Source organism: Phocoena phocoena, chromosome 16 (assembly GCF_963924675.1).
Source record: "Phocoena phocoena chromosome 16, mPhoPho1.1, whole genome shotgun sequence".
Lineage (NCBI taxonomy): Eukaryota > Metazoa > Chordata > Mammalia > Artiodactyla > Phocoenidae > Phocoena > Phocoena phocoena.
In genome coordinates, this window is record NC_089234.1 from 16396915 (window position 1) to 16460243 (window position 63329).

The window sequence follows — 63329 nt, forward strand, 5'->3', positions numbered from 1 at the left end:
CAGTGTGCAGGAAGAACCAAGGAGATGGATGGGGTCTGAAGAGGGCCTTCTATCACCAAATGAGAGTTTCTCCTGCTTATCAAAAAGGAATATTGGAATCAGGGCATGCTTGATCTCTTGTCTAGAATGAAGCAACATCCTGGTCATGGGGCTCTCTGCTTCCAATCTTTGACCACTAACATTTATACTGCTGGCCAGCATTCTCCTGTTTAGACAAGAGCTGGTCTTGTGTCTCTCCTGTTCCAAAACCCTTGAGGACTCCCAGCCTGGCCTTCAGAGATGCTCTAAGTTTCCCTCAACCTGTCTTTTCAAAGCTGTGTCCCTCTGTACCCCACTCCTTCACTCTAATCATTTGAGTACTTGTAGACACACTTTGCTTTCCCTTCTCCTTGGCCTCTGCTTTTGTTGTAAGCATGGAACAATCTAGAAACAATGTCAAAACGATACCTAGAGGCCAAAGTTTCATTTATAAAGGTCTGTCCTAAGAAAGGACTTAGGTAAATTAGCAAAGGTTCTTATGAAGTAAATAAACAACTTAAAATTTCTGGCACTTACATCAAAAAAACCTTATATTGAAAATATAAGATAGGTAAAAAGCATGTTTTTTAGAAACCACCCTGGACTCAGTCATTCCAAAGGTAGCTGTTATGTACCTTGAATAACAATGATGGAAAATACTGTAGTTTCAGCTACTATTAAAAAATGCCACTCCTCCTACTCCAATAATGAAAATTTGAAGTGTCTGTATTTTAGCTCTCTTGCAAAACACAAAAGAATTTTTTTCTATTGTTAGTCATAAAAATAACAAGGATGTACATTTTCTCACTTATTTATTCCTTGTATTAATGCCAGTTGCTAAGGAGGGGAAAAAAAATAGCTCACATTGTTTCCTTGTGAAAGAGGGCTTTGTTCGGGTGACCCGCTATTTTATCAGTGAAATAGTTACCCCTGTATTCTGGCGTGCTGCTTTTGTATTCCGGCAGAGTGATGACAAGAAAGAGACCCAGTCTTTAATCTTCTCCCTGTTGATAGGAATAAACTTTCCGGCATGCGGCAACAACGGCGCCTGCGCTCATTTTGAACCGGAGGAGGATTCTTTTATTAAGATCGGACAGGCGATGGGGTAGGTACCAGGGAAATAAGGATCTTTTTCTTTTTTTTTTTCGCTGTACGCGGGCCTCTCACTGCTGTGGCCTCTCCCGTTGCGGAGCACAGGCTCCGGACGCGCAGGCTTAGCGGCCATGGCTCACGGGCCCAGCGGCTCCGCGGCATGTGGGATCCTCCCGGACCGGGGCACGAACCCGCGTCCCCGGCATCGGCAGGCGGACTCCCAACCACCGCGCCACCGGGGAAGCCCCAGGATCTTTTTCTTGAGTGGCTTAAATGCACCCCCCCTCCTTGGATCCTTACCACCTCCATGCTAACACACCAGAATTAACCCTCGTGCCACCTCTGTGAGCAAAGCTCAGAGAAATGGGAAGAAAAGTGGAAAGTAACAGTGTAATCACAGGGTTTGGAGCTTTTGACTTTGAAACGGATTTCTTTTGTGTTCTTAAGTGGCCCCTTAACCTGTCAGCGCCATTTGGTGTAGCTATTTAGGTGTGCCTCCCTTTAGGGAGTGCATGTATTTAAGGAGGTATTTGAGCAAATGTATATAGATCACACCTTCTTTCTATTGACTCCCGAGACAATTGTAAAGGAAGGCTTTCGCCTGGGGATTGATCTGCAGCAGATCAAATGTCTTCATATGGACACTTGGGCTTGAGCATTGGTCGCCTCCGTACAGCTGCCTTCTCCAACTTTAGCCTCTCTGTCAAGCAGGTAATCATCCACAAAGAATCCATTTGCCATCTTCGCTAACACCAGGAGCCCCTCTTAAAAACTGAAGACTCCTTCAGGGACGAGCATAGCCACTCCCCAATATATGTACCTTGGGTAGATGTTAGTGTATTGGTTTCTTGTACATAAAATGTATCTGTGGTGATGGTGACAGTCATGGGTTGAATTGTGTCCCCCGCCTAAATTCACATGTTGAAATCCCAATCCTCAGTACCTCAGAATGTGACCTTATTTGGAAGTCAGGTCAGGTTGTTGCAGACGTGATTAGTTAAGATGAGGTCAGACTGGAGAAGGGCGTCCCAATCCAATATGACTAGAGTCTTTATAAAAAGGAGAAATTTGGACGTAGAGACGTGCACATAGGGAGATTGCCATGTAAAGACTGGAGGTTTGCTGCCACAAACCAAGGAACTACCAGAAGTTAGGAGAGAGGCCTGGAACAGATCTTCTCTAGAACCTTCAGAGGAACCATGGCCTACGACACCTTGATTTCAGACTCCTAGTCTCCAGGACAGTGAGACAACAAATTTCTGTTGTTCTAAGCCACCCAGTTTGTGGTACATGGCTATGGCAGCCCTAGGAAATGAATACTGTGATTTGTCAAGGTATTTTAACACATAATAAAGACTGCCAAGATGGTGTTTAAGGTTGTGGCCATGGGTTTCTAGTCAAGGCATGTTTACTGTGTACTGGTTTAAAATGTTTTTGTTTGTTTTTTATTTTGCATACAGGAGACACCCTGTGTTATCGTACTACTTACCTGTCATAGCCAATGAGGAAGTATTCCCTGTTAGTGGCCCTGATCGACATCACTTCGTCATGATGGCAGTTAAACATCTTCTGTACAGATTGCATTTTTTCATGGTTACTGATGCCGACTGCTATACTGGAACTTCTGTTAGATATAGATATAAAGTATTAAACAGATGCAAATACAAAATTAGGAAGAAATTGACTAATGGTTTTTATTAAGTTTCAAATTGAATAAAACTTGAGATCTGTTTGATCAATACTTTGAAAATTGTCCAATAGTTTTAGAAAATAAGTTTAGATCTGGTTTATCACTGATTGAAAATACTTTGTTCAGCCTAAAACTTAATTCAGAATTCCTATTTCAGTTGGACTCTTAGTTCCACAAATTAACGTTTTCTAATCTTTTTTCTATTTTGCAGGCAACACGTTAGTATTTGTTATTATAAACATTTTCTTGATTGGATACGCACTGATCAATTTCAATAGAACCTCGGTGATGATGGTCTTTGTAATAGGAAAGACTAAAGCCCTTTTCCCCACTCTTTGACAGGATGAAAAGCCGCTTTTTCCAAGAGGTCTGAAAAATGAAAACATTTTGCATCTCAGTTAAATCTCAAAGGAAGAGAAAGGATTTTAAAAATGCTCATGAGGCTGGTGGGAGGCCTGTTAAATCTTTGTGAATACTTACTGCAGAGAAGAAAAGCTGAGGAGGTGGTGATTTAATAAAGTAATCTTGTTTGCAGACTTCATTTTCATAATATAATGTAAATTGTTTGCCTAATAAAAGAAAGTGAACAGGAGTCAGTCTGTTCCCTATAAATTTCTGAGAAGAACTGCTTCAATTGGAGAACACTGTTTACTGCTGGAAAGGTCTTCACATTATTCAGTTATGGAAAAACACATCTATAATAGGCCAGGAGAACAAAAAACCCAGGACCAAGTGTGTGATTCTTATTCATCCACTGTCGGGACCTTTGTTCAGATGACATTTAGAAGCTCTTTAATTCAGCTCACACCTGTCTGGCTCTCCGGATGCCGGTGGCTCTCTAGATGTGAGCAAAGATTTGTCTCCCTTCCTGTTGAACCACCAGCCGCAGCAGCAAGGTAATTCTGCCTTGACCTTGGACTTACCAAACAAAAGCAAAACCACCTGCTATTGAAAATAAGGTGGGAAAGTGGTTAAATAGGAGCTTTCCGAAATGTTAATTGCTTCTCTGTAAGGATGGACATGTATAGGCAGTTTTGATTTTTTCTATATTTTTGAAAAGGTCTGCAAGAAATATGTACTACTTTCCTTATCTAGAAAAAATTAATGTTGCTAAAATAAAATTTATTTTAAAAAGAAGACCTTGGTTTTGCTTTTACATCCAGGCTATAGTTCTAGTTCATCCATGGTTTGGTAAAAGACAGCCTTTACTAAAGAATTAGCACTGCTTTATTAAGTGAAAACAGAATGAAGATTAGGTACTACAGCTGATGGAGACATTATGCTCGTATCCAGTAATTCTCAGCCAGCCGTCCTCACCTTCCCTGCCTCTCCTCCTTCTGCAGCAGCTCTGCCTGCTGCCCCCGTTCTTCCCACCAAGGAAGAAAAAAGGAAAGAGAAAAACAGAAGGAGACAAAAGCAAAAAGTTTTAGCTCCTTTATTTAATGGTTGTGTGGCTTTGGACAAATTCACAGATTTATTTACTGAACAAATACTTACAGAACACCTTGAATCACTAAATTTCAGTTTCCTCATTTGTAAAATGGAGGTGAAAAATAAAGGAAAGCCAAGAGCATCGTAGCCACTGCAGTCCCTGACCGACAGTGCACCCTGAGAGGAATTCAGGATGAAAAGCAGGATGCGGCACTCTGTGATCTAGAAAAACAGTCCCCATAGATAGTCAGAGGTATTTCAGGAAGAATTTTAATGAATCCAAATCCTTGCAACTTCCCGTACATAGATGAGCACTAAAATCATTAACTTGAGGTATCTGTTCTTTGTGACTAACAGCAATCTTTTACTGAGATGTATTCTTTTTTTTTTTTTTTTCTTTTTGCGGTACACGGGCCTCTCACTGTTATGGCCTCTCCCATTGCGGAGCACAGGCTCCGGACACGCAGGCCCAGCGGCCGTGGCTCACGGGCCCAGCCGCTCCGCGGCATGTGGGATCTTCCCGGACCGGGGCACGAACCCGTGTCCCGTGCATCGGCAGGCGGACTCTCAACCACTGCGGCACCAGGGAAGCCCTACTGAGATGTATTCTTGACTGAATGTATTTTCTAGCCAAAAGTCATGCATAAGCTGGTTTCCCCCTACCTCTTCAGAGTGGTTCCCTAGAGCTACCGAGAGGCTGTCTCCCCAGTAGGAGACAGAGTGGAGTAAGAGAACAGAGTGAGTAAGAGAGGAAGAGTGGTATAAGATGAGGCTGCAGACGAATCCTGCAGCACCTGGTAGACACTAGACCATGGGACAGTTTGCATTTATTTTAAAAGCAATGGACAACACCATCCATGGATTAGCCTTGACCAAAAAACACTGAAACAACCTCATCAACCCTCTAGATCCAATTTGTAGGAAATACAGAAAACAGAGAAACATGCTAAACACCATACCAGGGATGTGATCAGCAAAATTCAGTCTCTAGGGGAACTTCTAGGACAAAATCTCAGTATTTTCACCCTTGGATAGATCATTTTTGGCCCTGAACATCTCCACCTCGATTTCCCATAAACTTCCTTCTCTCATCCTTTTCTCTCAGGTGCCCTAGATCACTTGGTGGCACCAACATCTATCTAGCCTCCCCTCCTAGAACACTTAGAGTCCTCTTAAACTTTCACCCTTCCATCACCCTTCTGTCCAGTCAGTCATCAGTCATGTCCATTTTACTTCCTGGATCCACCCCTATCTCTCTGTTCTATCACCACTGCCGTCAAGACCTTCATACATTTCAATACATTAAAGTCACGTGAATTCAAGGCCTGCATACGTTTTTCACTATACTGCTTTAGTAACTGTCTAGATTGACTCTCTAATTCCATTCTTGGCATCTTCAAAACCATCCTCGACATAGCCCTGAGAGTAAATGCCAAATCTGGCCAATTTTGTACTTTGGGCAAAGATGAAATAACAGGAACTGGATTTACTCTCCTGTCTGAAACACACAAAAAATACAGAATATATAAATTAGTTGTTTTCAGGACACTGATCATAGGCAATAAAAGTCATGGATCCCTAAGAGATAGGAAACAAACTTGGTGAGCCCTACAATTTCCTTGGCGGAGTTTCCAGTCCACAGCACAGGAAAGGGGAACTGAGGTGGGCCCAGGTGGACCCCTGAGCGGAGGAAACAGAGCTGAGAGTTCAGGGAGATCAAGGCAGCTAGAGCTCATAGGACAGAGGGAAGAGCCGCACAGAGGGAGAATCCCAGAGACAGTCACAGGGTCCCCCTCAAGTATTCAAGAATACTGATCAGTATATGTGTGTGGGGGAAACTACCCAAGGCCAGAGAATGAACCATCAGAAAAAGTTAGAGGGAAGAGTGCCCAGTGCTCACTGGGCCAGAAAAAGTGCCAGTTCTGTCCAGCCAAACTGGCAAAAATGATCATTGATGGGGGACTGGGTAGAGTACTCAGGAAGGTCTTGCCTCAGTAGTGGGCAATAATTAGCTCTGGGCTGAGGACTGCTCCAGACCTAACAAATCATAAGAGCAAGTCTTAAAAGGATCAAATTGTTTCCAAGGAAGTTAACTGCATCCCAGAAAAAAGTTCAAGATTCATAGAAATACAAAAATATCCAGCACCCAACAAGGTAAAATTTGCAAGGTCTGGCAACCAATCAAAAGTTAGCTGGCATGCAAAGAGACAGGAAAGCATGAGCCATAATGTGGATAATCATCAGTCCTTCAAAACTGGCCTAGAACTGACACAGATGTTAGAATTAACAGAGAAGTTCATTAAAACAGTTATTATCAACTGTATTTTATACATTCAGGAAGTTAGAGATATAGAAGATATAAGAAAGATCCAAAGTGAACTTCTAGAGATGAAAACCACAATGTCTCAGAAAAACAACAACAACACTGGATGGGATTAATGGGACTAAAACAAATGGAGAGTGAAAAAAGAACCCCAAACACAAAAGAGCACTGGTGCATCGTGGGACAATTTCAAGTTTCAGGTCACTGGATTCCCTGAAGTGGGGGAGGGAGACAGAAAAAAATATTTGACAAAATAATGCTGAAAATTTTACAAATTTAAAGAAAACTATCTCAGAAATCTCAGCAGGTCAGGCACCCCAAACACAAAATATAGGAAGAAAACTCTAACAAGGAACATCATAGCCAAATTGCTCAAAATCAGTGATAAAGAAAAACCTTAAAAACTGTCAGAGGGAAAAAAGAGATAATGCATACAGAAGAAAAAATAAGAGTGACATTAGATTTCTCATCAGAAACAACGCAAGCAAAACAACAACATCAAAACCCAGTGGAACAACGTATTTAAAGTACTGAAAGGAAAATAGTGTCATTTTAGAATTCTATAGGCAGCAAACATATCTTTCAAAAACGAAGGCAGTTTCAAGACATTTTCAGACATGCAAAAGCTGAAAGAATTCAGCATCAGGAGGCCTGCATTAGAAGAAAAGTTAAAGGAAATCCTTCAGGTGGAAGAAATGATGCCAGATGGAAATCTGAATTTATACAAATGAATGAAGAATGCTGAAGTGGTAACTGCAAGGATAAATATGTGAAATTTTTGTCTGACTATTTAAGACATAAAAATTCAATTGACGGGGCTTCCCAGGTGGCGCAGTGGTTGAGAATCTGCCTGCTAATGCAGGGGACACGGGTTCGAGCCCTGGTCTGGGAAGATCCCACATGCCGCGGAGCAACTGGGCCCGTGAGCCACAACTACTGAGCCTGCACGTCTGGAACCTGTACTCCGCAACAAGAGAGGCTGCGATAGTGAAGAGGCCGGCGCACCGTGATGAAGAGTGGCCCCCGCTTGCCACAACTAGAGAAAGCCCTCGCACAGAAACGAAGACCCAACACAGCAAAAATAAATAAATAAATAAATAAATAATTCAATTGACTATCTAAACCAAAAACTCTTGATATAGGTAACAACATAGATGAATCTCAAAAGAATTATGTTGAGTGAAAGAAACCAGACAAGAGTTCATACAGTATGATTCCATTTGTATGAACTCTAGTAAATGCAAACGAACTTAGAGAGACAGAAAGCAGAACAACGGGGAGTGGGATTGGGTGCTGGAGGGAAGGATTATAAACAGGCACAAGAAGACTTTTGGGAGTGATGCCTGTGATTACTATCCCGCTGTGGTGATTGTTTCCCAGGCACGTACACACAACCTTATCAAGTTGTTCATTTTAAATATGTGCAGTTGATTGTATGTCAATTATACCACAATAAAGCTATTTTTCTAAAAATATGAGCAATCCAAAAAGCAAATCTGATGACACCACTTCCGTGCTGAAATGCTTCAAGCGTTGCCGGTTATATGAGGTCAATATCCGGCACCATATAGCACCACTTTCCTGTTCTCCCCCCGTCCTTCCTATTTTACAGCTACATTCTCCTTGAACACAACCTGCCTCGAACCCACTTCACTGCTTTCGGTCATGCCATCCCTTTCTGCTGAGATGTGCTCTCTTTCCCAATCTCTTTTAAAACCCTATACAGCCTTTAGGGGCCAGCTCAATGACGCGTGTGCTTTTTTTCCCTTCAGACTCTACAGAATTTTGCACTTACCTATCATAGCCTGATCGTATGTGCCTATGTTAACTTCCCAATACAGCTACTGGAATGTGTTTATCTTAATATCCCAATGAAATTACAAACTCATTGAGAGAATGACTATTCTTAATTAACCTGTACATCCTCTGCAATACGAAGCACGGTGACTTACTAATAATAGGTGCTTTGAATAAATATTCGAAAGTACTCATTTTGGAATTGAATCAGATAGTTTGATTTTTAAGTTAGTTCATCCTAAACTTCTGACTGATCAACTACAGCGAGGCATCTGAATAATACCCCTTGACCTATCCTCATAATAAGCCCTGATAACAATTTTGGCAGTGTCTCCAAGTGAGAATTTCATATAAAATTAAGGAAATATTCTCCAGTCTTTTCTGGGCTATAGTTTGCTGTTAGTACCATCTCCCAGCAACAAATGGAACATTTGGTCCACGAAAATCAGAAAATGCCGAGTTTCTAGATAAGTGAGCGCTTACAAAATAATCAGCTGAATCTAATAGCCTCCGCTACGTTCTCCACACCAAGAATAATTGTCACAGAAGTGCCACCCATTATCCTTACTAAAACCATCTTCTGTATCCTGGTTAGTTTGACGGGAATGGATCATTATTTTCAATAGAGTTTTTTCCTTCCGAGAATATGTCCCTTGGGTACCTGAACTCTTCCGCGGTTTGGGTTCCATTATGGCTGCCTGTTCTCACCTGTCAAAAAGAAGTGTTAAGCGTTAGTCCCCAAACAAAGGTATAGGCTTAGCCACTCAATCACCAAGCGTCAGGATGGTGCTCCCAACGTTGGTCAGATGGCTTATCGTCTCCCCTCTCCCCATTCTGCCCTTGAGGTTGATAGTAGCCATGGTGATGAGGACCCACCCAAGCAGCCTGTGTTCACCAAGTGCCCGTTCTGTGGAGGCGTTGGTAGGATGACCAAAGGAGCATCTTCCCTGGACTTCCTCTGCTCCTGCTTCATAAGTGGCTCTGACAAGACAGCCCCTGGGGATAGCAACACCACCAAGGAACAGAGACGAGAACAGGGCAGAGGGCAGCATGCTATGGACGAACAGCAGCTGAGAAAGCATTTCTGGCCAAAAAGAAGCCTAAGATAAGCCCTCCTCCATGCCAGGAACTCATTTTCTCTAGAGGGAAACCTCAGAGCAAGGACCAGGGCATACCCCTATCCGTAAACTGCCTCCACTGCCTGTGTGCCCCGTTCCCAGGGCTGCCCAGCACTGGGGGCTGAGGCTGACATGGTCAAACTGACTCTAGAGGTCAAGTCCTTTCCTGCACAGATCTACTGGCAATCCCATGATTGACACGGGGCCCTGCAAGGAGAGGAAGCCCACAGGGTAAGAGACCACGGGGCAGGTGAGATCTCTGAAACGGGAATGTATTGGTGACCAAGTTTTACCTTGAATCAGACTCTCAGAATAGGAGGAAACACTGAACAGGGCTGTGCTAGGGCAGTCCCAGGGCAGTCCCAGGAAATGGGAAGAGGCAAAGGGCTCTTTACCATGCAGTTGGCATGATGTCATTCCTCCTCTCCTGAGGTCTCCCGTTCTCCAGCATAAACCCACTCACTCCTCCCAGGGCATAAATGACTCAAAGGAAATTCCTGAAATATATATGTATATTGCATATAGTATACAATATACATATACTATACTATAGTGTGTGTGTGTGTGCATATGTATATATATATATATACATGCGCATATAGTATACTATATACATGTATACATATACTATTTGTGTACATATATATAGTAAACAGAGATGAAAGTCTTAAGGTTAAGACTGCAAGATCTCAAAGCATACTTTTGGTGATTTGTGAAAGGCACATGGGAACCCTCTGAAGACAAGTGGGGTTTTCCTGGACCTACAACTCACACATTCCCTAACTAAAAAATGGTTTTCTCTGTTGAGGTATCTCTGTATAATAACGATAGTGATTATTTGAACAAATAACAAACAGATAACAAGTGAAGTAACAAACAGGTCCCTGGGGGACCTTAAGGCATATGTAGGATCTCTGGTGCCCTCAGCCCTCCCCTGGCGTAAGGGCCATGCTTAGCTCTGTGCCATGGGCTGTAATACTTGGTGAAGGCACCAGGCCACTGAGACCAAAGCCTTCTGTTCCCTGGAAGAGCATTTCTGTACAAGGAAAAGGAATAGAACCCACCTAAAAATTTGCCAACCATGGACATTAAAAAAAATTTACCCCTGAGTTTTTGCTTTAGATCCCTGCGGTTCTTTCCAGTTGTAGGGATTTCACTGCCTGAAGCAGAATTGGGGGCCAGTGGTTCTCAGCCCATCGCCTTTCCCCTCATCCCTGCATGTGGGACTTGACCACCTTTCCCACAGGGCATTTAGCCTAGTGAGCGATGGAGTTCAAAGGTGAGATTGCAGGACTGTGCAGGAGAGACTAGCTGAGGGGAACTTTTTCTTTTTTAATATTTGAATTTTATTTTATTTATTCTTTATACAGCAGGTCCTTATTAGTCATCCATTTTATACACATCAGAGGATACATGTCAATCCCAATCGCCCAATTCATCCCACCACCACCCCCACCGCTTTGAGGGGAACATATTTTAAAGCAGTGTTTTTACTGCAAGCTCTCTTTGTTTAAAAGCCCCAAATCATTCTTTTTCTTGATAGAATAATTCTTTGTTAAGCCTTTACGGTTTGTAAAATGTGTTTGCTCACATGACTGCTTTGGTGTCGCAGAAATGTCCTGGGAGACAGCTCATTTTACGCAAAACGAGCGAGGTGACTTGTGCAGAGCCCCACGCCGCTCCACGCTCCCACCCACATTCATGCTCCCTGCACACCGTGGGCGGCAAGGAGAGCTCTGGAGGACGTTTCTGGCCTTCCAATGTCTGTGAAGGGCCCCAAAGTCTCTTGTAGGGACCACTCTTCCTGCTTTTTTTAAATGGTGGTATTTTTTTACCCACTGTAAAATGAGACGGCAGTTTTAGAGTATTAACTCTGGAATCCAGATTCATCTCCATCAGTTATGACAGGTGATCTGGGGTACATTATCGCACCTCTCTACACCTGTGTTCCTTCATCTATAAAATGGAAGTGGTAATATCACCACCCTCATAGGATTGCTGTCAGCATCACCTGAAATAATATGGCGAAGAGCATTTTATAGGTGCCTGACAAGTGTGACTTGCTGGGTCATGTTCAGTTCGGAGAGTCTATGATTCTATGATTGTTTCATAATGACTAGCACGTATTGAGTACTTCATACATTCCAAGCACTTCTAAACAAAATCTGTGTAATAGATTTCAGATATATATGTGTATATAAAGGATTTCATATATATGTATACATATTCTGGATTTCACATAATATATATTGCCTATGATCTATATCAATTTTTATGAAATTCAGTATATGTATACATATATATGAAATCTACTATATTCATACATATGAAATCTATTATATAAATTTTGCTTATATAATGTAAGCAAAGTTTTAATATTATATATTACATATATGAAATCTAGTGAGACTCAACAGAGCAATGAGATATAACAATACTATAACGTTTACATTATTCTTACAGCGATACAGTACCCATTTTACAGATAAGAAACTGTTACCAGAAAGATTAAGTAATTTGCCTTTGATCACATAACTAAAAAGAAGCAGAAGTTAGAAGTTAGAAGCAGTGTCCTAACTTGAGAGCTGGTGTCTGAACTACTTTGCTCTTCCTTTCACCTGAGAAAAAAGAATTAAATCTGTTCAGAGTTTGGCTTTCATTTCTTGTCATTGCCCCCAAATAAAACAGCCTTTCAGACTTAACTCTTTGATCTTGTTCAGGAGACAGCATCCAGTCTTATTGCCTAATCTGTTCATTGTAATGAAATCTGATGAATGTGATACCAAGAGGTCCTATTTCCCTCTGTGCAGCCCTAGGAGGTTATGAAGAGAGAGCCCGTAACAGTGGTTTTGTTCGTTAAGCTTCCAGATCAGCACAGTCTTGAGAACCCCAACCAGTCACGTCAAGCAGTACTTACTGGAAGCCAGGTGGTCACTGGTTCGGTTCTCAGCGAAGTGTCCTGTCCCTGTGTCTCCTGAACTCACCCCGGCTCGCTCTGAGCTCTGAGGATTAAGTACAAGCTTTTTCTGAAATGTGAGTCAATGGGAAATTCCCAAACTTCTATCTTCGGGAAGATTTTACTCTTAATCCAAGCTCAAGGAAGCTGGTGACCCAAGGGAAGTCCTGGGCTTTCATTCTTCTTGTGTTTGGCACAGAGCTGCCCCAGGCATTCCAGGTGTCTAATAACAAAATAAAAGCAAACAAATAAAAAATTCCTGCCGGACTCTGGACCATGAACACAATGACTCTTATTGAAAACAGTGCCAGCCCAGTCTTGACCTCCTGCAAGGACTGCCATTGAAACAATTCCTTTGCTTCCCACCCGTCCATATCCTCCCAGTGTCCTCCTGGGGAAGTTAGGAAGGGTTTCTTTGTGCCAGATGAGGAAATAAAACCCGACTTCTCTAACACATTTGCACATGCCAAGGGTCTCTGGAAGACCTGCTTATTTCTCCACGATGGAGTGGTCAACAGGGTAGCACTGGGCAGGCCCTCCTGAGCATCCTGCACAGCCACCACCAACTCTTAGAAACAAGCAGGCGGCCTTGAATGGTCATTCTCAGTGATATCTAACCACCGAAGGGCCTTAGGTATATTTTCCTTTATATTAACTTGTTCTTTGGAGAAAGAGGAAGTGGCAAATGAATTAAACTTCTTACAGCCCCTTTAGAAGTGAAAGGTGACTGGACTTGAATCAGCTCTGCCAGGTATTCACCGAGTGGTTTTAGCTAGTTACTTCAATTTTCTGAGTCTGCTTCCTCATCTGAAAAATGGGGTGGAACACTGACCTCACAGGATCTGTTTAAAGATTAAGTAAGATTTCACCATAAAAAGCCTATGGTAAGCATTCAACAAAGGTTATTTCTCTGCTTCTCCCTTTGGCACCTTATGGAAAGTACAAGTATTATTGGTTCCTTTATTCAGCAGACTTAGATGGACTTCAGGTATGCAGAAACGATTATTTTATTGTTCACTTCCTGCACAGGATGGGTTTTGCTTGATTTAGGAGAAATAATTCCTTGGAATGTATTTCTTTGGATGATTCTTTAAGGCCAGCTTTTGACTACTCTGGAAATCGTTTTTAGTATCTTTACATTTGGTCTTTAAGCAGATATTACAAGTTATTGCTCTAAGGAGTTCTTGAAAAGCTTGTGCTGATCTCCACCTACTCAGAACTATAAAGCTACAGACAGCCCAATGTAATAATCCAGGGGCCCAACCAAAAAAGGGAAGAGAGAAAATTTCTTTAAGGCTGTATTCCTTTGGAAAGGCTATCGATGAACCAGTTAGACAGACAGAGGGACTTCCCATCCATCCATCCATCCATCCATGCATCCAACCAGCCATCTACCCACCCAGTCCACCTTGTTCTAGGCTTTTTTGGTCATATTTTCCTACTAGTGTTACAAAGCTCCTTGAAGAAGAAGCTTAATATATCTTACAAGTGCTTATGAGAGTTATTTGTACTGTAGATGCCACGTAGAAAATAAAAAATTGGCAAGCAGACACCAAATACGAAGCTTGTAAAAAGTAAACATACCTATGAAATGCAAGTATAGTTTCCTTTACCATCTCCAGTGACCTGTAAACAATGTATGAGTGAAATGCCTATTGCAAAAGAGCAATCATCTGTTCATTTGAAATATCAAGTAAGTTATTTCATGATTTTACCAATTGTCCTTCTGTATCATGAAACAGCTCTTTAGCTCTGCTGCCTCTTAACCAAAACACAGCTGAATGGTTTATATTACATGACCTAACATTTGTTGGGAATTTTTCACTTACATATACTATCTTAGTTAATCCCAACAATTTTGCAGGATAAGTATTGTGATTCCTTAATTTCAAAAATAGGAAATTGAAATTTAGAGAGAAAAAAGAACTTGCTCAAAGTCATTCAGCTCATATGTGACCACCAGAAATCAAAACTCGAGTCTTGAGTTACACGCGCCCTTTCGTACCCTCTAGTGTGTTGAATCCTGGGCTGGGATTGGTTGGTCTGGGCTCTTGGCCTGCTCTGCCACCACCTGTGTGACACTGCATAGGTTGCCAGCTTTCAGGGCCTCATGACCCCAATTGCTGTCCCTTTGTCAAGGAGCTCTAAGTACCCATTCAGTTCTGATTATAATGACGCCCTTGAGGCAATGGCAACGACATTGTTGGCTAAAAGGAAATGAGATTTCCTGGGCTGGCTTGGACCAATCATGATTCTTTTCCTTAGCATCTGAACAAAATTGAGGTACAGTTACCAGTAAGATGGAGAGCATCTGTTGCCGACATCATCACCTGGCCCCTGCCTCCCTCTCCAAGATCACCTCTGAGAGCTCTCGCCTGTACTGTCTGCCCTCTAGGCATCTTGACCTGTGTATGTACTGTTCCCTCTCTCTGATTCATTCTTCTCCCATCTCTTCACCTGGTTAACTTCTACTCATCCTTCAGATCTCACTCAACTATCACTTCCCAGTGATTCCCTCTCTCCCCCAGACAAGGTCAGATTCTCCCATGATACATTATCGTGGTGCTGTGTTAACTTCAGAACACATTTCCCATTTATAATTTTATATTCGATTGTCTGATTATTTGATTAAAGCCTGACTCTCCCTCCACAAGACTGCAAAATCCATGAGGATTATTAGTACTGTGTCTGCTTCTGCTGATCATTGCATCCCAAGTAGCTAGCTTAAATGCCTCTCCCATTCTTTCTTTTTTTTTTTTTTTGGTGGTACTCGGGCCTTTCACTGTTGTGGCCTCTTCCATTGCGGAGCACAGGCTCCGGACGCGCAGGCTCAGCGGCCGTGGCTCACGGGCCCAGCCGCTCCGCGGCATGTGGGATCCTCCCGGACCGGGGCACGAACCCGTGTCCCCTGCATCGGCAGGCGGACTCTCGACCACTGCGCCACCAGGGAAGCCCCCCATTCTTTCTTTATTGTGTGCCTACTATATGCAAGGTGTTATATTATGGGTCAAAAGATAAATGAAAACATGAATGTCTTTTGAGAGCTCATAACGTGGCCAGCGAGATCAGACACAACGAACTCTAATATTCCAGTGACACCTCTACTTCACTTCCATACACCACTCCCATGGTCACACTTTGGACCTTGTAATTACCCATCCCTGGCCTTTTTTTTTTTTTTGCAGTACGCGGGCCTCTCACTGTTGTGGCCTCTCCCGTTGCAGAGCACAGGCTCCGGACGCGCAGGCTCAGCGACCATGGCTCACGGGCCCAGCCGCTCCACGGCATGTGGGATCTTCCCGGACTGGGGCACGAACCCGTGTCCCCTGCATCGGCAGGCGGACTCTCAACCACTGCGCCACCAGGGAAGCCCCCTGTCTGGCCTTTGATCACTTTGATGCTGGTATCCTACCTTCTGACTGCAACTTCCCATCCTTCTACCTTTTCTATTTCCTCATTTCAACCAAACCTGTTCTTCAGCCTTTTCAAGCCCTCGGGATTCTTGATGCTTCCTCATACTTTCACATGTCTGTTGTGATCAGTGACCTTTGCTAGCTGAAACTGCCATTCCTCAACCCCCTGTCGAAGGCAATGAGCCAGCCTGGTCTTTGGATCGGGGCGAGCATGTGACCCTAGAGCTGGCCCTCCACTGGTTGGCTGTTGGTCCACAGAGTAGCCTGACACAGAGTTTTGCTCAAAAGAGACAATGGCAGTTAGCGAAGCCTTGTTGAAATTCTCTTTCCTTTACTTCCAAGTTAACTTTTTCGGCTGGTTCTCTTCTGCACTGATTGATCTTCTTTGCCTCTTTTGCTCGCTCCTCTACCTGCATGCAATCCTTACATTTCAGAATCCCCAGAGTTCCTTCCCTAGATATTTACTCACTCTACAAGTATATCTTGATGCTGAAAGTGTTGACAGTCCATTGAGGGTAGTGACCATAAATCTGGCAAGATTCCTATCTGCTTGATGTGTGATTTTCTCTAGTAGCATCCAGCCTTTCAGGAGCAGACATGGGGAAGCCAGGTGGTGAGGTTCATTCCAGGTTAGCATTTGTGCTGGGGAGATGCCACAGAAGGACAAAAGAGCAAGGGACTTTAGGATAATTGCAAAAGCGTGCCCAAATAGGTGAACCATGGGATCAGAGGGGCATAAGGAGGGAAGAGATGATAGGAGGGGCTCCTGGAGAGGAAGTACCGGTGAGATTGAAGATAGACGAAATAAGCTGGCTGGAAGGGTAGGAAGTGGTGCTTGGAGAGAGCATTACTGATTGATGCTCTTAAAAGTAGAACAGTTGCAGGGAGCGGGTGGCTGAGCTACAGTGTGTAAGAAGGTCATTGGCAATGAGGAAGTCAAGGAACTTAGGGGCTAAGATGTTTGGTCATCCACATGGATGTCTAGTTTATGCAACAAAATCCTTTCGAAATTCTCTGAAGTTTTTTTGAAATGAAAAACAGAATAAAGTTAATCATCTCTGCCCACCTCCCCTAACACATACATACAACAGTGTCTATTTTAATAGTTGAACTCATTTGTAAAAGCAAAAGTAGACATAGATGTCAAAGGAGGACCCTTGGATCCATAGACGATTGAAGTCAGAATCCTCTTTATTTCAAAAGAACACTTGGGCCCCAGTTTCTGGGGATGAGGGAATGTGTATAGGTGATAGAAGATGGCCCAAAGGTTGTAGGCTGGGAAGACAGCCAAAAGACCACCACTGGGTCCAAAGGAGGGATGACGGGGGCTGCTTCTTTTTCTTTCCCTTCCTTTCCCCTTATTGCCCTGAATCCTTATTTTGCCCACCTGGTTGGCACTGGGGCAATGGGAACAGAGTTGGTAGAGAAGGAATGGCAGTGAAGTTTACAATAGTGGAGAGGGAGGGACAAGCATAGTAGAAAAGAGACGCCCCACTTCCCAGTGATCCCTGGGACCCACGTGACTCTTGGACCGTGGACACACTCGGGACTCCAGAGTCGGCCTCAGCCACTGGTCCAGAAGCAGAGGGAATCTCAGGACTTGTGAGTGGGATGCTGGGTCAAAGGCTCCTTCTCTTCCTCTGGGCAGCACAGTGCGTGGATGGGAAGGCATTTTGCTTCCGTGCGGGGAAGCCAACCTAATAATAAAGATGATGCAAGGAAAGAACAGAGCTGAAAGAATCACAGAGATACAGTGCCTCTGTCTTGATGGCTTGGTAAACTTTGGATTAAACTGTGCTTGAATTCCATCCTTCCTCTGGACTTTCCTGTTAGGAGAAACGGAAATTCTCTTGACTGTTGAAATCAGTTTGCATTAAATTGTTTGTTTTGTGCAAATGGAAATCATTTTGATTGAGGGATGTATGATTTGAACATGAGGAATTGGCCCAGGGATAGAGACGGGAGAGAGAGTTTATAGGAGAAAAAGGATAAAAAAGGAAGGGTAAAAAAAGAAGATGACTCGGCATAGCATAGTATTTTCAAGCATAGAGTCAGACTTACAGAGTTCCCAGAGCTCATTATTGTGCTCTGTGCTCTTGGAGAAATCACTTAACTTCTCTATGCCTCAGTTTCCTTGTCTTTAAATGAGAATGATAATAGTACCAACTTGCTAGAGTTGTTACAAGGATGAAACGAGCATATATCTGTAAAGTGCTTGGCCCACAGTAAGCACTTTATAAGGGTTTATCAAATAAATCAAGGACGTTGTGTCTGTAATTTAACTTATAAATGAGTTTGTGTAGGAGCCACACCTCTAATGGGAGGGGCTAGGCTCCTCTCTGAGTTTAAAGACTCTTCAAAGTACTTCATAGTGGCATTGGGGGTGTGAAGTCATCCTTTCCATGTTTCCCTTGAGTAAATAGAGGCTACACGAGGCTCAGAAATCATCTAAGAGTCACCTGGTAATAAACATCATGACAGAGTTGAAACCCACCAGGCCTAGAATCACGATACCAAGTTTATGCTTCTGGTCTGCTTCAGCTCACTGGAAGACCTTGGGTTTGTCCCCTTTTTCCCCCTGGGAAGGGGGGACCAGATGACTTCCTGGTGCCTAACAGGCCTAGCAGTCTGCGGGTCTCATAATAGTACCAGCTTAATTGATCGTGCAGTTTGCCAGTTACAAGGCACTTCTACAGTGTCTCCTGCTTGCACAAAAATCCTGCGAGGGAAGCAGGGCAGATATTATTATATTCCCTGTTTTACAACCAAGAAGGGAAGCCAGCTGATAAAAATGTTTGGTATCTGGTAAGTTACCACTGAGGGTAACTGGAGCTGGATCCCACCTGGAAACTCTGGAAGCTATTCTACAACACTCACCTTAGTTATTCCACCCAGGGGTGCCGGAGCTGGGGTATTTATAGACCAACTCCTGTCTATCATCAGGGGGACATGAATTTCTGGCACTGCTGACCTGTCATATATGTAGCAAAGTGGGCTCAGGAGGCCAGAGGGATCCAGAGGGACACGTGGGTGTTGACACTTGGGAGTAGACCGATGTGGCTGCCCCCGCATCTGCTACAGTCCCCCTTGGATAAGATGCTCTTGTCACTTTTACCTGAAAATATGTCTGTGAAATATAGTCTTGTAGTTGAGCACATTGCTATTTTCACCTCAGTCAGCGTTTTGAGGACAAGGAGATGTGGCAGGTTAATAATGGTCCCCAAAGATGTCCACATCCTAACCCTGGAACCTGTGAATATGTTACCTCACATGGCAAAATGGTCATTGCAGATGTGAGTAAGTTAAGGATCTTGAGATGGGAAGATTATCTTGGCTTATTTGTGTGGGCCTGCTAGAATCACAAGGGTCCCTATAAGAAGGAGGCAGGAGGTCAGAGGAGAGAGAAGATGCTACACTGCTGGCTTTGAAGAAATGAGGAAGGGGCCAGGGACCAAGGAATGTAAAGCCTCTAGAAGTTGAAAAAAGCAAGGAAAGATTGATAGATTTTCCCCTGAAGCCTCCAGATGGAACAGAGCCCTGCGGATACCTTGATTTTATATTTCTGAACTTCGTAACTCCGAGAGAATAAATTAGTGTTGTTTTAAGCCACGAAATTTGTGGGCATTTGTTGGAACAGCAATTGGAAATTAATGCAGAGCAAATGGATGGGTTAACATCAGGGTCTACCATAGATGTTCAGTAGGTAGCTCAAACAACTTGTGCAAAACAGAAACCTTGATTTTCACCATCCTCACCCTTCCCACCAAACCTCTTCCCAGTCTCAGGAAACTGCACCATTTCATCTACCTGTTAGGCTATAAACCGGAATCACCCTTAATTTCCAGCCTTTTCGCATATCCCTACTCCAAATCTGTCAGCCAATCCTGCTGCCTCTGCCTTCAAGACAAAGCCCACACTTGACCACTTCCCATGACATCCACTACCATGTCAACCTGCGTCTCTCACCTAGGCCACTACTGCAACTCCTGGGCTCCCTGCTTCTACTTTCTCTCTTTAGTCCATTCTCCAGAGTATCTTTGACAATAAATAGTTCATGAAATCCTACCACTTCCCCGCTCAAATCTCTCCAATGGCTTCCCGTTCGTTGTATCAGAATGAAATCCACTGTGTTCGCCATGGTTGAGAGCCCTGCACGATCTGGCCCTGCCCGCCTTTCACCCTTATTTCCCAGCATTCTGCTCTGCAGCACTGGCTTTCTTGATGTTTCTCAAATAGGCCCAGGTGGTAGCTGCCTCAGAGCCTTTGCACCCACTGCTTGCTCTGCCTAGAAACTCCTTTCTTTTCATGTCTACGTGGCCCATTCCATCACTCTGCTCAAGTTTCTGCTCAGATGTGGCTCTGAGGAGGCCTTTCCCAGTCATTCTACCTAACTTAACCTTCCTCTCACCCACCTCCCCATTCCTGAGCTTCTTATCCTGCTGTATTTCTTCATAATACTTCTCACTACATGAAATCATATTAACTATCTGTCTTCTCCACTAAAATATAAATTCTATGGGCTTCCCTGGTGGCGCAGTGGTTGGGCGTCCGCCTGCCGATGCAGGGGACACGGGTTCGTGCCCCGGTCTGGGAAGATCCCACGTGCCGCGGAGCTGCTGGGCCCGTGAGCCATGGCCACTGGGCCTGCGCATCCGGAGCCTGTGCTCCGCAACGGGAGAGGCCACAACAGTGAGAGGCCCGCGTATCGCAAAAAAAAAAATAATAATTAAAAAAAAATAGAATAAAATATAAATTCTATGAGAGAAAAGACTGTTTTTTTACCTGTTCTTTCCCCAATGCTACGAACAGTGCTTAGCACAGATCTCAATAAATATCTGTTGACTGAGAAAAAATACGTATAAAAGGTTATTTCCTTTTTGGTGTCTATCATGATCAGTCAAAGATAAGTGGTGCTTCTTATGTAGGCGCGGTTTACCCAGAACACAAATTAGTGCATTTTCACATATCCACCCACCCACACCTTCTAGATCTTTATGCCTGAAAGAGAAATTCGTCTTCAGCTCCCACAAGTCCTAAGTTGGAAGAGAAATTGTGAACCAACTGTGACTTCACTGAAAGTACAAATCCTCCAACAGAGCTCTCTTCAATCACAAGTGGATCCTCTTGCCCTCTGAAATGAGAGGGACCACTGTTCACATCGGCTATGGGACTGTTAGGCGCTGGTTAATTTATCACAGAAAATTCTTACTTGGTATTCTTATCTAACTCCTGCTTCTAGCACACACCCAAATCTCCCGGTTTTTAAATTAGCCATACTCATTTGCTCTTGGTACTTATATTATTTTTAAAAGTTTAGCAGACGGAACATATCTATCTTTATAATTGCTTCCTCTCTTGTTTTTCTTATTATTTTTCCTTCTCTCCTTCTTACACTCAGTCTCACTGAAGAATGTATCTATCCCGTAGGACCCTCCTCAGGCTCCAAAGTTTCTAAACTGTTCAACTTACCCCTTCCCAGGGTGCATTCTACCACTAGTTTAAAGTTTGGCTGCAAACTGGAATCACATGGAGAGGTTTAACAACACCGATTCCTGGTCCCACCCTCAGAGATCCTGACTTAGTTGGTCTGGGATACTGCCTGGGCACTGGGCTGGAAAAATCTCCAGGTGATTCTAGGGTGTAGTCACAATTGAGAACCATCACATCTAGTCAATCTCCTTAGGGTCTTTATTTTTTTAGAATTTAAAAAAAAAACTTATTTTATTTATTTTTGGCTTCATTGGGTCTTCGTTGCTGCTCATGGCTTTCTCTAGTTGCAGAGAGCGGGGGCCACTCTTCGTTTCGGTGCGCGGGCTTCTCTTGTTGCGGTGGCGTCTCCTGTTGCAGAGGCTTCTCTTGTCGCGGAGCACGGGCTCTAGGCATGCGGGCTTCAGCAGTTGTGGCTCACGGGCTCTAGAGCGCAGGCTCAGTAGTTGTGGCACACGGGCTTCGTTGCTCCGTGGCATGTGAGATCTTCCTGGACCAGGGCTCGAACCCAGGTCCCCTGCATTGGCAAGCGGATTCTTAACCACTGCGCCAGCAGGGAAGTCCCCTTCAGGGTCTTTAGAATCGCCCCTTCTGAATAAACTCCATAGACTCCCTGGAATTTTCCATTTATCTCTTTAAATTCACAAAGACCTGGCTTTTGCTTGATGACTCATAACAACACCCACCAAAGGAAATGTCTCCTTATTTGATCTTATAGTTCTTTGGAGTTTGCAAAGCCCTTTCCACACAGTTTTCTTTAAATCCTCCCAACATCCCTGTGAGGTGGGCATTCAGGGCCAAGATGAGGTGATGGAAGCTGGAACAATGGTCTGCAGAGTTAGGGCTGGGGCAGACAGATTGAGCAAAACAAGCAAATAGACAAACACACACACACAATAAACAGTAACCGCATAAAATCAGGATACCCAGTTCAATTGGAATTCCAGATAAGCAACGAATAATTTTTCAGTATAAGTATATTCCATGGAATATTTGGGACACACTTACACTAAAAAAATTTGTTGCTCTGCCTGGAATTCCAATGTAACTGGGCACCTTGTATTTTATTGGACATCTCTGCACTCAGCGCCCGTTCCTCTTCGGAAGCTCAGGCTGGTGGTTACGCCATTCCTCGGCCTTCCTCTAATTCTCTTGCCTTCCTTTCCTGCTCCCGTTCTTCCTCTCCTCTGCATGGGTAGCCTTAATCCTCAGAAAGCCTCTTCTGTAGATTAGAATCCACTTGCACTTCCTTTTTTCCCCTCCTTCCTAATCTCCTTCTTGTGTCCTAAATTATTAATAAGGTCAGGCTGGTTTAAAAAACAGTCAAACATTTACTGAGTATTTTGTGTGCCAGGCATTGTGTTAAGCGCTTTGTACTCATTATTTCATTTATTTCTCACAAGACACTTAGAGGCAGATACAATTTCCTAGGTACCTACATATGGCTATTTCTATTTCAAGATGGAGAAACTGAGGTTTAGAGAGCTTGAGAGATTCCTCAAGGTTATCTAACTTGGAAGTGCCAAAGCTGGGATGGGAACAGGGCTCTTCCTCCAGAGCCTTTGTTCTCAACTAGCATACTAGGAAAATGAGACGGTACAAAGAGCCTTGTGGCTTTGCTATTCAAATTTTCCAGCTTGTTCAACTTAGCTTTCTGAAGCTCCTGGGATTTGGAACAACCATTGGATAAACCTCTTCCATGCCATGTGGGAGGCCTAGGAGATGAAAAGTGTTGACAGCGTAGCAATCCATAAGATGCATACATATTTTTGGAAATCTTATTTTTAACCCTGAAAAAAAGAAGTGTCATCCACAAGTCTCTTGAAGGAAGACTTCAGCATCCATTGCCAGCAAAGTAAACACTTAACCCAGGGACAATGTTCTTTAAACACGTTTGCTGAGGCTAAGGGGCAAATAGTTTATGCTGATTCTGGGTAACAGACCACAAATACAGTGTGTCAGAGAGGCTGTTTTTCAAGTGTTCCATAGCTTTTTTGGTATAAGCTGCCCCTATGCTTTAGCAGTCTGTAAATATTTGTGCAATTAATGTATGCTGGCAGACGTCTCAAGAGAAAAGCAAGCTTCATAATGCCAAGAAAAATTGTAATTAGCAACACAAAAGAAAAAGAATTTGTCTCTTTCATCTCAGTGCTTAAAAACTGTCAGCACTTAATACAGCTGGAAGCTTCAGAAAAGATAATTTGCAAGAGCTGATTTTCCTAAGCTTTTAAGAGTTGGTCCTGCATATATCCTACTATAAAAAAACATACACTTGAGAATTAACTTTTCCCTTCCTTACTTAACATTAAACCAGTTAATATTAATTATGAAAGGTGTGGTAGAGAAAAGTTCCTTTAAAACTGTCAGTAATGTTATTAAAGAAAGTATTTTACATTGTGGTACCTAAGAGGCACTGGAGGAGAGGGAAAACACGAGTGGCCCATCTTGCCTAGAAATGATTGCCTAAGTGATCTGAGAGGAAGAGGAAAGAGGTGTGCCTGCAGATACCAGCTGGAGAAGCCCGTGCATCTGGACCCATTCATTGCAAGCTCCCTCACACTTCCCAAGCTTCCTCCAAAAGTCATCCTGGGCTTGAAGTTCCTGTTCAGCCTCTGGAAGTTCCTGGGCAAGTGTTCTCTAGTTCTAGCACATTTGGAATTGGGATAGGGTGGCTACCTCTATGTTGTAGACTGAACGTTTGTGCCCCTCCCCCAAATTCACATGTTGAAATTCTACCCCCCCACCCCTGCCATGTGACAATATTAGGCAGTGGGGCTTTTGGGAGGTGATTAGGTCATGAGGGTGAAGCCCTCATGAATAGGATTAGTGCCCTTATAACAGAAACCCCAGAGAGTTCTCTTGTCCCTTCTGCCACGTGAGGATACAGTAAGAAGATGGCCATCTATGAACTAGGAAGCAAGCTCTCACTAGACACCAAATCTGCTGTGCCTTGATCCTGGACTTTATAGCCTCCAGACTGTGAGAGATAAATGTTGTTTAAGCTTCTCATTCTATAGTAATTTGTTAGCAGTCCAAACTGACTAAGTCACCAGATCTGAGAATAGCCAATGCATGGCTGGCCCTTTGATGGTCTTTTGTAGCTGGGTTTTATATATATATATATATATATTTTTTTTTTTTTGGCTGCGTAGGGTCTTAGTTGTGGCGCTCAGGATCTTCGTTGCTGCGTGTGGGATCTTTTTAGCTGTGGCATGCGGGATCTTTAGTTGCAGCATGCAGGCTCTTAGTTGTGGCATGCAGGATCTAGTTCCCTGACCAGGGATGGAATGTGGGCCTTGGAAGCATGGAGTCCTAACCACTGGACAACCAGGGAAGTCCCTTTCCTAGCTATTTAACTGAGGTTTTGCTGCCACTCGCGCTGATCTGCAAGGGAGGCTTTTACTATCAATATAAAATACACTGTCCTAGGACCACCTACACCAGAATCTCCAGGCAGGTTTGGCAAACATGCAAATTCCTGGTCTCCAACCTGGAAATACTGAATTACAACGGGGGCAGAGTGGGGTGCAGGAATCTGCTTCATGCACAGATCCTCCTGGGTTCTCAGGCACCCTAAAATGTAAGAATCACTAGAGTAAAGGAACCACCTTCTACCTGCTGGCCTTCCTTTCCTGTCTCTGCTGCCTCCTCTCAGCCTTGCTGGGAGGCTAAATGGAAGAGAATTAGATATGTCCTCTGGGAACCCCTCTCTGAATCCCTAGGCAGAGGGAGACCTCCTCATCTGTACTCCAGAGTAATGAATGCACAACTCAATAAATAGACAAATGTAAGCTGCAATTTTACTGGAGTGATTTGTTTACCTCCTCTGGGGAAAGTATCATTTCACGGTCATCTTTTTAGCCCCACCTCTAATACAACATCTGGCATTTAGTAGGGCTTTTTAAATGTTTGCTGTATAAATCAATCTTTGGTGTAATTCCTGCACTTCTGGGAGACCTCACTTTGAGGCAGAAAGAGTGGAGGGTCCAGTGGAGCAGCTTCCATTCTTGCCTTTCCCATGTTTCGTGTTAAAATCATTGTCTTCACACCATCATCTTCGTCACCATCCTTTGATACCTGCCTTTTATTGAGTGTTTTGTGCCAGGCGTTGTGCTAAGCACTTTACATACGTATCTTTTTTATTTTATTTTATTTTTTTTAAATTTATGTATGTATGTATGTATGTATGTATTTATTATTGGTTTGCGTTGGGTCTTCGTTGCTGTGCGCAGGCATTCTGTAGTTGCGCCGAGCGGGGGCTACTCTTCATTGCGGTGCACGTGCTTCTCACTGCGGTGGCTTCTCTTGTTGCGGGGCATGGGCTCTAGGCGTGCAGCCTTCAGTAGTTGTGGCTGGCGGGCTCTAGAGCGCAGGCTCAGTAGTTGTGGTGCACGGGCTCAGTTGCTCCGCGGCATGTGGGATCCTCCTGGACCAGGGCTCGAACCCGTGTCTCCTGCATCGGCAGGCGGACTCTCAACCACTGCGCCACCAGGGAAGCCCACGTATCTTATTTAATCTTCACAACATTACTGTCCTCATGGGTTGATGGGGAAACAGAAAGATTGTCTAAGGTTATATGGGTATTAAACAGTCAAATGTCAGAGCTCGGATTAGAACTTGATCAGACTGTTAATTAAACAAGGAGGCCATCAGACTCAAGGTAGCTCTAGTGTTGCTGCACTGACATAAGCAAACCAAAATCTAAGCCTATAAACATCTCAAGTTTACGAAAGCGAAAGCTAAGTACAACCAATCACAGGCCACTAGGGTTTAGGCTGTAGCCAACCAATAATTTCCTTTCTGCTTCCACTTTTTCCCTGTAAAAGATTTTCCCCAGCTCCCTTTGAGGGAGCACTTCTAACCACTTCCCCTTTGGAGCAAATAAATTCCTAAAATTTTAATATGCCTCAGTTTATCTTTTAATGGGACTCAGAGCCAGGTTTCTAAATACTGATGGTTAAAAGCACCTCTGCTAACCCTGGATCCTAAGAAAAAAGTTTGATGCTGTGAGGATTGAGATATGCCTTAAACAACTTAAGCTGGAACTAGCAATTTTTCATTTCATTTCATTCCATTTTTTTGGTGTGCTACACAGCTTGCGGGATCTCAGTTCCCCAACCAGGGATTGAAGCCAGGCCGTCACGGCAGTGAAAGCGCGGAGTCCTAACCACTAGGCACCAGGGAACTCCCTGGAACTAGCAATTTAGACCAAACCTATCAGACTGTTTCTACCTTCCTCTTTTTCCCAAATCCTTCCTGAACCTCATGCCATCTACCTGGGTCAGACCATCAAAGCTCAAGAAATGCCTGGCCTTGTATTTCTGCAGTTATATCAACCCCAAGTGCCTTCCAAATTTAAATCCTTTGATATCGTTTGGCTTTAAATGCTTAAAACAAACTTATCAGAAAACTGTAGTGCCATAAATATTTATATAAACCAAAGCTCATGCCAAAGCCAACTCATCATCTTCGGCTTTTGGGTTTTCAGATGTTGATCATGTACTTTTAGAAGGCTATTCAAGCATGAACCTGCAAGCTAATGGGGTTTCCACGTCCACACCAGTACTGCGGTGGTGGCTGGGGTCTTCCACATGTGTTCTTGGTGTATTTGTGTTAATGATTTACGAATCCGAAAGAATTATTTGCCATCTGATCCAAAACAAAGTCCTGAAATCTATCGGAAGGGTGATGTGATCTATGGCCCGAGGGCACACTGGCAGGGACAGGCAATAATCCTCTCTATTGGGAGGACTGGTGGGAAGAGACGGGATCTGTGGTTTCAACGCACAACAGCTCCTGCCCACAGCAGAAACATGCGCAGAATGGATCCCTTAATCCCATTCTGTCCAGGAAGACATCTTAAAGCCTGCAATTCATATTCTCAAGCACTTCGAGAACATAAAAACAATCCTATTATATCACTCAGCAGAAGGCTCATTTAAAATGGAGAAGGGCATAGAAAGTATACCATGGAAATTAAGGGCATGGTAGAGTTTTACAAGAAGATTTTTGCTGAAGGTTAAGACGTGCTTGAAACATGTCTTCTGTGAAAACTCCAAAATAGATGTTTTTCCATGAATTCTTTTTAGGTCTATACTATATTATCAGCTTCAGTTTCAGTGGAGAGGGGAAGCAAAAATGTGTAAACAAGTGGTCCTTGCCCTCAAAACTGAGCTTCTCAAACTGTCCTGTGCATGTGGATCCCCTGGGGATCTGGTTAAAATGCAGATTCTTGTTGAGTGGGGCGGGGCCTGGGATTCTGCATTTCTGACAAGCTCCCAGGGGATGTGGATGTTGCCAGCACACACTTGGTATTGATATTTACAAGGCAAAAACATTTACAAGGCAAGACAGTGTAAAAGAACCTTTTGATCTTGCCATTATCTTTGAAGAACTCTGAAGGATCACATTCCTTTGGAAATTCATGGTACCCGGGGCTACTGCTATTTGTGTCCCTGCCTAAGGACACAGATGCATTGCGGCTGCTTTAAATTGGTGACCACCGCAGCTTCTCACCTGGCCATATGTCTGCTGGAAAAGGCCTGATAGATGGAAAGCCAGACGAAAGGTGTGCTCCTAGGAAGTCAAAAGGCAATCCTTGGTGGCCAGAGTATCTGGACAAAAGATTTCAGGAGACGCACTGCAAGGCTGGACAAAAGAAAGGATTTGTCAACCGGTGTCTATGTCCTTTCAGTGGACATTATCTTCTTTCTCACAGAGAAACCTTGATTTTCTTGAGGTTTTAAACCATGTTGAATACACTGCATCCCAGCACTTTGAGACCTATTTTGGGCAATTTATGAACATAATAGGCTTATGATGGTTTATGGAAATTTGCTCAGAGGAAAAAGCTCTAGGCAGAGTCTAAAGCTGGCACTTAAAATAGGCTAGTGGCACCATGAGAAAAAGCAAACAAAGATAAACCCAGACTTGAGCCCACCATGCCAAGTGTGGCATCTTTCTCACCCACAACAGCACTCTGCCTGGTACTTTTGCAAAAAGGGGGAAGCTTGGATTCTAAATAACAATAACCAGGAATGTGTGTTCACCAGGATTGAGTTCTCCTTTAGTGTAATTTGTCATCAGAATTTCAGATTATAAAAAGATTGGAAAGTTTAAGAATGGAGACGGGTATGAACACATACCCAACTTGGAACAGGATTTCTGATCTTGATAAACGAAGGCTCTTTCCTAACAGCGATTTATATTTCTGGACTAAGGGGTATGAGGTAATATTATTTTATAAGCGTAATGACTGCTCAGAGAATTAAAAAAAAAAAGAATGCTGACACTTGGAATCACTTCTGTCTCTTTAATGCAGCTTACAAGGCAAATATCAATAAGTAGAGTGCTATGGTTTTTACTTCAACTTACAATGCACTTGGGCATATTTATTTCTAAGATAGGAACCTTTAACAAGGGAGTCTATTTCCCAAAGAACAGCCTGTGAATTCTGGGAAAAGTGGGGTAGGTGCTTGTTGATTTTCTTGATTTACGATCACCACTTAAATTTTGAACATTTGGTATATTTTAGACGGCAGGAAACAGGGACAAGTCTAATAAACTGGCCCTAAATTAGTTTTCTTATTGAAAGAAGATACTTTTACACCATCTGATTTTGTTGCCAAATTAAAAAGGGCCAGCCCATCACAAACAGCTTTACAAGTTCATTAACCCTTTATGTGAAGAGTTTCGGCTTCCTAAGTGATTATTTACTTGTTGTTTTATTAATGTTCTAGCTTCAAAAGAAAACATGAATTACATTTTGTGTTGAGGTCAAGTCAGTAGGGTCAATTCTTATCCTGTTTTCTCATTTTCCCACTGAAATAAAAAAAAACTTCAAAAGGTAAGCAAACTGAGCAGATTAGGAATTAACCACATTTTAATCAATAAATATAAACATTTGTTTGTTAACAAGTTATCGGGCAGAGTAAAATAGTAATTATCAAGGATTCAAAAGGGGACACCACCTTGAAAACACAGTGCAAATATCTTCGCCATAAACCTTCCCCCATTTAGAGAATTAGAGGTAACAAAAAATTTACCCAGAATAAGGCTTGGGATAACCGAAAAAGTTCCAGGCAGATTTTAAAGCTAAAATAGATGATTTTGCACATAACAGGTAATACAAAGATTATCTGACAACTCAATGAATAAATGATTGAATGGATGATTCACTGAACACAGGGAATAGGATTCCTTCTATTCACATTGTGAGCCAGGCCCATATCTATTTCTGTAACTCCCTTGCCTCACTCTCCCTTGCTATGCTCTGTATTGCAGGAAATCACACTTCCCAGGGCCCCTGCCAGATTGCTTCCAGGTAGGGCTGGAAGGGTAAGGTGTTAGAGGAAGACTAGAGGGCAGAAGGAGAGGTGAAGCCCGGGTATGTTGCCATGTCTGACTCATCTGGTGTTGCCCCATCTCGGGCAATGGCTTTGTTCCTGCCACGGCTCCGTTTCCCACAACTCCTAGGTGGTTCCAGCTCTTACCAGCCAGCCCCCAACCATGTTTCCAGCTCCTGTGTATGACCCCAGCTTCTGGACTCAGGGAACCACACCTCATCATAGCCCTAGGTGGTAACAGCTTCCTTTCATTTATCTTCTCTTTCATCATCTATGTATGTCAATTTCCTCTATTAAATTCCATCTACTGAAATACTTAGAATGGTTTCTGTTTTCCTGACTGGATCGTGACTACTACATATTAGAATCATTACATTTTTTCCCCCTCTAACATATCTGGGAATTTCTGCATGAGAATCCGCTGTAAGCCAATGAAAATCATCACTCAAACCGCATTCAATACCCACTTTCTGCAATACAGGCAAACGAATATCCCTTTGGCTGTTGTTTGTCAAGCACTCTCTTTGCCAGGTACAAATATGACTCTGATGGTCTACCAAAGTCACCACCAATCATGGTGGACACAGCCAAAACTCATCTGCAGAGGTCATTTTTGTTGTATGTACTAAGTGTGACAACAAGGAAAAAGAAAGACAAACAGAAAATTAATCTTAAGAGAAAGTCGCCAAATGGATAACAATGTTAAAAAAAAAATGTCTCTGAAAATTCAGAGACGATAAGACAGCACCAGAAAGTTTCCTGTTGAATCAATTTTCCTGAAGTTAAAATCTTTTAGAATTTCTGGATCTTTCAAAGCATCAAAAAAAAAAAAAAAATCTGATTCATCAACAAATGATCCGTAGCTTCTCAGCTAGAATGCGCCCCTGGAATGGTTATCTTCAGAAGTAGAGTTCCTTGGTGAGCATGGAGACCACACATGGGATCTGCTTCTTCTCATGGAAGCATGGGTCATTAGATTGAGATTCAAAGTGCCTGGCCACCCTGTCATTCACCCTGGTGAGAATCTGCAAGATCTCCAAGCTCTTCCCGTGCTCGTTCAGGATGGAGCAGAGGGCCTGCACAAACCAGGAGCCACTCCCTGGGTTCCTCCATGAGTAATAGCCTTCAACGGGAGAGAAAGAAGATGAAATCAGCTGACCTGGCCACTGCTCCGCTCACCACCCAGTAGGAGCTGTCAGTGTTTGGGGCCTTCGCACATGCTTTTCTGAAGTGACAGTACTCCCTGTCTATCCGTGCAGGGTATGTGTCCTACAGGTAACCACCCTAAAACACAAATCTCATCCTGTCCCTCTCCTACCTAAAACAGTTCCCTCGCACCCCTATATTAGGGTGAAGTTCAGGCTGTTTAGCACAGCCCACAGGGCCCACGACAATGTGGCCCCCTGTCTACCTGTCCGGGTTTGAACTTTGCTAATGCCCGGTCACACCCTGTGCTATGGTCTCTCGCTCCTCTCTGTGCCGTGGGAGTGAAAAGGCAGTGGTCTACAAGCCAGGGTGAGAGCTCTCAACAGAAGCCACAATGCCCGGCACCTTGATCTCAACCTCCAGAGCTGTAAGAAATGAATTTCTGCCCCCCAGTCTGTGGTCTTACGTTAGCACAGTCAGAGCAGACTGACAGCCCCTGTGGTCCAGCCTTTTGAGTTTTACCAACGCACTGAGCCACCTGCCCCTGGGCACTCTGTCTGGTGAGCCCTCTCTCCCTTCCTCCTGCTGTTTGGTTTCTCAAGACCCAGTTACAGCAGCTCTTTTTTCCAGAAGGCTCTCTCACCTGCCTCCCTAGAGTTCACCCTTCTTCCTTTAGTTCTGCTAGACCTGGCTCAGAGCACCTCCAACCTGAGTAACAGGTTGGTTCACACAGACACATGTTGCCGTGACTCCGTCTCCCTCTCACGGGCAGGAGACCAGATTTCTTTCTTCCACGCACAATCCTTAAAACTTGTGACGTTATCATTCTCACAAAACCCCATCTGTAGATCCCGCCAGAACTGGTTTTCCAAACACAATGGCCTATTTACTGTAACCAGTACCTCTGTATCAAGCACTTGACAAACTACTACTACAGTTGGGAGAATTCTAACTTAGTGATGGTTTTTACCCCAAACAAAGGAAGTTCACTGAACTCACTCAGGCAGACCTGGAGCTTGGTTAATCCTGAGGTGGCTTGCTTGCTGCAGGCATTTCTGGTGTCTCTTAACGGGCTGCCATATAAAAGAATCCTGGTCTGAGCTCTAACTCTATTACATACCAAAATCTCTATATGACCTTGGGCAGGTCACCTAAACTCACCCAAGCTCAATTTTTTCTTCTATCTGTAAAATTAGGACAGATGTAACACCTTTCCTAACTACCTACGCAATTATTTCAGGGATGATTGAGGTAAAAGACATGAACAACACTTGGTAAATTGTAAAGTGCCATAGAAATGTTTGTTCTTATAATTCACAACAATGATAATAATAACCATAAATGAGAGAATTCAGCCTTCTTTGGAGAGAAAAGTGACTACGCCCCTGTGGTAGGCAGAATAATGGCCCCCAGAATAATGGCGCCCAGGGATGTTCATGCCCTAACTCCAGGGCCTGTGAATATGTTACCAGACATGGCAAAAAAGAGCTTCGCAGATGCGATCGAGGTCAAGGAAACAAGATGGGGAAATTATTCTGGATTGTCCAGGTGGGATTAATCTAATCACAGGAGTCCTTAAAAGAGGGGAACCCTTCCCAGCTGTGGTCAGAAAGAGCGGTGTAAGGGTGGAGGGAGGGTCAGAGATGGGAGGTTGCCGGTTTTGAAGCTGGAGGAAGGAGGCCACGGGCCAAAGAATGCAGGTGGTTCTAACATGCTGGGAAAGCAAGGACGTGGATTTTCCCCTCTACAGTCTCCAGAAGGAACTGTAGCCCTGCCAACCCATTTTGGAATTCCGTCCTCTGGAACTGTAAGGTAATACAGTGTGTGTGTGTGTGTTAAGCCACTATGTTTGTAGCAATTTATTTCTACAGCAGTAAGAAACTGACATAGCTGCAAGCCTTCATTTCGATGGTGGGCCGGATGGCATGGTCTGGTTAGCAGACAATGGACGTGATACCTGGAACTGTGGAATAGGCGAAGAGAAAGTCGGCTTCAACTGGGATCTTATATCGGGGACTAGCATCTGTGTCACTGATAGGCCCCGAGTCGGCCTGGATCCCATCATCAAGCTCCGTTCCCCGGCAAGCCTAAATATCAAAGCAGAGATCACTCCGTGAAGTTGGGAACAGAAACATGTGTGCTGTTCACTGCCGTGTCCCAGTGTTGTCTACGCTTGGCATGTACTAGCAATGCAACAATCTTCAGGATAATTTGATAATGTGTCACATCAGTAAGCAGAGCAAATAAAAATACTGCAATGTCTTAAACTCTCATAATTTGTGGTCCAACGCGATCTAAATGCAGATGGCGAGGATTTAGAGGTAGAAAAATACAACCCAAATTTGCATACCCCAATAGAAACGGCATGTAGATTTGTAAGAAATGACACAATCCAAGTCATTGTGTAATCTTCTGCCATTTCTATGGACTTCGGAAAGGGATTACCTGAATGAAGAAGAGTTTGGGTTTCTCTAACAGGGTTTTGCATCGATCACCCCTAAAATGGGCTGTCAAGTCCTTTATTGCTGTCTTGCCATCTGTTCCATAAATTAAATTTTCTTCTCCGTGGCTTAATAAGATGCAGGCAAAGCAGGCTGAATTTCTGTGGTCCTCTTCAGAAGCTGCAAGCGATTTAAACATTGAAAGGTTAAAACCTATGTCCTGTGGGACCTCAGAGGTGATATTCCCTTCCAGCCTGGCAGCTTTTACTGACACAGAGAGACGGGCAGATAGTGAAGAAGCACCCCGGACGACACTGGAGAGAAGTTAGAGAGGGGGAGAATTCTAGAATTCTCATGAGGAAGAGAACCCCAAGGGTAGGAGGGCTTCAGGCAGCAGCTGGGAGACAGCATATGGGGTTGCTGGAGGGTGTGGCCTTTGTTAGGTCTGTGACACTGGGTGAGTTACTTAACCATTTTGTGCCTTGGTTTCCTTGTCTGTAAAATGGAGACAACAGTACCCATTAAATGAGTTGATATTTGTAAAGCAGACCACAGGAGTATTGGGCAAGTATTTGTTAAAGAAAATAAAACACACTAAGCGAAAGAAGCCACTTACTAAAGGAAAAATACTCTACGATTCCATGTATATGAGGCTCCTAGAGTAATCAGGTTCACAGAGGCAGAAAACAGAATGGTGGTTACCAGGGGTTGCGGGGATGGGGAAATGCGGCGTTAGTGTGTTATGGGGACAGAGTTTCAGTTATGCAAGATGAAAAGGGTTCTTCTGGAGACGGGTGGTGATGGCCGAACAATGTGAATGTCTCACTGCCACTGAACTGCATGCTTAGAAGTCGTTAAGATGGTAACTTTTGTTACGTGTAGTTGACCACAATTTAAAAAGTAAAAACTAAGATTACAAAAAAAAAAAAAAGAAAGAAAGAAAGAAAATGCTAGGTTGGCTGTCAATTTAGGATACTGAGGAGAGGAACCATAAATTATGTCATGGGCTGGCTCAGCTTGATTTCATCTAAGGTTCTGTGGTTCTAACTAACTAGCTAGCTAACTAACTAATTACTATAACCTATCCTTTCTTCTTCTCTTCTCTTCATCAATGATGAGGGAAGAAGAAGATTTAGAATTTCTTAATTCCCCAGCGGCCCAGTGGTTAGGACTCCACTCTCTCACTGCCGAGGGCCCGGGTTCGATCCCTGGTTGGGGAGTTAAAATCCCACAAGCTGTGCGGTGTGGCCAAAAAAAAAAAAAAAAGTAGTAAAGAATTTCTTGAGCACCTACTGCGGGCAGACAGTGATCTAGGTACTTTGCCGGAGTTATCTTATTTAATCCCTACAAGAGCCGCTTGAAGAAGGCCTCGTTTATCTTTATTTCACTGATAAAAAAAATGGAATCTTGGAGAGGTCCTAGAACTTTGTCCTGTCTAGAAAAATCACCACGTTGCTACTTTGACAGGACAATAAGTGAGAATTCTGTGATCCTGACATGCCCTGGACACGGGTGGAATAACTCCCTTTTCATAAGGACAGAAACTACAACTGGGCAAGCCCTTACATCTGTAGAGGCCATTACCCTTCTCAAATCACATTCACAAACTTTCCCTCAGCTAATGCTGACTGCGGCCCCAAGAAGCAGGAGGAGATGGTATCATGATCCGCATTTCAGGAAAGTGAAACACCGAGAAGGCACAGATGCCTCGCCCAGCTCGCCCAGCTGCTAGAACTTGGACTAGACCCCACATTTGTACTCTTGACTTCCAGTCTGCTCTACCATGTGGCCTACTAGGGTACAGAAGGTGGGCTCTTAAGATTCCTGTTTGAAGAAATAAGGAAAAGATGCCTAGATTTTAAAAATATAAGAGAGGGTACTTAAGAGAGTTACGGGGGGGGGGTCCTCTTTTTTTTGGTTAGCTGAACAGCTAAGAAAAGCAGCACTGATTGGAATTGTGTACCTACCCTCTGCCCATGGGTCACCATCTAATGAGTTGGGAGGGCATTACTTTCAATCATTTGCCCTAAATGCGAGAACAGCCTAGGTGGCTTCCACTAGATGGTGTGGGGTAATAGAAAACGTAATTGTTCTGGAATCAGAAGACCAAGGCTTGAGGTTTGGTTCTGCCCCTACTAACTATGCCTTCAGTATGGCCTTTATCCTCTCCAAAGCTCTGTCCCTATATTCATGAAACGGGCATGATAATATTGTTGGCCAACATGCAGGGGTTGTGTTAAAGATCTAAAGAAACAATTTTGTGAACATGGAATTGGCGTTTTGAAATTGAGACCATTCTGTAGATACAGAACCTATTTCTCTTGCTGTGATGTAAGCTGCTTTCACCTTTTTAGGGGGAGATCTAAGTTTCCAGAGAGACCGGTGCCCCAGAGACAGGTATGGAGTCACCCAGAGGAAGGAAGGGCTTCCCACGCTGAGACATTTCCCTCCTGCCTGTGAAGGTGTCTTCCCCAGACCAGGTGGGGAGAAGGAAGAAGACTGAAGGAGGAAGGGCAGGAGTGCACCTTTTTTCAGCAGATCTTGCATCCTGGCACAAGAGCAGTCATTATAGACGGTCACATCGAAACCCAGGCTTCGGAAGCACTTGAAAAGAGCCTCAGCATCTTTGTCTGTTCCGTTGCGGACACCCATTCCTGTGGGAATCAAGCACCGAGTCCACGATGAGTGCCACGTGCTGGCACCATCAGGCCAGGTGCTCCGGTGTAAATGCTGCCAAGGTCACGATTTAGATGAGCGACTGAAATAAGAAGCAAACTCAAAGGAGAGGGTAACTCAGCCCACCCACAAAAGGTGAGCCTCGTCATGGCGACTCTCAGGCCCAGTCAGCCCAAACAGCCCGCCTTGATCCTCAGCCAGATCCCACATGTGGTCCAAATATTACATCCGCTAATGCACACGATGGGACTCTCAGACTGAAAGTTCCCAGCTTCCCCGCATCCCTCTCTCCTGGACACTCGAGTACCACCTGCGGAGGGGCTGTCTGCCACAGGAGGTGGGCACAGTGTCTCCCTGATGAACATCTGATACAAGTCTGAATGCAAGCTGAAGAAACTGGAAGGGAACGGGAGAGGCTAGCCCATGCCCACAGCGCCCACCTGTCGCTCTGTCGAAGTTCTTGTTGTTTATGATGATGCATTTGCCCACCTTCTCAAAATTCATGTTATACTGATACGTAGGCACTCGGTCCCGGGGGTTCTTGGCCGATTTCCCTGAGTCATTTTTCTTCTTCTTACTGGGGAAATACAAAGCCAGTCAGGGGCTGTGGAAGATGTTTGGACAGGAATGGCCTCTTGTTTTTACTAATAGCATCAAAGGGGTGCCCAAGAATGCTGCAATGTCTGTGAAAAAGAAATGGAGCTGGGGTGGACAGTTGGATCTGTTTAACTGTCATGTTTAAAATGAACAAGATCTCCTGCTTAATTTCATTAGATGCTACAGAAATGAAAACTGAAATCATAATGCAATACCAGTACATTCCTCAGAATGGTTTCATTGTCTTGATGACCACGTTTGGCACCTGGAATTATCATATGTTACTGCGGGAGCCCCCTCTGTACATCCCTCTGTGGAAAACTGGCAGAACCTACTAAAACTGAACTTAAACATATCCTATGACAGAGCTATTCTACTCCTGGGTATATAGCTCAAAGGAGAGCAGATGTTTACCTAACGACAGAGCCACACATGTGCACAGCAGTACTATTTAAACAGCCCCAAACAGGAAATAATCCAAATGTCCATTTACAGTAGAATGGATAAATTGTGGAATATTCAAGCAATGCAATACTATAGACAGGCAGACCTCAGAGATATAGTGGGTTCGGTCCAGACCACCGCAATAAGCAAATATCCCAATAAAGCAAGTCAGATGATCTTTCTGGTTTCCCAGTGCATAGAAAGGTTATGTTTAAACCATACTGTGGTCTATTAAGTGTGTAATATGTTTAAGAAAACAATGTAGGTATATCTTTATTAAAAAGTACTTCATTGCTAAAAAATGCTAACCATCATCTGACAACACAAGGTTGTCACAAGCCTTCAACTTGTAAAAAAACACATTATCTGTGATGCACGGTGAAGTGAGCACAATAAAATATATGCCTACAATAATGAGCGTGAACAAACCATGACAACACAGAGCCACATGGATGCATCTTAGACAGGTAACGCTGAGTGAAAGAACCCATACACAAAAGGGTACATAAGTGTGTGCACTTCTCTATGTAGATGTTATAATTTAATTAACATTTACATTAAGAGGGGAAAAAAGGAACAGCAACTTAAACAAGAAAGTAGGCCCCTTCCGATCTCCAGACACTGACCGTCCAGTTTTCTAAGAGTCAGGCACACAGGCACTGAGACTGGAATCTGGGGCACCGTTGACAGGCTAGAGGAAAAAAATGACAAATGTCAGTGGGGAGCTGCACTGCTAGTCGACCGTCTGAATGTAAGCTCCACGAGAGAAGAGATTTTTTAATCTCTTTTGAAAAATTGCAGAATCCCCAACACCTAGAACAACGCCTGGCATATGAGTTGCTCAATAAATATTTGTTATAAACTACAGACCAACAGCCCTATTAAATACAGATGCAAAACTCCTTGATGAACCAATCCAGCAATCTATAAATAGGGTGATACACCATGCCCAAGTGTGATCGATCCCAGGAACACAAGGTTGGTTTAACATCCAAAAATCAACCCATGTAATCCATTGTATGAATAGAATAAAGGACAAAAACCACATGATCAACTCAATTGGTGCAAAAAAGCATTTGACAAAATCCAACACCCTGCTGTGATAAAAATGCTCACCAAACTAGGATGACAGTGGCACTAACTCAGCCTGCAAAGGGCATCTATGAAAAACCCAGTGCTAATATCATACTTGATGAAATAAAATTTATATTTTAAGGTGGAACAAGAAAAAACTAAACATAAAATTCTCTGTGTTTGTTTGGGCCTCCTCCCTCCGTCCCTAACATGCAGTTTACCTCTGCACTCCGCGTTAGCCAGAGCTCCTCAAAGACAGGAGTGCCCGCTCAACTGTAAAGATCAATATTTCTTCTCTCTTCGGATACTAGCAACGTAACTTCTTAAAACAGCATTCTTTCCCAGTTCTGTAGGGGGTCATGGGTGACTTGCTGCTGGCTTTGTATATGCTTATCTGGGCTATGTAACTTTGGTGAGCTTTATGTGAAACATCAGTATGTCATTTTGATGGACGAGCCTATGTCTCGAAAATGAATATGACTGTGCCTTTGACTTCTAACAGGTGGAACAGTTCTCAGAGCTTTCTGAGAATATGCTTCCCGGGTTATGACCCTCGGTTTGGCTCCAATAAAATTCCCGTTTTCTTCTTGACTTGATAGTTAATTGAATTTTCATCGACATACATAATGATGAAAGGCTGAATGCTTCCTGCCCTACAATCAGGAACAAGTCAAATATGTCCACTCTTGCCACTTCTACTAAATACTGTATGAGAGGTTTCAGTCGGGCAATGAAGTTAAAAACTGTCATATGAATGAATGAATCAGGTTTTATTTGCTCATTTTGCAGACATGGAAACTGGGGTCCACAGAGAGGCAGGGGGCTGTCCAAGGTCACCCAGCTAGTGATCGGCAAGGTGGGACCATCACCCAGGCCTCCTCCTTCATGTCAGCGTTCCAGAGCCTTATGCTCTTGAGTATCTGTTAGAATGATTTGTCCACCATCCTCCCAAAGCTCTATCAAAAGTTGGAAGAAGTAAAGTGAAAGTGAAAACTGAGCTTGTTCCCTGATGAATGTGGGTCCAAGGGTATTTCACTCTGAGTTTTCATTGAATGTTACCTGAGTTTCTCAGAATCTCTGAAAGGATGTGGTCTTTCCCCTTTCTCCTCCTACTTTGGTCCAGATTACAGTTTAGCTATGTTAAGTCGAAACTTCAGATTCCATATTGCTGTTTTCAACCTCAACATGACTTTATCCTCCACTTTTATAAGGCCAAATTTCTTCTGTCGTATCATTTTATTTCTAAAAAAGAAATGCCCTCAGTCTGGTCTCCTACCTCCTAAAGTCTGCCCTCTCAAAACATAGATGGAACACTCTATGACATGAATCACGGCAAGATCCTTTTTGCCCCACCTCCTAGAGAAATGGAAATAAAAACAAAAATAAACAAATGGGACCTAATGAAACTTCAAAGCTTTTGCACAGCAGAGGAAACCATAAACAAGACCAAAAGACAACCCTCAGAATGGGAGAAAATATTTGCAAATGAAGCAACTGACAAAGGATTAATCTCCAAAATTTACAAGCAGCTCATGCAGCTCAATATCAAAAAAACGAACAACCCAATCCAAAAATGGGCAGAAGACCTAAAGAGACATTTCTCCAAAGAAGATACACAGATCGCCAACAAACACATGAAAGGATGCTCAACATCATTAATCATTAGAGAAATGCAAATCAAAACTGCAATGAGATATCACCTCACACCGGTCAGAATGGCCATCACCAAAAAATCTAGAAACAATAAATGCTGGAGAGGGTGTGGAGAAAAGGGAACCCTCTTGCACTGTTGGTGGGAATGTAAATTGATACAGCCACTATGGAGAACAGTACGGAAGTTCCTTAAAAAACTAAAAATAGAACTACCATACGACCCAGCAATCCCACTACTGGGCATATACCCTGAGAAAACCATAATTCAAAAAGAGTCATGTACCACAATGTTCATTGCAGCTCTATTTACAATAGCCAGGACATGGAAGCAACCTAAATGTCCATTGACAGATGAATGGATAAAGAAGATGTGGCACATATATACAATGGAATATTACTCAGCCATAAAAAGAAACGATATTGAGTTATTTGTAGTGAGGTGGATAGACCTAGAGTCTGTCATACAGAGTGAAGTAAGTCAGAAAGATGTCGGTCTTCAACTGACATCTCTGAGGTAGGTGGAGGGGGCATAATCACACCCATTTTATAGGTAATAATAACAACAATTAGCGTTTGTCAGGGCTTATTATGGGCTGGGATCTTGATAAATTTCTCACCTGCATTTTCTCATTGGCTCCTGAGAGGACTTTAGCTAATTTAAGCCCACTCGAAGACCCTAACAAGAGGAGCATGACGTCTGGCAGGCTGGAGGTCAAGTTTATGCCCTTTATGAGAGAAAATTTCACTTCTGTCTTCTGCAATACAGATTATTTTAAAACAAACTGTACAATGATATCCAAATTATAAACAAGCTGTGATTTTTTTAGGCTGCCATAAGCCAAACTACACCAGTGCGCATTTTTTATAAGAAAAACAGGCTCAGATATAAGTTACACGAAAAAGAAAAGAACTCTGTTTCTATCAGAATAGAATTTGGAAAACTAACTGCTTAAAAAAAAGGAACACAAAAGTGTGTATATAAAGATATACACACTTTAAAGAAAACATTTTCCATGGTTATGAAAAGTACCTTAAAAATGAATATGAAATGTGATTCCCCAGTAAATATCACAAGGGAGATAAGGACAATTTCCCTTTCTTATCCTTCCCCTAAACTGAATTCTCATTTTTCAAAATGAACTTAATACCTGCTTCTTCTTTCTGGATTTGAGTCAGTCCATATTAATTTTTCCTTCTAACTCAAATAGCTTTTTGTTAAACCCAGGTCTTCCCACACCGAAGATGTGTATCAGAGAGTGATTAGCAACTTGATCCCATTGAGCTCATCTTCCTAAGAGGCACTGGCTTTGGGAAAGCTCCATCTGTAGCTTAAGTCTGGGGAAGCAAACTCTGATGATGAGCTTAAAGCATGTAACGAGAGACAAATAAGAGGAAGAAATGATTGTCGAGAAGTCACCAGGGGAAAGGAGCCAGGAAGAAACCAGGTGGACTAAAGTCTATTGCCTATGGATAGATTCCGCAAGTAAAAGAGGCCAAGAGACTAGAGTCTACCACCTACTAGTTGTGAGGCTTTGGGGTCCCTTCTCCTGGGGATTATCTATCTCCCTGTCACCCCATTTTCCCTCTTGTGGGAGCAGTGCCATCTCTTCCACTTTGCCAGCTGTTGTTGCCAGGCTGCGGCAGAGACATGAATTAAGTACAGCCTCACATATAGGAAGGGGGCTGATTCCTGAGAGGGGCGTACGTTAGGGAGCCCCAGTAGCTGATTCCGCAGGAACACAGGGCAATCGCTTTGCTTGAGTCTTTCTTTTGTGTGTGACACCCAATACTGTTTGGAAACACTTTTGGACTGACAAGTTCTCTTCCATTTTTTCCCCCTGGGGTTCCCATGTCCAGTTTTGAACCCTAATAGCAGGCCTCAATTAAAAGACCTGGGTGGCAGACCTAAGTTTATTCAGTTAGACACTCACTCCCATAATAACCAGCAGGGCAAGAATCAAGATCTAATTCGGCTTCGACTTCCTGGGTGGACTGTAAAAGGCAGGGTCTTGAATCTAAACCACATAGTATTGTTAGAATAATGAGGAAGCTCTCCCTGTCCTGATGTGGGATGATTTCCAATAAGCAGTGTTAAAGGTGGAACAAAACAAAGGGGCAAAACAATGAGAACACTGCGCTACGTGTCAGGAAAGATTCGTATCTTGCTTGTATTTGCATAAACAGACCCTTGCAGGATGATATAATGGATAAATCCATGGATTCCGGGGCGGGACTGCCTTGGGTTTGAAACCCTGCTCCACCACATAGCTGAGCGATCGTGGAAAAGTTCCGTATGAACCTCTCTGGGCTTCAGTTTCCTCATTTGTAAAAAGGACAACATTATAGCATCTGCCTCAGAGCTGATAAACAAGTTAATATTCACAAAGCACTTAGAACAGTATGCGGCATGTAGCAAGTTGTACTGAATAAATAAACATCATTATTATTCCTCAAGTTATTTATTAAATAGCATCAAAAGCGGTTACCTGTGTTCTGGAGCCAAGAGCAGGACGGCAGGAAGGAGAAAGAATTTTGACCGTATATCTCTCCTTCTATCTATGAATAAGTTAACTACTCAAAAGATTAAAATAAAAATTATTATTTAACAGTTAAAAATCACTTGCTGCAAATGGATTTCAAGACCTATTTTGAAAATTACTTTTTGGACTTTTTGGATTCATACTTTTTTGTGCGAATTGTTGAAAGGCGTCCCTGGACACCCCATTTCTCTGTTTTCCACTGTGATTTTACCCCTCTCCCTAGCCTTCTTCCTCTATGGGTCAATAGTAGCAACAATAATAAATAAAGTTCTAATAAGTACTACTTTTTGAACACTTACTGCTTTACATGTATTATCTCGTGTAATCTTTACAACAACTCTGTGAGACATTAACTCCATATCTCATAGAAAAAGATTACATTAGCTTGTCCAAGATCACAAAGCTAGGCAGGGGTAGTGTCCAGGTTTATTCTGAGGTCTGACACCACGTCCCTTATTCCAGGGTTTCTCTGTTAAAATTCAGATTCCCAGGCCTCGCCCTAGACCCAGGGGATCAGAGCCAGGCCTGGGTATTTTCCTGGAGACGCTCATATCCTCTGAAGCCTGAGGGCCTCAGCACTAGCCTGTGTGCCCACTGCCTGGGCCCGCTTGGCCCTCACCTTTCACTGCAGTCTCCACTCTTGTTTCAAGCCCCTTCGCTACTTCCAGAGCCCATGGAAGCAGAGGTCCCTGCGGGCTAGTCCCTCTTCCTCCCGGGCAGGGTAGAGAGTACCAGCTCATCCCACCCTATCAAACACCACTCTCCACATGGCTGCAGCCTTTGGGCCCCTTAGCTCTCAGCTAGAAAGTCAAATGAGATATGCCTCGGGGAGCACGGCCTGCGGAAGGCGGCCCTGGTCAGCAGCGTGGTTTTATTTAGGGTCATGTGTGGGATTTATGGCTCTCCACGAAACCTGCAAGGTCTCCCGGAGGTGACAGCCGAGCTGAACATTAAACCGAAATTAACAGCACAACCAAAACGCTTCCAGGAAATGCCACTTTGCAAGCAATGCCATCCTTATTCTCCCTTGTTTGCACAATGTTTGGGTGAGTCCCCAGCACACCCTTGGTGGCCCTGTAACTCACTATCAGCATGGTCGGGGGAGGTGAGCTCTGTGACCGAAGTGCTAGCAGCTCATAAAGAGCTACTGTTTGTTTGGAGATCAATGGTCAGAGCCAGGCAGATCATCAGATAAACAACTGCTGTTGGACAGAAGCAAGGCCCTCAAGGGCTCCAAAGAGATGGTGCTCATTAATCAGCCAACTGCAGAGAGATGGCAGCGGTCTGGTCCACAGCTCAGCGCCACAGGTTCTCCAGGGGTGGGCACCAGGGTGGGAATGAACAGGGTGATAAGAAGCTTTCAAGGATCCAGATTAGAAACTTCTTCAGCTGGTGATCCTCCCCCAAAGACAAGATTTTCTAAAAGTGGCTGTTCTTGTCGTCCTGGGTTCATTTGGCCTTTTCTGCAGAAGATGCTAGCACACGTGGGAACTGCTGTTACACAGACCCCAACAGGTGGGCACCCGCACTTTGCTCAAGTCCAGATCAATGGAAACCAGCCTTTCTCCTGAATCTGACAAACGGTACAAATGGTGGAGGAACCACTTAAGATAGTCCCTAAGTCACCAGGAACAAGTATCACTGATACATTTTTAAGATTTATTTTATTGGAGTATAGTTGATTTACAATGCTGTGTTAATTTCTGCTGTACAGCAGAGTGACTCAGCTACACACACACACACACACACACACACACACACACACACACATATATATACATTCTTTTTCATATTCTTTTCCATTATGGTTTCATCAAAGGATATTGAATACAGTTCCCTGTGCTATACAGTAGGACCTTGTTGTTTCATTAATATTTTTAATAGGGTTTTATGCATTACAAAGTATGTTAATAATCATTACCCCCATTTGTTCTGCAAAGTACAAATGAGAGGTATGGAAAGATGTAACAAATAAAGGCTGGCCAGGGTATTTTTAACGCCAGATTCTATCACTTCCCATTGTGCCCTCGCCAGGCCCCGTTCTGTTCCCTCCCTTTGCTAATTTTGTGCTGATACACTTAGTCTTTAACTTGACCTTTTTACATTCTGAACACATTGGCCAAGATTACTACACTGAGGGGAAACACAGGATTCTGGTTTTGGAACCTGCTGTTAAGTGCAAGGCTGTGATAAACCAGACCAGTGAATTAAAAGGTCCAAGTCCTCTTAAAAGCTCATGTGTTATATACAATTGGCTGCAGATTTTAAAACAACAAATCTGGCCACGAAATCACTGTGCTTGGTTAGGGCTGGACAAGCAAGGTCACAACAACTACAAAAGCCTGGTAGAAAGACTGACGGAAGTGCATTCAAGTGTGCACTCAAATACAACGAGCAGTTAATTTACACAAGCAGGTTGGCTGACTATGGCGCTTCCTAACCATCCTTCATGTTTGCTGGTGTTTTATTTCCTCGCTCATATGTGCAAGGACCACTGTCTTCATTTCCCAGATGTATTTTGGTAAGCTCGAATGTCTGCTAGGAACACAGATAATACCAGCATTGATTATCAGGAAGGACCTAGATTATCCTAACTTCTCAGGTCGAGAGCCATTATTTGGAGCCTCAGATTTCGCAGTCATTTCAGCAAAATCAAGAGGCAAAGAGTTACCACCAAGCTCTGATAGTTATTTATATAGAGAGACTTCCTTGAAGAGTCTACAGTAACACATACCAGAAAACATTATAGGATAAAAATACTGTACCTACTATACAAAGAAGTGAAAAGCCTCAGAAAGTGCGCGAAAAATTTTTACAATCCACTCTGGGTACAAGTATAATTTTCCCCATCACCAGAGTGAATAAATACAGGTTTTATCTTCTTACAGATCCCCCAGGCTGCTCGAAACGTGAATTACACCTTTCTATATTTGGAAGGGAATATAAGCACTGCAAACCCGCTCCTATTTATTTTCTAAAGTGTCTCCTTGAATAGGATTCCCAGTAGCTCTGTCTGTTTGCAGACATTCATCAGCATGAAAGTAAACACACCACCAGGCACACATTTCCCCAGGGCTGCTTCATCCGGAACTAGGGCTCTGGTTTTCATAGCTGCTTTGTCTAAATATTTTTGGGATGATTCATTCATGGTTTCAGGATTTCAGTAGAGGGCATTCCCAGCAGTCCTGACATACCAAGGCACAGAACAAGACCGAGAGGAAGGGAGAGAGTGAAGATGGTACCTCATGTCTCCATCTGAAAGCAACCCCCTCTGCATCAGAACTAGGCTTCGCCCTGCGATGACCGGCAGCGAGTTTCCTTCTTCTCTGAAATAATAAAAACTCAACATGCTCGGAGCACAGCAGGGGCAGAAGATTGGCACAGTCCGTCCGGCCCTGAAGGCCCGTGACTGAATCAGCAGTGAACCGCACGCTGGAGTTTTCCATAGGACCATTCACACTGGGGCTGGGAAAGTCACACTGGCCTCCCCCTTCTCTGCTGACCGGCAGAAATGCCCAGGCTCCACATGGCTGCATCCTCCCCACTCCAGGACAGCTCCCTAGAGAAAAAGCGACTTTCTAGGAACTTGGGGTCCCATGGAAAAAAACCCACATTTCCACAAAGATGCAGCCAGTAGCACCATCTCTGAGAGTGAAAAACTGGAAACAATGGGGAAATGGCTAAGCAGGGGACAGGGTATCAGGAGAATAAAATACTACACAGCTATTTAAAGTGATGAGCACGCAGATGTGGGCAACCCACCGAAGTGCCAAATCTACAAAAGGTGGCAAAAACAGCACACATAGGAAGTGCAAAATATGTAAAGTTCTACGTGAGTGAACAAAAACAGGAAGTGAGCTCGTGCTGAATCAGAGAGTTCAAATTCATTAGGTTATTTTTTTCCTTTTAAAGGTCCTCAAGGTAGTAATATAAGAATAAAATAAAAGACCATAGAGGCATACCAAATAGTTTAATTTTCAAATGAAGCAGATAAACATTTTTCAAGGGTCTTGGATAAAGCGAATGACTCAGGAGTTATCACACTTCCCCATTCCGCCCCTCCAAATGCAATCAGGAAGAGGTGGATGCATAAAAACCAAAATTATTAAGCAATGCTTTTCTCAATTTCCTGGTTCAAGGTCCCAGTCAGTGAAACGTGGAAGCTGATGAAGGGGAGTTATAAATAACACCTGCACTCCTGGGAAACCTCCTAATCACTTGCCATCCTCAGGTTTGTGAAGGAGAAAAAACTGGCTCCGTGCATTCTTCTCTGAAACTCGATTTGCAAAAGTACACTTACACTGGGAAACAAAGTCCGTTTAAAATAGGCTTAGGAGAAGAATTATCCGCCTCCATGTTTCCAACCTCCCCCTTAAAAAGAGAACAGAGACCTCTGGCAATAAAAATTGACAAATGACTCAAAGAAAAACATCATTCAGGGGAAATAAAGGACTGAATTCTCTTTAAATAGCCTAGAATGAAGTGGGAGACACAATGGTGTCTGTACTGTGGCTGCAGGCTCCAGAACTGAGAACAGCTCACACACTTCAGTCTTGATTCTTACACAACCACTTCATCCATCTTTTTCACTTTCAGCTGAGCAGTATACAAACTCACCCTACCAGATGCAGGCCAGACAGAAAGCCCTAAGCACCAGCAAGCTTGGGGTTTGAATATGCAAGGCCATAATGCACATTTCTTATTTGTGATTATGAGCTCCCTTGAGAAGCAACGGGGCTTATTTTCATAATACTCTTCTATTACTGGACTTAATTCTACACTAACGGTGTTTTAAAAGTTCTATCACTATGGAAACCTGACATTTACCTCCCTTCCTCACTTTTGCTGTTAACTTTAGAGCTTATTTTTTCCCCTCTAGAAAAGCAATAATCTAAAATAACTAGAGGTATTCTATACACGTAGAAGTCATGGCTTCAAAGGTTTAGTAGAGCCTATGACCATGGTTCAGAGGTGTGGCTCGCTGCTCCTGAAATGGGCACGTGACCCTCTTTATCAGAAACCCCATCGCTAGCCCTGTTGAAATGCTGTCTGTATACCATCTCTCAGCTGAAGTGAAGCAGAAAGGGAGCACTTTCAACGAAGAATTAAATTTGCTGACCCAATTGGGTGGAAGAAAAAAAACACCCCGCTGGTGGATTAATATGGTTGAATAGCTAGATGTCGCTGCACTTGTGGGTGGCACTTGACGTAAGGGGCGGGGGAGCAATGGACCCCAAATTAGACCTGGGTCTTGGTCCTGTTGGGTGACTATGGATAGAGGACTTTGCCTCTCTGGCCTTCACTTTCTTTGATCGTTACACAGAAGGGGAACTGGATAAATTACCTTTCAAGGAGTCTTCCGGTTTGAAATTATGATTCTATGATTTCTCCCTTATCAGGTAATTTAATTCTCACAAACAACCCAGTGGATAGGAATTCATATCCCTGTCCAGCAAATGAGGGAACTGAGGCTCAAAAAGGTCAAAACACCTGCTCTAGTTGTTCAACTGAAGAGTGGGACTCAGGGCCAGGATCTGAACCTAGGTTGTCCAACTCCATACCAGCACTGCTGTCATTTTAAGTGGTATCATGACTACTTCAAATATAGCATTAATTCTTTATTACTCTTTATATAGAAAGTTGGGAGACAGGCATCCAGTATTCTGGAGTCTGAATCTGAAGCCTTCCTTTATTGAAAAGTAAACTGCCTGGGTATGTTTTAATGTTCTTTTTCTTTTTAGGGGCCTCAGACCTGGCCTCTTTCAATCAAACGAGTGTGACTGAATGGCTTTTGCTTAATTAGGGACATAGTCCTTGGGATGAGTTAAGGTCTGCTCTCTTTGTTCTTTGCTCCAATTCCAAAGCATTGCTTCTTCTGAAACACTTCCCCCTACCCGCCTCCAAATGAACAGGCAGGCCACCTGGATCTTTCTTATAATTACACAAATAACACTATTTTTTTTTTTAAATAGGGACATATTTACATGTAACACAACTGGTGGAGCAACTCAAGTTGCAGCCCAGGAGAAAGAAGAATTACAACCAAGTGGCATTTATGAAACACACTCCAGGAGGACAAAGGTCAGAACACAAAGATGATACACAGGAGAAATCTCATGGGATCTGAGCCAGTGCTTCAAAAGTAGGGAGCTTATCAAGCTTTGAAAACAAGCCTTTTCTCCTGCCCTCTTCACGTGGAACTGGAAGGATAAATACCCCTCAGCAGGGACACCCAAGGCTCCACCAAGGCCCTGGGGAAATTTGAGAGCGTGTGCAATCTGTTTTTTATTTCCTTTAACAGTGACCTTGAGCAGAACTCAGAAAGGAGCCTCTGATTTCACAGCTGAAGTGTTCCTGGAAGGGGGACATCTTCCAGGCTACTGGGCAGGGCTTGGTCTTATATGTGCAGTGGCTCTCAGTGGTGCCACCAGGATCAAACTCAGCCCATCCATGGGCTCTACCCACTTTCCCAGACCTGTGCCGTGGGGCCTGACCATCATTTCCACCGTGGCTCTGGCCCCGGCAGGCGGGCTCTTCTAGTCCCCTGATAACCCCACTGCCTTTTCTCTGACAAGTCCCAACTCCTCCAGGCCCACCCTCATCGTTCCTCTCCCAGCCTCCCACAGCTTCCAAAACTCTACAATTCTGCAATCAGTTACTACCTGTTATTAGCTATTTTCTATACCCGTACCTAGATATTCACTAAGAACTTGAGTTTATATCCAGGGCAGGGACCACATCGTTGACTTGCATGACCGGTAACCCTGTCTAGGATCTAGGGTTACCTTTACATCAAGAGGGATCCCTCTTCAAGTTCGCAGATGACGGGGCGCCTTGTTCATCAGCTATGGCTCATAATGAACACAGACCGTGCACACACAGTTGGCCCTTCGTATCCGAGGAGATTGGTTCCAGGACCCCTGAGGATACCAGAATCCTCGGATGCTCAAGTCCCGTATTTCAAATGGAGTAGTAGTTGCATATAACCTATGCACATCCTCCCTTATACCTTAAGTTATCTCTAGATTACTTATAATCCCTAAAACAATGTAAATACTATGTAAATAGTTGCTGGCACTCAGCAGATTCAAGTTTTGCTTTTTGGAACTTTCTGGAATTTCCACTCCCAATATTTCTGATCCACAGTTGGTTAGATCCACGGATGTGGATCAGAGGGCAGACAGTACTTATTTCTTCTAAGTCATTTTTTTTTTAAGTCCAAGCACTTTACTAATGTAAGATTTACATTCTAAATATTTTTCCTTTGTGGTTTTCTGTGTTTTCCAGATGTTCTCCAATAATCAGATAAGTTGAAGATATTTCAATCAATTGTTTTCTTTTTAAGAAAAGTGAATTAAGGAACTGCCTGGTTTATTCAGGGTCCAGTGAAATGGAAATAAAATGATGCTGTCATGCCATCTAGTGGCACTGACACAAAAAAGCCAAGACAAGTGTGAGGGCTTGGGACCACCTGAGTCCAGCCCAGGCTTTTGGGGGGAAAAAGAGGCGACTTTTCGTTTCCCAGAATCCTTGAGGTTTCCAGAGGAGGGCGAGGGTCCTCGATTAGAGATGGATGGGGGTGCTACTGCCCCCCCCTCCACTGCCTTACCTCCCTGCAATTCTGACACTTAGAGAAGGGAGCTGGGGATGGGACGGGAGGGGGAAGGTGCCTGCCGTCAGCTGCAGGGAGCAGCCAGCGATGTTCCCACAGGCCATGGGAGGGGCTACTGCACACCTGCCAGATTTGCAGGAAACAACCAGCATCTACTGCTGTGTTCAGGTCACCCCAGTGAGTCACAGATAACAATCCCAGTTAGAATCCTTAAGGCACAGAGGGTAAGTGTGGGGCGTCCATGGGTCTGGTGTGATAAGGGACACTCCCTCTTTGCTTCAGATCACCCTGTTTTAATCACACTCAGAGTCTCACTCCATCATATACAAGGTCCCTGACGCCAGCCAAGTTTCTCACGAGGTCTCAGTCAGCAAAGCCGAGGCAGCAGGCACGGTCAGGGGAACACTGAGAGGCAGCAAATGCTGGTGCGGTTCTGTCACTGTGACACTAGAAATATACACGGCTTTACCTCTTTGCTGAGCAAGGGGGCTCAGTGGGCACGAGCCGCCTTCAACTATTCCCAGGGGTGCAGGTGCCACTTGCCTCTTCGTCGGCCCTGTCCCTCCACTTGGTCAAAGTCTGGTGGCTTCCACCTCCCAGGCACCTCTGGAAGCCCCGGTCCCACTCCATCTACACCATCCACTCTGGCCTGGGGAGCAGCAATGGCCTCCTAACTCATGTCCCCTCACCACAAACCCCTCCTCAGTGCACTCCCCTCCATGCTGCAGCTCCAGTGGTCTTGTGGGTTTCCGTAGGTGTAATCGATCAAGTCACTCTACAGCTTAAACCCTTTAGTGACATCGCTGTCCTTAGGATTGATTCCAAATCCTTTACGTGACCTGCAGACAAGTCCTGCTAAAATCTGGTTCAGCTCATCTCCCCTTGTCTCTGCTCTGTCCCCTCCGGGGGGTCATCACACCACAGTTACTGGTTCCATGTCTGCCTTCCCCACCAGAACGTGAGTGAGGCAAGGGCCACATCGACCTCACTGCTCTTGCCCCTGGTTGCAGCGCCAGGGCCAAACACAGAACCAGGTACATAAAGGTGGCAACAGAGACTGGTGGTTGAGAGCTTGGTTTTGAGAGGCAGGTGAATACAGGTTCAAATCCTGGTTCTGCCACTAAACAACCATGGTATTTGGTGCAAGGGACTTAAGCTCTCTGTCACGCCGCAAGTATTTAATGAATAAATGAAATAATGGATGTGACCAAAAATGGCATCTCAAGTGATTAATTTTAAAGCCAGTGATACTTTACTAGATGAAAGGACCTTCTATCCTGCTGAAGTTAAAAAAAAAAAAAAAAAGGAAGGAAATATCTAAATTTTACGGGTACGTCGCAAATCCTGATTGAATTTTATTTGCATTGATTGCCTATTTGGTAGACGGCCCGTGTACCATCTAACACGTGGGTACGAGTCAGATGCCTAGAGAAGGCAAAGAAAATAAACAACTAACATTTCACAACCTAGATGAATAAGACATTAAATTGACATTTATTGTAGTTCAAGTACATTTAATAATTCAACAATCATGTCTTGCAATTCATACAACTAAAATAAGCAGTTCATAAAATGGAATTTTTAAATATTTTGCACGTATTTAATTTAAATATTCACTGTTTATTTTGATAATATGTAGCTTGACATCAATACCAGCCACACTATAAAAAAAGGTATAGTGGGCCAGAATACAGAAGATTACCCAGGCTTATTTACCTTTCTAAAGAAGTTAAGGGGGTAAAAAAAAACCCACATCACAGACCACACCTATTTTTGCAAAATGATGGGTCTTTAAGGCAGTGGTCTCCAACCAGGGTACTCAGGGATTTTCCAAGGGGTGCAGACAAGACAATTCTAAGTAAATGAATTGCCGGTTCCTCAATTTCCATTTGTATTTTTCCTAAAACTGCTCTGTCTGAATATGATACCACCTCCCCTTTCCCAGTTCCCAGTTCCCAGTTCCCAGTTCATCTCCCACTAGAGAGGAGAAGGGTAGACTTCTCACCCACCCTGAAATCTTAGATGACATAGAAACTGCCACATCATCTAACTAAGACTTATGAAATGGCTATTATATGATTCCCGTTTCTCTTTCACTTAGAGGCAACCTGCTTAACCTGAATACTCGGAGAGATGGGAAAACTGAAATATTACTACATCCTTTGCAACTCTTCTGAGGGGGTGTGTAGTTTTACATTATTTGGTGGGTATGTGAGCAAAAACATTTGAAGGCCACTGCTCTAAAGGGTTTGCACTGGGGAGTGGTTTAGCCTGGACCACTGGAACTCATGGCTTTGAAAAGTTTTCAGTAATTGGAGCTGTATTTTCTGGTCACCTCATCAGATATCTTTGACCCTCAATGGCAACCAGTGCCAATGGAATTCGGACCCAGGACGCCAAGGCCTCCCCATTTCTCCGAGTCACGTCTGGGATGATATGACCAAAGGATCTCTGCGGGATGCTGCAGGGAGCCAGGATGCCCCTCATCACCAGCTCTCCCCCTCCCCCCGAACACTGCTTGGGAGCACTCCCTAATCTCGCCCCCTATCCCCCTCGCTGTCCCTCCGCTGTGGGGCTTGGTGTAGGCGCTACGGAGAAGTCTGATGCTGTGACGCACAGACTGCTCCCGCCTCTTGCCAGGGAATACCACTCACATGACCAAGGTTAAGGAGGGGAGGGAAGGGGCTTCTCCCACGTCCCTGCAGCCCTACTTCTAAATAGAAAGCACGGCAGAGCTGTTAAGGGAGTGGCGCTGGTACCGTTTGGGTTCATCTCTGCCATTTATTAACTGCCACCAGAAAGGCAGGCTACTAACCCTCTTTTTTTTTTTTTTTTTTTTTTTTGTGGTACGCGGGCCTCTCACTGTTGTGGCCTCTCCCGTTGCGGAGCACAGGCTCCGGACGCGCAGGCTCAGTGGCCATGGCTCACGGGCCCAGCCGCTCCGCGGCATGTGGGATCTTCCTGGACCGGGGCACGAACCCGTGTCCCCTGCATCGGCAGGCGGACCCTCAACCACTGCGCCACCAGGGAAGCTCTACTAACCCTCTTAATGCCTCAGTTTAGCTACCTGTTAAATGATGGTAAGAGTAGAACCATCTCCTGGGACTGACTGTGAGGACTCACGCAACACTGAGCTGGCATACAGAAGCTTAGCAAATGAAGCTGTTATTATTATGATTAAATGCAAAGTTTAGAACTGCAAAAGTGAACTCCAAAAAGGAAAAGGTAGGAATCAGCAGAGTGCCACCCTACAACTTCCCATCCCATGGCCTTCAGTTCTGCCTTTCAGCCAAGGCTGTTCCCACTGGCAGCAGCAGCCCATGCTCTGCCCCGAAGGAGGCTAGTGGCAAATCACCTCTGACGGTGACAGCCCCTCACTCCTGGGCAGCTGCCACTCAGACACGCAGCAGCCAGGCAGGAGACCCCCAGAGCTTGGCTCTCCCATACCTGGGCTTGCCCTGGGGACAGGGGAGTGCACAGGGGGACCCCAGTGTTGTCACACACAGCTGGCAGGATTCTGTGCAAATCTCCCACGCACAGCATAGACCTCCTTCCCTGAAGGTCCGCTTCTGCGTGGGTGGGTGGGTGGAGAGGGCAGAGGCATGGTAGGCTGAAGTGGCCCAGGGTCCCTCTTTAACTCAGCAAGGAAGGAAACTTACCTGAAGAGTGATGGGACAAAAGAGGACCGGTCTGGCTTCGCATCAACTGTGTCATTGTTTGCTGAGTCCCCAGCCCCCTGCTCCTCAATATGGTCTTGACTGTCCGCCATCTGGAAGGAAAAAAACCAACCAGAAAATTGCTACCCAGTGGCATCGCTGGCCTCATGATATTTTTAAATAACACTCATTCAGCGACATAGCTTTTAATTAAGCCTGGAGATGACCAGTACTGCATATTTGGGCTCCAGGGCTGCTGCACCAACAACTCATTCAAATGCTCCAGTGCCAGCTCCATTTTAGGCCTCATTCCAGAGACTGGATACACAGTGGCAAAGAAAGCAAAGTCCCTGCCCCTCTGGGAGCTTCTGATCCAGCATTCAGGATTTTGTTAAATGTTCACTGCTTATGAGAAACTGTGGAAGGTTCGTCAAAGTCTGTAACAACAAGAAACTCCCCCTAAATTCTTGACAGGTTATAAGATGCTCATCCTTTGCCCGACATCACTCAAACCCGGTTAAAAAACAGCAACGACCTGGAGTATAAAGTTCTCTTTCTGCTTCAGATGGTTTTACATGGTTCTACCAGAGTAGATTTCCATCAAATTATTTTCCCGCTCAAGAATTTTCACGAGATCCCTACGATCTAAAAGTTCAAATCTTAAACTGAACTCATTGGATCTTAGGGTCTTCATTATCTAGTACTGGAGTCGATGACAAACTATGGCCCACCACCTGTTTTATTGTTTGTTTGGTTTTTCTTTGAGTTTTACTTGTTCTTCCTTTTTCTAATTTTATAAGGTTGAAGCTGAATTTACTGATTTGTGATCTTACTTCTTTCCTACATACAGGTGTTCAGTGCTAAAAATTTCACTTTAAGTACTCACCACCTGTTTTTATAAATAAAGTTGGAACATAGCCACGCCCATTCATTTACATGCTGTCTGTGGCTACTTTCCCACCACAACCAGAGTCGAGTAATTGTGACAGAGATCATGTGGCCTAAAAAGCCCCAAATATTTACTACCTGGCCTTTTACAAAAAAGGTTTGCCAAGCCCTGATCTAGGATAACTACCAGCCAGTAGGATCCCCTACTCACCTTCTACTTCCCTTACTTTAAGTAGTAAAAATAGCAATAATAAGAATAGAAACTCACACTTATTATTTGCTGTGCTAATTGTTTCATAAGCATTATCTTATTTAACACTCCCCCAAATGCTGTTAGATCAGCCCTATGATCACTGTCTTTTGACAGATGAGAAAGCTGCAGTTAGAAAAGGTTAGTAACTAGTCCCAGGCTAAGTAACTAGTAAACTAGACTTGGATCAGAAGCCGGCAAACAGGCACTGAGAACCCACTCCTCACCACCACACCATTCAGCCTCCCAGCCTCCTAGCATCCTTGGGCTCACCATGCTCATTTCAGGGTCCATCAGGGCTTCTGGTTCTCCCTTTCTGGTAGTCACCACCCAAATGTTTGCTGGATAGGCCATCTTTGCCCAGATGGCTAGTTCTCAATCTTCAGAATTCAGTTTAATGGCACCTTTGCAGGAGGTCCTCCTGGATTACACCTACCTCACCAACTCCCTCCCTTCCCCCAGTCCCTCTACAGCCCTTCTATTGACCTTGTTTACTTGCACTCTACTTACTGCTTGGTTCAAACACGACAATGTAAGTTCATCATGGCAGAGGCCCCTGGCACACAAAAAGTATTTGCTAGATCCGGCTTCCCTGGTGGCGCAGGGGTTAAGAATCTGCCTGCCAATGCAGGGGACAGGGGTTCGAGCCCTGGTCCGGGAAGATCCCACATGCCGCGGAGCAACTAAGCCCTACTGAAGCCCGTGTGCCTAGAGCCCGTGCTCTGCAGCAAGAGAAGTCACTGCAATGAGGAGCCCGCGCACCGCAAGGAAGAGCAGCTCCCACTCGCCGCAACTAGAGAAAAGCCCGCGCGCAGCAACGAAGACCCAACACAGCCAAAAGTAAAAATAAATAAATTTATTTAAAAAAAAAGTATTTGCTAGATAAATATTAATTGAGTGGGAAGCTGGAAGAAACAAATGCACTGAGGGAAGAGAATTAGCTAAGTGACACAGCTGGTCAGAAGCAGAGCCTTGAGTCGTTTCTCCTAAACCAAGTCCTGTGTCCTTTCCCGTAAAGGGACTGGCCTTCAGTAACAAAGGGAAACCTCTCCAGACTCTAATTCCTGCCGATCTCAATCTCTGAGCAATCGCACAGTGGGCCAGGTTGGCAGCTGCAGGTCTGCGTTCCTGTCAGGCTCACCCAGGGATGTTTTCACACCGCTGGAAAACAAGATGGCATCTATCTCACAGAACCCCCGTGCCCCAGAGCACAAGCAATGACTTTTGGAGGTGGGCAGAAGGAATCCAACTGGGGGGGAGGTATCCAAGATGGCAAAACGCCAACCTTGTGTCCTTGAGCCCTGAGAGGCATTATCACGTCACCTTGCAGCTTGTTTAGGGGTGAGCTGGGCAGTGAGGGGAGAAGTGAGAGGAAGGGCGAATCCTGTAGCCGGATCTTTACAAAGACAACGAGAAGTCCGATGGCTATCTTGTTCCTCAACACATCGTGAACCCCCCATCATAGCCACCAACCTGTTTCCAGTTGTGAGGCAGTAAGATTTTTCTGATTAGGACCCAAAATGTTTCTTGAACACAGAGATAAGCCATCCCCAGAGGAGATGAGTGTAAGTCCGGGCATGCAGAAAACAGTCATTTTTATTTCATCTCCTTTATACAGACTTAGTTACTTTTCAATGTGGATTGTTATTAGCAAAGCACGGACGTATTTTCAAAATTAGCAAGTTAATGTTATACAAAATCCACCAGAAAAAGACACTAAATTCGACATGTGGTGTTGAAGCCTTGAGTCTTTTGCTAAGGCTAATCTTAAAGACTGAATCTAGGAAGTATGATGATATAACAATGTGACCATTATATATAGATATAATTTCCTGGAAGTCCAAGGCACCGGCTGTGTGCTAGGAGCCGGGGATACACCTGACCTGGTCCTGCCTTGTTGAGAGACAGGCACTGATAAACAGCACAAATGTTGATGGACAACCGTGATCAGTGCCATGAGGATGAACAACTTGTGGCCACAGTAGGGGACCTGACCTAGCCCCAGAGGAATTAGGGAGGGTTCTCAGGGGAGGAAATGTTTGACCTGAGGTCTGAGAAGCAGAAGCAGTGAGGGTGGAACTGAGGGAGGCACAGGGAACTGCATGCCCGTTAAACACCTGACATGCTTCATTGACGGAGAGGCTCAGTTTGAATCCCGTGTCCCCCCCAGATTTTTGGAGGGAGATTTGGACTTAGCAGCAGGCTGATTTCTATGGCTCAGTGGTAGGAGGATCTCCAGAACTTTCTCTGCAAACACTAGGCCAGAAGGGTCTTCTGTGTGAAACCTACAGCATCTTTCTGGGTTGGTGCTGTTTACCGTCCAGGAGGGCAGCAAGAGTCCCTTCTAACAAGTTGCCAGAGTGTGCGTCTAGAACGAGGCAGTGCTAGGGCTTTACTCTTAAATCTGTAAGGCTAAACATTCAGTGACTTTCTTATTCCTATGAGACTGGGCTTAATTCCTGGGTGAAATCAAGTTCACCCAGAACGAGGGTGGTGACCGAGTGGGGAGCCTGATCTCGGTCACATCATATCAGTCAAGCCAAGACTTGGTGTTGACCTTTTATTTCTGCTTATCTTCACAGCCCAAGACAATGCAGGCCTATCTCAGTCTGCTATACTTGGAGAGGGCATGCCTGGCGTTATTTTCTTGCATTCGTCCCCTCTGTAACGCTCAGGATGCAAAGAGCAGTCAGCCATTCAAGGGAATATTGCTTATTCAATTGTTTCAATTGTTAAAAACATCTATCTTCTCTTTAAATAAATGAATATATAATACACATGAAGCATTAACCGTGTCAGGCACTCTCTGTAAGCACTCTACTAATTATTATTATTACTATTATCCACTGGGACTCTTATTTGTAGATTATCTTAATCATCCTTTTATAGTTCCAGTTATAGAAAAGTGCCAGGTACATGGCAGGCACTCAAAATTTCTTTATAAATGTCACAACTGAAATGTACTTAAAAAATTTTTAATCCTTCAGGGCCCCGAATAAATTGTTGATATGGGACAGACCACAGAACCAAAGGGACCTAGGAGGGAGGCTGAGAACCCAGTTATGGTGAACCACAGACCAGGGGTTTAAATCAGTGCCTCCACCTATTAGCCATGGGACCTTGAACAAAGTACTCAACCTCTCCAAGCCTGAGTTTCGTCATCTGTAAAATGGGAGAATGGTGATGCCTAAGTCACACATGGCTATGAGGATGCGTGGAACAGTGCATGTAAAATGCTAAGCATGGTGTCTAAATGTTCACTAAGTATTCCCTGTTATCACCACTGTCCACAGAACTCAACACTAAGACAACATTCAACTGTCAACCCTCACTGTTATTTTAAAATCACATTAATATTTTAAACAGCTTTTGTGGAGACTGAAAAAAAAGTTCCTCTAGTGATTATTTCTATACATGCTTAATCGGCGACTGGTACAGATCTGGTAGGAAATCAGTTCCCAGCTTCATTGCAGCTGCTTCCCCTGAAAAGTGACATAATACAACTTGTGCCTCACTCTTGCCCCAACGAAGACAATCTTCCTAAAAGGCTCGAAGAGAAGCAGCCCAGGGGACCTCCACTGCTCACCTCCAGCACCTGGAGGGGGAGGGGGCTCTGCTGGGCAATGAAGTACTCCACCTGATGCTCACAGCACTGCTAAGAGGCTGTATTTGCAGAAGAAACTTCAGTTCTCTCAGAGAGGTTATGTAACCTGCCCAAAGCCACAGAGCTAAGAGGAAGCAGAAATGGATTATGAACCTAGGCAGTGACTGGCTACCTGGGATGAAGGTCAGGCCATAGACCCTAAAGGAGGAAATGGCCTGTAAGTAAACTAAGGTTAGGGCCACGTCCTTGGCCAGCCCAGGAGTTCAAGGGAAAAGGCTGCGAATGACTCAGAATCACCCACATATAATTTTACTTCTCCCCAAAAAGCGAAGTTGAATACAACGGTGAAAGGCGGCAGCCTGAGTCCTGCCTTCTTCCGCTTCCTGAAGGAATCTTCAAGAGCCGTGCACAAGGGTACCTGAACAAAGATGACAGCGGCTTACGGGTAGCCTGCTAAGCCCCGACAGATGCACTGCCATGCACCACAATCACCTCATTCCATCGTCGCGGCAACCGTCAGCCCGGGCCCACCACTATCCCCATTTCACAGACAAGCACAGAGAGGGCCAAGGCCCCACAGCTGACGGGCAAGGACGCTGGGACTGGAACCCTGGGCTGTCAACACGGGAGCCCCCGCAGTTAGCCAGGCGAGAGAATGAACCCCTCCCGCCCTCCTAAATCCACCCCTCCTTCTTTTCCAAATCCCGAATAGTACCGGGTGTCCCAAGCCCGGGGACCAGAAGGGAAGGGAGGACAAGCTGAACGAAGCAGGCAATGCTGGGGGTGGCGGAGAGCCTTCTTCCCCTAAGTTGGGCGCCGGCCGTCGGGGCAGCTTAGCCCGAAGGGACCGGGCCCCCACCGACCGTGCTCGGTGGGAAGGGAGGAAGGAGGCGGGGGAAGGCCGGGCAGGAGGGCGGCGGCGGGCGGAAGAGGCGGAAGTTACCGTTCCCCCGGCGATCGGGAGGCCAGAGCTGGCTGCCGTCTCCGTCTCTCAGCCGAGAGTCTGCGGCCGCTCGAACGAAAGCGAAAGTAAAAGCCCCTACGCGGCCAGGGGAGGAGTCGCCCGGGGCTGGAAACGGACCGGGCGGGCGGGGCTGCGGATACCGCCCCCGGCTCGGGACCCCGGGCTCCGTAAAGTTGGCCGCGCGCAGGACCACCAGGCCACCGCGCGCCCCTTCGGGGAGAGCGCGCCCAGCCCAGCCGGCCAACTGTCGCGCGCGCCATCGCCGGAGGGCGCCCTCAGCAAAGCTGGCCGCGGGCACCAGAGACCGTGCTGGGCAAAGTTTGCAGAGGTCTAAGACCGCTCTCCGAGTGACCCGGAAAGCGCGCTCCGCGAACCCGCCGCACGCGGCCTCCCCATCCAGGCGAACTGAAGAGCGCGCCCAGCCGGCTTCGCGGCTCTGGACGATGGGGCGCTCGTCGGAGCCCCCAGCTCCTGCCCTCCCGCTGCTGCCCGCGTCTACACCTGGCCTTCGGCCTCCACACCAGCTCCAGGACCCAGTTCCCAAGGCTCGAAGGCGCCTCCCCCGCCAGACCCTGACCCCAGTTTGCGCGGGTTGCGCCCCTCGGGGGACTGGGCGCCCACATCTGCAAGAGCTACCGTCGCCCAGGGGCCCGCGCTGGGAGCCGCCGTGGTCTCCCGCCTCGCAGAACTTGCTTCGAGTCCCTGGCGTGCCTTTCTCAGCCTTGGGCAGCAGGACGCTAACTCCGTTTTCTGCAGAGCGCGTCCCCAGTGCCTAACACGGCCTGCTGGCCTGGATGTAGCGCCAGAATCATTCATGGACTATTTATTGAGTGCCTCCATGTGTCAGCCACTGGGTACGTGGCCGTGACTTGGTCTAATGTGGGAGAGTCAGTGTAGTCCCCCCAGCACCACTTCACCCCGGCGTCTCCCACATCCGCAACACCCACGCACCCTCCCACATTTGTCCTTTTTCAACCTTTGGCCTCCAACTGAGGCCTCCAAGGCCTTGCTCTCCGAGACTCCTCAGGGGACCAGGTAATGAACACAGTCGCACTGAGGTGTAAATAGCTGAGGAGAAATTACAGTTTTATTCACACCAGAGATGTTGGCTGTGAAACTGTCAACAGCTCGAGTGAAAGGAGTGAACCTTCATGGTGTGACATCGGGCAAGAACCACATCTTGTCTTTTATTTGCTCTCCTCTGGGGCTGAGACTTCAATATTGTCCGTAAAATCTCACCAGGTAAGGACACTTTCTTCGTTTAAGAAAGACTGGTCCCAGGCAAGGGTAAGGGAGTAATTATAATTTATTAACTTCTGCTAGAATACTGAATTCCTGAATATTTTAAACAAGCAGTTACACAATTTCCACTATGGCTGCCCTATAGGCTGACCTTTTGTGCCACTCCCACCCCCCAATTCGTATGTTGAAACTTAATCCCTAAAGTGATGGCATTAGGAGGTAGGGCCTTTGGGAGGTGCTTAAATCTTGAGGGTGGAGCCCTGGTGAATGGGATTAGTGCCTTTGTAAAGGAGGCCAGACTGAGCTCCCTGGCCTTTTCCACCACAGAGAGAAATTGCAGTCTGCAACCCAAAGAGGGCTTTGACTAGAGCCCAGGCATGCTGGCACCCTGATCTTGGCCTTCTAGCCTCCAGAACTGTGAAGAATAGATTTCTGTTGTTTATAAGCTACTCAGTCTGTGGTATTTTGTCACAGCAGCCAAAACAGACTAAGACAGGCTGCACTACTCTCTTTAATACCCATATTTGTGGGACTTCCCTGGTTGTGCAGTGGTTAAGGATCTGCCTACCAATGCAGGGGACAGGGGTTCGAGCCCTGGTCCAGGAAGATCCCACATGCCACTGAGCAACTAAGCCCTACTGAAGCCTGTACGCCTAGAGCCTGTGCTCTGCAACAAGAGAAGCCACTGCAATGAGAAGCCCACGTACCTCAACAAAGACTCAATACAGCCGTAGATAAATTTTAAAAATAATAAACTTACGCTTAAAAAAATACCCATATTTGCAAAATATCAGGCAAACTAAATTATTTTAGACACAAAGATAATTTACTTTTTGAAGGAATTCAATTGTGAATCATGGGATAAATGAAAAATCCTATTAGTAAGGCAAATACATTACTCTTTAATTTATCTGATTTATAAAATTGTTTTTGCAAGTTATTCCTAAAATATGATGAAACAGTGTTAGATGTGGAGGAGCCTTAACAACTAATCCCTCTGCTCATATTATAGATAAAGAATCTGAGGCACAGAGAGGTTGCCAACATCACAAGCTTTCTAGTGGCAGAACCAGGATCAGGTTGCCTAGAAAAATAATGAATTTTTCATCCACAAGAAGGTTCTACCATAAATTATATCATGCAATTGTTAAAATGTGTTGCACACAGGATTTCATTGCTGGCTCAGGTAGAAAGACGGTTTGAAGGAAAACTTTCTTTTTTCAGTTCTGTAGTGTAGACTGGCATGGGAACTCCCAATGTATTGCTCCGAGGCTGGATTATCACTGTACCAGCAAATAAAATCATAGATATGTGAAAGGGAAGAAACAATTTTGAACTTTCCCTCTATAATAATTGTACTGACCCTTTAGACCCAAATGATTTTCTCTTCTAATTGTATTTCCTGTGTTTCTCCAGCCTTGGCCCATATCATTGTTTGCTGCTTCCTTTCCAAACTCACATGAGTAGAGCACGAGTCTTCCTCTTCACCCTAGAAAAAGAGACCAAGAGGTCCAGCGTCCGGTGGCTTCTTTGGGAAAGGACCCTCGTGTTGACTCTCCCCCGCTCCGTTTCCTGCCTTCTTACTTCTGCTCCCTGGGACCATACTTCTGAATAAAGTCCTTGCACATAAGCCTTTGCCCCAGGTTCTGTTTTTTGGGTAACCCAGGCTAACACACATTGGCTAAACCGATGCCGGGGGGCAGAAGAGCATGTGTGCTCATTGGCTGAGGCTTGGAGGACCTCATGTAATCACTGTGACAAGGGGGAGGGGCTCTACTGGTTGTGAGAGGGGTCAGCTGGGCACAGGGAAGACCATCCACAAGGTCTGTCAAGCAGATGAGGGCTGTGTGTCTCTTGCCAGCAACAAGGGTTCATTTTAGGTCCTTAAACTGTCCCATTTCCAGTTCTACGGGGTTGTTTTTCCTCACTATTTCTGATACATAATAAGTGCCTTTTAAAAGCAGAAGTGATGGTAGGAGTCAAATTTAACATCTTTCATTTGGGCCATCCTTGTTTTCACAAGGGTGACCGAGAACTTGTAGCAGCGATGCGATCACAACCTTAGAGGAGTGTTAGGTAGTTTTTTTCTTTAAAGGAAATCTGGCTGCGATTCCTCATCCCTCTGGATGGGGGCAGAGTTCTTTCTCTGTGATTACTGGGGCTTCCAGCCCAGGTCCAGGTAAGGCTGGAGAAATCCCACACGGAGCAAAACGTGTGGGGAACCTATAGGTCTTAGTTCTTTGCCTTTGCTCTTCCCCTTTGTTCAGACTGCCTTGTATCACATTTCAGCCTGGGAGTCTTCCTGGGTCTAGAGCCCCTACGTAGAGCCTTCTTCCCCTGCTGAGAAGGCAGCGCTATGCCCACTCTCCATCTGTGGGGGAATTCACACTGCACCCTCTCAGTGTCATGGCAACGCTGCTCTTCTTCACTTGCTCTGTGGCCTCCTCCCCCTGGTTCTCCCAACACAACACAAAAGCACCACTGATTTCTCTCTGCCCTACCTGGGGTCCCTCCAGCAGTTTCCTCAGAGCCTTTTCTTTAGGCCACAGATCACTAATTGGTAGCCTGCCGTCTAAGTACTGCCCATGTTTCTGTTTTATTGTTTTATTCCCAGTGTTTTACAAAAGAGAATTTCGGGTGCAGATGCAGATATCTGGCTTTTCTGGAAAAATCATAATATTTGGCAATGCCGGGTACTGATTGCCTCATGACAGATTGCTGGCACGGAGTGGTTCAGATGGGACATGTGACCTATGGCTTCACCTCTGTCCCCTGTAGGTATTTTGGTGTGAGTATTAAGTTGATTTCTTTGATTTGATAAATACTTGTTGAGCCCCTTTTCCATATCAGACCTTGTTCTAGGCACTGGGGA

The 63329-nt window shown here is 44.7% G+C and overlaps 2 protein-coding genes across 4 annotated transcripts in view; both read right to left on the reverse strand.

Moving 5' to 3' along the window:
* Positions 1-9040, reverse strand: part of PLEKHS1 (pleckstrin homology domain containing S1) — an 18937-nt gene extending 9897 nt beyond the window's left edge. The window contains exons 1-6 of the mRNA XM_065894690.1: positions 9013-9040; positions 3281-3369; positions 3063-3169; positions 2600-2734; positions 947-1022; positions 1-72 (exon numbers count right to left, since the gene is read on the reverse strand). The exon at positions 1-72 is cut by the window's left edge and continues 45 nt beyond it. Coding sequence (XP_065750762.1) covers positions 1-72; positions 947-1022; positions 2600-2734; positions 3063-3169; positions 3281-3369; positions 9013-9040 — 507 coding nt within the window. The remainder of the gene's footprint in view (positions 73-946; positions 1023-2599; positions 2735-3062; positions 3170-3280; positions 3370-9012) is intronic.
* A 21468-nt stretch (positions 9041-30508) lies between these two features.
* Positions 30509-59546, reverse strand: CASP7 (caspase 7). Of its 3 annotated transcripts, XM_065894164.1 has the most exons (7): positions 59195-59546; positions 53513-53622; positions 36374-36510; positions 35783-35911; positions 33262-33437; positions 32774-32903; positions 30509-30793 (listed from the first exon to the last, which is right to left on the reverse strand). In XM_065894164.1, the coding sequence occupies exons 2-7, from the start codon at positions 53620-53622 to the stop codon at positions 30570-30572; spliced, it is 906 nt and encodes a 301-aa protein (XP_065750236.1). In that variant the 5' UTR covers positions 59195-59546; the 3' UTR covers positions 30509-30569. The 3 variants fall into 3 exon arrangements, with proteins under 3 accessions (XP_065750236.1, XP_065750237.1, XP_065750238.1); XM_065894165.1 differs by lacking the exons at positions 53513-53622; positions 59195-59546 and adding an exon at positions 45484-45518; XM_065894166.1 differs by lacking the exon at positions 59195-59546 and having other exon boundaries at positions 30728-30793; positions 32774-32957; positions 33368-33437.
* Between the last annotated feature and the right edge of the window lie 3783 nt (positions 59547-63329).

What these genes read in the sequence shown, in the direction of transcription:
- CASP7 (XM_065894164.1), bottom strand. Translation starts at nt 53,622, where the DNA reads ATGGCGGACAGTCAAGACCATATTGAGGAGCAGGGGGCTGGGGACTCA. An exon ending in TTTGTCCCATCACTCTTCAG is followed by an intron (nt 36,511 to 53,512) that starts GTAAGTTTCCTT and finishes GTATTTCCCCAG; the next exon opens with TAAGAAGAAGAAAAATGACT. An exon ending in CCAAACTCTTCTTCATTCAG is followed by an intron (nt 32,904 to 33,261) that starts GTAATCCCTTTC and finishes TTTGATATTTAG; the next exon opens with GCTTGCCGGGGAACGGAGCT.